Source organism: Magnolia sinica, chromosome 1, assembly GCF_029962835.1.
Source record: "Magnolia sinica isolate HGM2019 chromosome 1, MsV1, whole genome shotgun sequence".
In the NCBI taxonomy this organism is placed as follows: Eukaryota; Viridiplantae; Streptophyta; class Magnoliopsida; order Magnoliales; family Magnoliaceae; genus Magnolia; species Magnolia sinica.
In genome coordinates, this window is record NC_080573.1 from 120,150,114 (window position 1) to 120,222,202 (window position 72,089).

Genomic DNA, 72,089 nt, shown 5'->3' on the forward strand with positions numbered 1-72,089 from the left:
TATGGATGAGATTTCACATGCCAAATGTTATGTTTATTTTGCGTTCCTGATATGCATGTGTTACATTGAGATTTGTGTATTTTATGTATATGTAGGAAGTACTGTATGCGTATAAAATATGAACATGTGATTGCCATGATTAACTGTCATGTATTTATGCTAGATGTATGTGTGTCAACTCCTTGGCAAAAGGAATTGTCTAAATACGTGTATTTCAACATGCATCATGTATGTTGAACTATGTATTCTAAGTGTTTGTAGAAATGTCTGAATGGCTTAAAGTGTGATATATTAACCTAATTACGGGCGTTGAGAAGCGATTCTCAACACTCCTATTGATGTGTATGATTTCGTACATGCAAGTCATATTCCTTATTGTTTAACTTCCAGTATTACTTGTGTGTAAATCCATGTTAAGTTGACATTCTTCAAATGCTCATATACTACATGATTTGAGTTGTTGTTCCATTACTATTCTGAATTGTTGATATCAATACCTGTTGTGGTGGAATGTGTTTGGAACTATGAATAGTCCAGAAAATCGGTAATCGACCTTGAGATCGTGGCTGAGGTTGCTTTCACCACGAAGGACGTGATTAGACAAACCCGAGTCGTATTAGAGTTGTCGGCAGTGGTTTGGCCACGCGGAGTATTTGCGCACTCTATGTCGTTTAACCCAATATGCGCTCGTGCTAGTCGAGTTCGTCAAGTAATCCGATTGTCCGATGTTTGTTCACCATGTATGGATGTTATTGTTTGAATCTAGGGTACCAAACTTACCGATGAAATCCTATTAACCATTGTACCTTAATCCGCTAAGACTTATGAACCGGACATGGTGGTATGGGACACTGTGGTCGAGCTGTCGGCCTACGCTGGGGTGACGAGCCTCCCCGTAGTGACCAGTGAGCAACTAAACTCGTGAGCGATTATGGTGGTATGGGAAACTATATTCGTACTGTCGACCTACATTGATTGGTGACGAATCCTTTGTAGTGACCTCAAGCATGCCTGGATACCGCATTGAGGTGACGAGCCTTATTGTGGTAACGAAGGTATGATAGGCATGCATTGATTGGTGACGAGCCCTTTGCAACGACCTAAAACTATATGATCGTATGAGATGTCTAGGACTGATGACCCTAGAATGGATCACTGTTTGGATGGTGATATGAGGAAGGTACCTTAGCTTCCCAATCCTGCTGTATGAAAAGGACTAATAACAACTTGATAATCATGTTCATGCACCGCATTTGCATGTGCCTGGAAGAGGTGGCACACTTTGAGGCGATGTCATGCATAACGTAAGATGAAGACGCTAAGGGTGTACGCGCGAGGGCACGCATCATTCTTTATACATCCTTGCATTAACAAGAGTAGTTAGGACATGTTTGATTGTTCTGCTTTATCATTACTGCTTGATTGAATTGATAACATGTTAACCTTTGCTTTATTGTTCCACTGAGTTGATCACTCACTCCCACGTTCTGGGGCGGTGTTAAACACCCACCAGACTCTATCTTAGTTGCAGATGTTGATGAGACCTCTGAGGCAGAGCAGGAGATCGAGGATGATGAGGCTGCATTTTCTTTCATGCAGTTTTTAGGCGGGTTCTAGTGAGCCTTGTTCTGATGCGTGGGATTCTGAGATTTCTTTTGAGATTAAATGATGTAATTTGATACTTGTAATTTTGATAGCAACACTTGTAATACGACCTGGTATATATATGTATTTCAGGGATTTGCACATGTACACATATATTTCTTTAAGTCTTCTGCTTGCGTTCTTTACTTATCCCTGAATTATATTTGCAATTTGGCTTAATCTATTCCATGTTTTATACACTCATACAGACAACATACATCCATCATTCAATATATTGCATAAGTGATGTTTTGAAACTCGGGAGCTGAGTTATGCTCGACCCCCGAATTTCAGGGCGTTACATGTCGCTAGGGCATATAGTAACTACAATCACACAAATGCAAGTGCATGAGTCACACTATCAGTCATGCAACAGTTCTGCGTATACCATGCACTTATATGAGGCAACTCCGCCTATCAGGGAGCCCATAAACAGTCCGCCCGAAGGCATATGCTATAATGGTCACTCCTCACATCAGGCATACATATGATGCGAATGATCATGAATCATGGATCTATACTAAACATGTATAAAGAGATGGGCTCTGTGTATAACGGAGATTGGCCTAGACGGCCTACTTACCACAAGTATGGGCCTATCAGTGGGCCTTAGGGAGAGTTATAATGTTGACATTTAACCAACATTATCCATTCAATATGAACGTCAAACCAGCATTGCTCTCAAAGCGTGGCCCGTTATGAATGTCAATACATATGCTATGGTGGAGTCACACTACAAGGGACATTATGTACGTCCTATTGGACCTCGACACATGGGCCTCTAAAACATCAAATGGCCTCATACATGGGTCTCACACACACACACACACACACACACACACATATATATCAAGGTGGGCCTCAACGACGGGTCACAAAGGCATCAAGATGGGCCTTGCATACATCATAATGGGCCTCATAATACGGGCCTTATACAAATCAAGGTGGGCCTAGTATGTATCAAGGTGGGCCTCAACGGACCGCCCACAAACACACTAAGATGGGCCTTATCACACGGCCTTAAAATATTTTCCAAAATGATTGGACGGTTGGATGAATCATATGCATCATGGTAGGGCCCACACTAATGGAGGGTGTGGATCACAATATATACTTAAGTGGGTCCCAAGTGGGGGCCTACCATAATGTTTATTTTCCACCCAACCTAGGGCCCAACATAAGGTTTATTTCCCACCCAAACTAGAGCCCAACCTAAGGTTTATGTTCCACCCAACTGATCATAAGGCCACGTGGACCTTGGGTAGGGCCCACTGTAATATTTATTTGCAATACAACCTATTCATAAGGTCACGTGGACCTTGGGTAGGGCCCACTATGATGTTTGTTTACCATCCAAACTGTTCACGGGTCACGTGGACCATGGGCCCATGGTAATGTTTATTGCCATCTAATTGTTGATAAAGTCACGTGGACCAGGGGGGCCCAGTGGAATGCGGTCCCTGAATCCAGTCCACCCATTATGTGTGTCCCACTGGACTGACGGTTCAGACCAAGTTTCAGCCGCATCCAAATTTCAGGTAGGCCCCACCAAATGATTTTATATGTTTAGGCATGTCTTCACATGATTTTAGATGGTATGGCCCACCTGAGTTCCGTTTACGGTTGATTTTTGGGGACGTCCCGTGGACAAAGGGGACCCATCAAATGCAAGGTGTTGATGTTCGAAACGCATCACGTAGGGCCCACAGCTGGAGCCGTGAGGCCTAGCCGGTCCGTCCGTCAGGCAGCCAACGCAGGCGCTGCCTGCACCTTCTGTCAGTGGCAGCAGTTGCTACTGTTAATTTTTTTGAAAAGAATGAAATTCTGTGGTTTTTCCCCTGCAGGGCCCACATCAGATGAATCCACTCTAGCCATTAGATTCCACAGTCCAAGACTGACCAATAAGTCCAATATACGGCCTGTTCTAGGTGAATAGAAGCTTCAAGGTGTGTTTTAATGGTATACACTACTAATCCCTATGGTATGGCCCGCCTGAGAATCGGATTAGTCTCAAATTTCTGCTCAACGCCTAAAAACATGAGAGGAATGGAATGGACGGCGTAGATTGGATTCATGTATCAAAGTGGGGCCTGCAGGGGCAGCCCACCCTAAAAGTTAATTTTTTTTTAGCTTGTCAGTACACACCCATGGTAGTACGCACTCCATGTTACCCAGGCGTCCAATGTCTCTGGACGTTGGACAGCCTGATACACATCATTGTGGTGGGTCCCACATGCTCGTGTCCCACACATCAAGGTGGGTCCCACGTGAACGTGGCCCATCTGATTTGCATCAAGCTAATATTTGTATTTTTCCTTCATCTCAGCCCGCTAATGGGTTGTTTGGCGTAGATCCCACATTCATCCAATAGGTCCCACATGAACTATATGATTCATGGTGGGCCACACTTACCCCCCTTTATCATCATTACCATTCAATGAGAGAGAGAGAGATACGGTGAGACAGAGGGACCCCGCCACTATGGGCCCCTCTTGATTAAATCACATACAACAAAATGGGTCCCACCAACAAGTGGGCCCTAAGTTAAGAAATAACGGTGAATCACCGACCTTATCTTCCTTCTTCTTTCTTCTTGGTCCCTTAGACTCCAATGCTCCTTAGCTTGCCTTTTGATGGAGGTTGATGGGAGATTGATGGTGTGGATGAAAGATAAGAGGGTGTAGATGGAAAATGAGAAGGTGGACCACACTTGTGGTTTGGGAGAGAGGGGTTGGACGTGTGAAATTTTTTGTTGTTTGGGAGATTTAAGAAATGAGAGAGAGAGAGAGAGAGAGAGAGAGAGAGAGAGAGAAGTGATGGGTGATAAGAGGTGATGGAGTGATGGGTGATGTAAGGAGAGGTGATGGGAGGTGTGGTTTGGTTTGAAAATTTGTAAAAGAGGGATGGGTAGGGAGAGAGAGAGTTGACTTATGGAAAAGAGAGAGATGAGTTGCATGTACTTGACTTGTACTTGAGGTATGGAGTGTACTTGATTGATTGATTGATTGATTGATGGGACATGTGGTACAGATTTCCTCGTAATTTGCAACACGCGGCGTTTCTTAAGAATGAACGCAGGTCTACATCTCCTGGTCTGGGTATCGGTTCGGTGCGCAAGTTACGGCGTTGGAACCGCGGCGATGGCGCGGTCGCTATGATACAAGTTTCAGTTCGAGTCGACTTCGATATGCAGGACCTGACTTAGGATCGCGCGCAATCGTCGGATACGGTGTGAAGGTTGCGGGAATTTGACCAGAAGGACTGCGGAAGCTAACGGAACGGTACAGACTAGGATACGGGTCTTACAGGAATCATCCCAATACTAATTTGAGGCAAATTCCTATAAGCCCAAAGAACTTTAGACAGTTTGGTATACCATTCTCGAGGATTGTTGTCGATCATCTTCCTTAAAATGTTCCTGATAACCTTATTACTAGCCTTGGCCTGGCCATTAGCATGTGCGTAGTAAGTGTTGAATGCAACAACCTGATTTTATATTGCTCAACCATGACTTTTACCTCTTTAAATGAGAATGATACACCTCTGTCTAAGATAATTGATTAAGGAATTCCAAATCAATGGATAATATGTGTTTCAATAAAGTCAATTATTTCATTGTGGTCGGTTCCCATCGTGGGATGTACTTCTACCTACTTAGTGAAATAATCGGTGGCCACAATGATAAAATTATCCATTTTTATGAAGGTGGGTGAATCTATCATATTATATCAATGACCCATCCTCGAAAAGGCTAGGGTTTGACAATAAGATACAACTCGATTGTGTGCATGTGTTGTATTGACCTATGTTTTTAACATACTTCACATCCCTTGGCGTATTGGATACAATCGATTGCCATCTTCGGCCATAAATATCCATAGCACTGAATGTGAGCCTTATTTTTCTTCCATCTTGATGTGCTTCATATACTTCTTCATGTACTTCGCCCGTAGCCATCATTGCTTTTTTTTTTTTGCATAGGCATCGTAATAATACAAAATCGGCCCCTTTATGATATAATTTACTTTCGACTATTACATAATTTATGGTCGTTCTTCTGATATCCTGAGTGGTCTTGGTCTGAGGAGATTGGAGATAGTTAATAATTGGATTCCTCCAGTCATATTCATCCATCTCGACCTGACAGATCTCCAAAATTGGTTTTCTCTGAAAGACCGAAAGCAAAATCCTTTTAAGAATGACTATCATTATTTCGGTCGATTATTAGACTATCTAAAGTCGTCTTACCAATTGTGTCATTTCATTGGTATCAATGTTATTTTCCTTAGTAACATACCTTAGTTCGACCTCATTGAAATTGTCTATTAACTGGCTTGCTGAGGCATAGTATAGCAGTAATGCAATATTGGTACATTTGAACAAACCTGCTACTTAGTTTATCACCAATTGCAAATCACCCATCACAGATATTTTCTAGCACCTAATTCCATTAACATTTCCAGACTGATTATCAAAGCCTCATATTTGGCATGGTTGTTAGTGCATACAAATTTCAACTGCAATGCAAATTCTTACTTCTTATCATTTGGGGTGATCCATATGATTCCTGCACCAGTTGATTTGTCAGTCCTATAATCATTAAATATCAATTTTTAGGGTGACAGATGTATTATATATAAGTCCATTACTTTCGGAAGAAGTTGTTTCTCAATGTTCAATGGATGGTCGGTCAAGAAATTGGCTATGGTTTGGCCTTTCACTGATCATTAAGGCATATACTTAAGATCAAACTCAGATAGTGCTAATACTCATTTTCCATTTCGGTCATTCGGAATAGGCTGATTCAACATATATTTGATTAAATCAGTTATGAAAATTACATTGACTGATTCGACCAATAAATATTACTGTAATTTAGTATTCCGGAAACACAATGATAAACGTGACTTTTCTATCGCCGAATATTGTCTTTTAGTATCTAACAAAGTTTGACTAATATGGTAAACAATACGTTCCTTCCGATCATCATTGTCTTGTGCTAGTAGGACACCAATTGACTCTTCAATAGCCACGACATACGGCTTGAGCGGTTGACCTTTAACTTGAAATTGCGGTGAAGACCGCTTTAGTTGAAGGAGTATGCCAATAGTCTTAGAGGGGGGTGAATGGGACTTTTTAAATATTTTATGCTTATTAAAAATCCTATTAATCTAATCCTGAGTGAATAGGCATGAAAGGCATCAGGATATCATCAGAGTAACTCAAATGGCTTCCAAGCAAAATTGAGGATCCAATCACAAAACTATTGAATGATAAACATGAAACAGTTCAGAGTTTATGATGGATGTGACTATGTGTGAAGTGTGATCAAGTATGCGAGCATTTAAAGAAATTACATAAATAATAGGAAACAAATAACAATCACAAACACAGTCATTTTTATAATGGTTCGACTACTTGTCTACTCTACTCCCGGCAGATGCACTCAACCCTTGAGTGTGCCGGATTCACTAAGGAGGTTTCCCATGGTTCACCCCAAACCCAAGGTTTAAATTAGGTTCACATTTAACCTTTACAACTTACACTTAGGCTGTCTGTTTATGCTCTCACGAGCAAGGGTCAACACATAGCATCCACTTTTAGGCACACTGGCTAAGGATCTTCCACAAGACCCTAACTAAGGTTTCATACGGTTCACCTCGAACCCAAGGTTTTATACAGGTTCACCTTTAACCAGAAGTTTATGCTTTCCACAGAAAAAGGGTCAACACATAGCACCCACCATGTACACTCTTGCCGGAGGCCTCCTACGAGGGCTTGAAGGGGTGACAAACACCTTAGACCTAATTCTAAAAAGGAATGATCACAAATGTCCTCTGAACTCTAATAATTAACAGATAAGTGGATGAGTCTCATTCAGCACGTTGTCGAAGATCTCCTCCTTTGTTGACGAAAAATCTTCTGCTTCCTTAATCCGCAACACAGATAATGTACCAATACAAGGCTTCGGGTTGGGTCAAGGTGAAGATGGAATCCTACTCTATAAAATGTTTTCCTATAAGGAAGATAGAGTGATTCCAGTCATCTATGCATTCAAGGCATCCCAGCTTAATGATTTTCCATTAAGGTAGTAGCTGGAGGATCCTTGAATGCGGAAGTTCATTCCCCAATCTACTCTATTGAATATCAATGATAAGGGTGGATTGGAGGGCTTTGGGTAAATGATCTAAGGTTAAACACTCAAAAGCACTCTCTTCTTTTTCTACCAGCAATAATAGACAAGTCCTCTTTATATAGGCAAAAGGTTCCAACGGATATAAAACGGTCACATTTATGACAGAGTTCGATATCATCGAGCGTATACTCTCGATATCATCGACGGTCCGCTCGATGACATAAACTCAAATGTCATACGCTTTTGAAACCTACTGCCAGTTGATCGAGTAAATCAAAATATGTGTCAATGTCATCGGATTTTGAACTCCGATTTTATCAATGCGAGGTTCGATTTCTCGACATTTGAAAATGATAGAGACTTGTTATAAAATATTTCAGGTTTACAAGAATGATCGAGGGACCTTCGAGATCATCAGAATTTAAATGTTGATGATATCGATAACTGTGTCGAGGCATCGATAAATCCAGGGGATTTTCGTTTAAGCTTGCTGGACAGTTTCTGTTCCTGTTCGATGCCATCGAAACCATACCGATATCATCGATCTTTGAATATCGATTCTATGGAGTGACCCTCGATCATAGATAAACTATCCTGAAATATTTTGCTAAAAAACTTCGTGCCCATGACTGATATCATCGAGATCCTTACGATATCATCGAGATTTGAACTTCGAAGGTATCGAGGGGGCTTCGATATATCGATGCACATATAATATTCTTAAGTGAAAACAGGGGCACCGGAGATCTGCCTGTCGATATTATCGAGTCACATTTGATGGACATGAGATTCAAATATCGATGATATCGATAGGTATATTGATACATCGATACATCCGTCTAAAGATATATTTGATTGCTCGACACTTTTGTCCTCATTCCAATGGAATCGATTTGCCATTGAGGACATCGACAGCGCAGGTCGATATATCGAGCAATGTATCGACAAAATCGACAAAGCAAGAAAACTTAGAGATTTTCTGATTTTGAAAAAGTTTTCTTAACTTAAAAACCCTATGATGTTCTAACTTGTTTTAAGGGTTTAAATACCTGGTGTTTTGGGACATGGGATGTGAGGCTTAGATTTACCTGTGGCAATCTTGCACACATCCGGTTGAGGTAGATGCTTTGAATTGATCTTCCTATGAGGCTTTATAGTCTAGTTGACTCAACACTTATGCTAATTGACAAACCAGGACACTTTTATAACTGATAGCATTAACACTAGTGGCTTCATCAAGTAGTTCTTGATTTTCTTGAAAGCCGATTGATATTCTGCTCCTCATTTAAATTCAACTTGTTTCAGCTTCACCAACTAAAAAAATATGTTAGTTTTTTCTTCATAATTAGAAATGAACATACGTATAAAGTTAACTTGACCGAGAAAGCGTTGCAATTCTATTTTATTTCTCAACGGTTAGGCGTTAATTATTGCACGAGCCTTGTTTTGGTATATTTCAATTCCTCGCCGATTTACCAGAAATTCTAAGAAATTTTTTGTCGAAACCTCAAAGGCACACTTGGGGGTTTCATCTTCAACTTATGGATCCTCATTTGCTCAAATGATTCATGTAAATGAGTGAAATGCTCTACCACATCGGTCAAATTGACCACAACATCGTTGATGTATACTTTCATAAAGTGGCTGAGCATATCATGGAAAATCGCATTCATGGCCCGTTGGTAAGTAGCCCATGCATTTTTAAGTCCAAACGACATTACTATCCAACAGAAAGTCTCCAATGGCCTTGGACATATAAATGCCATTTTTTGTACATCATCGAATGCAATACTTATTTGGTTATACTGCGAACGGTCGTCCATAAAGGAAACCATTATATCAAGTTGCTCGGTTGATCAATTAATCAGCAATGGCATTGGGTATTCATTCTTAGATATGACTCGGTTTAAATTCCTAAAATCAATACAGACTCAGAGCTTACCGTTTTTCTTGATGAACGATACTACGTTGGAAATGTACTCGTATATTTAATGCGTCTAATAAATCCTGCATTTAACAACCTTCGATTTTTTCTTATATTTTTTAAGTAACTTTGGTTGTCATTCGTTTATGCAGTTGTTTATGTGATCGATCTCATTCTTTTAGGGGTTGTTTGATTTTTAATTTCCCTGGTAAATGCATGGAATTACTTGATTATTACTTACTACACCTGTTTGAAAGTAGCCAGGATTTACGTTTCGAAAATCGACTACACCTGTTTGAAAGTAGCCAGGATTTACGTTTCGAAAATCGACTACACCTGTTTGAAAGTCACCAGGATTTACGTTTCGAAAATCGACTACACCTGTTTGAAAGTCGCCAGGATTTACATTTCGAAAATTGATCCATACAAACGTTGTTATTACTAATTTAAATATGTGGGCCCCACCATGATATATATGAGTTATCCACACCATCTATCCTTTTAAAAAATACATTTTAAGGCATGAACCCAAAAACGAGGAAAATCAAAAGCTCAAGTGGACCACACCTTAGGAAACAATGATCATTAAAACGTCAATGGTTGAAAGTTGTTTTCTCCTTAGGGCCCACAATGATGTTTATTTGTCATCCAACCTGTTAATAAGGTCACACAGTCATGGATAAAGTGGAAACAAAAATATCAGTTTGATCCAAAACTTGTGGGGCCCTCAAGAAGCTTTCAATGGTAAGAGTTCGATTCCCATTGTTTCTAGTGGTGTGGTCCACTTGATCTTTTGATCTGACTCTTTTTTTGGTTCATGTAAAGGGATGGACGGTGTGGATAATACACAAACATCAAGGTGGGCCCCACAATTTAACTTTTCTCAAATCACCTTGGAAATCCATCCGGAAATATAGGGGTAAATAATTATTACCCGTTTACCTTGAATCACCTCCGTAGTTAAAAAATCAAATAGGCCCTCATTGGTAACTCGTACTCGACCAAATTTCAATCCAACCCAGGTATCTTATGATAATCCCAAGCAAAATGGTCAATAAACTCTTTGAAAAAAATCAGTAAGTTTCGGCCTCTAATTGTGATAAAAATTTTATACTAAAAATAAGAATTAAATGGCAAAGATACCGTGGCATTTCCAAGTATGCAATCATCGTAAAATAATAATATTAATCCCACCTAATGCAATTTCATATCATTGAATCCCACGTACCATCCAGGTGAGCTTAGGTTGGTCGCGGATTAGGTACTCGGGCACGCACCCTCAGGGGGTGGTGTGGTGCCGGCGAGATATGATATGACCAATGAGGCCGTACAGTGTCCGAGATAGGTCGAGTCTCCGCTTAGCCGTAAATCTTTAAGGCCCGTGCACACTGTTGACAGCCTGCTACCCCACCAATTACGTCTCGTCACATCACCACACCACTGTTGCGGGCCTGACTACCTAATCCGCATACGTATTGGTGGGTTTTGAATTTTCTTGGCTGCAACTAAAAATTAGGTGGGAAGTAACCCATCTGTGCTTGCACCTGGCATCACGTGCATATGCCATGTGATGTTTTCAAAGGCAATCCAAGAGCCTCAAGAAGGAAAAAAAAAAACACAGTGGATGAGATTTATTGCCTGAAGATTAGTTTATGCGCCTTACTTTTGAAAATTGTCACCGAGGCATGTTTGGTCGGCGGAATTAAATTGCGTTGAATTATAGTAGATGAGATTAATACTTTTATTGCATAATGATTGCATGTCTGAAAATTCCTACCTATGTTGGCCATTCAATCCCATCTTTGTGATAAAATTCTTCTAAAAAACACCATAGAATTGTAATCAACGAACCAAATTCATACAGATGGACGGCATGGATACACGCATGCATCAATGTGGGCACATATGTGTAGTGAATTTTAAAATCCCAAATGTCAAATGGAATTTGCATGAGCTAGATACAATTCTATCCCACCTAATCCCATCTAATGCCATTGCCAAATGCACCCTAAACATTGAACTTGCATGATGCACGACCTAGATGTCTTTTTTATGTTATAAAATCCAATAATTTTAAGTTAAATGGTGATATTTCTTTTAAATTTCAAATCATAAATAATTTAATGATGCATTAGAATCCAATTTGCACCCAGCACTCTAATATATATGGGTGCCCTTTAAGGCAAGGTTCACATGGCAAACATGTAGTGATTGGGACCCGTTGATCTTGTGGGCTAATTAAGTGATTTTCTATAGGCCAAAAAACACAGTGATTGGATAAATCTAGCCATCAAATTTTAATGATTAAATGCAGTCCGTTGCTATAAGAACCACTCATTTTTTCAGGTAAATAGCGGATGCTATGACTCACCTTGATTTTGGGATATCGGCTGTCCATCTGATGGGCCACTAGAATCACAGTTCCATTTATTACATGCTTGGTTGTACGGGAGGAACTCACGGTACTCCCTATCTCCTAATAAACACGTCACAGAGGGAAGGTAAAACGGGGAACAGATTAGGTGCGGCCCTTACCAATTACCATAGGGCCGACCTTGATATATGTATTATAAATCCATGCGGTCCATTCGTTCGGCAGATCATTTTAGGACATGAAACTAAAAATGAAGCAGATTGAATTCTCAGTTGGACCATACCATAGTAAACGGTGGTGATTGATCATGAATGAACCATAAGCATTTGGTAACAAGCTGATATTTGGTTTTTTTTTTTCCTACATCCAGGTTTTGTGATCTTATCAACAGGTTAGATTGCAAATAAACATTACGGGCCCTAGGAAGCACTTAATGGTATGGCCTTCAATCACCAATGTTTCACAAAGTATGGTCCACTGAAATTTGGATGTTCTTCATTTTTGGGTTCGGCGCTTAAATGGTCAGGAAAAACGGCATGGATAGAGAATACATACATCAAGGTGGGCCCCGCAGTAAGGGCCGCACTGTCTTCGCTCCTGGTAAAATGAGGACGGCCCATCAGGAGTCTTGTATCATGGACGGCCGAGAATGCAAAAGGCACAGTAATATAACAATATTATTGGACGCGGATTGCGTCCTACCCCCAACGTGATGCAAGTGTTTTATCCACGCCGTTCATCGCTTTTCTCAGATCATTTTAGGGTATGATCCTAAAAATTAAGTAGGTCCACAACTCCAGTGGACCACACTAAAGAAAGTTGCACAAATAATGACACCCACCGTGGAAACCTTTCTAAGGGCCACGGTGATGTTTTTTTTTTACCATCCAACCTATTCATAAGGTCATGTAGACGTGGATGAAGTGAAAAAAATAAATATCAGCTTGATCTGAAACTTCTCCAGCTCCCAAGAAGTTTTTAATGGTGGACGTTCAATCCCCACTTTGCGGTCCACTGGAGCTGTGGACCTGATTCATTTTTAGAATCGTACCTTAATATGATCTGAGAAAAGCGATGAACCACGTGGATAAAACACTTACATCACGTTGGGCCCCACAGAGCCCTGCCCCGACAGATTACCATCCAGGGCGGGGGTAGGGCGCAATCCGCGTCCAATATTATTGCTTCTCTTAATGACTGTCACAGGTTGACAAGTGTCTGCCAACCATCCATTTAGAGAACACCGTGGAATGGCTCTAATCTTCTGATTACTCTACTTTTGGTATGACCACTGGATGGATCGTCCTTATCTAGATGCCCCTTTGCCCACTTCACAAGAAGAGACAACTTGCAAGGAAGTCACCAAGGAGCTTCCGTGAATGAGAGAGAGAGAGAGAGAGAGAGGGTTTTGAAAGGGAGTTTCCATGCAACTGAAAGGACAGTTCCATCTACATTTCCAAGAATGGCAATGGGAATCTCAAGCATCTAAACTAGGGGTGGCTAGGGCCTAGTCTAGGTCAAGCCAGGCCAAGGCCGGCATATAAAGTTACAACATTTATGCAACGTGTACAAGTGGTGAATGTTTATATAATGCTCTTTCAGAGAATCAACCATCCACTGGGCCCTAATAAGGAATGTTCCGAGTTCAACACTCATATCCATTGCTTTTATCATCTTTCTGCATGAGCAGAAAGATTAATTTTAAAAAAGATAATACATGGGCTGTGTTAATCATCAATCATGTCCATCCATCTAATTGGGGGTCCTAGTAGGGATGCCTTCACACACGTGTTAGACAATCATATCCAACAAGTTTATTATATTTTTTCTTCTCAGTTTTTGACCGCTAACCCTTTTCGTTTTCGTTTTCTACCGTCTCTATAATAGCCACGGATCAAACAAACAATAGGTATTGTTTTCCTCCTACATACTTTATTCATGTTAGGGCTTACTATATGGAGAAACCCGATTGGACCCGATTAGTGCATTCTATACATGCAATGCATAGAATTTAGAGATGCCTCTCTCTCTCTCTCTCTCTCTCTCTCTCTCTCTCTCTCTATATATATATATATATATAGGGAAAAGGTACCATGTGCTCGACCTTGCAATAAGCTCCCGTGAGGTCGAGCTGTGTGGGCCCCACCGTGATGCGTGTCGACCATCAACATCGTGCATTTGATGGGTCCCCTCTAAATTATGGGATATCCCAAAAATCAGTCGTATACAGAACTCAGGTTGGCCATACCATCTAAAATCATGTGAAGACACCGTTAAAACATATAAAAGCACTTGGTGGGGCCCACTTGAGTTTGGAATGCTGCTAAAACTCGGTCTGAACCCTCATCCAAGTGGGACACACACAATGGATGGGCTGGATTTGCAAACCACATCTCGGTGGGCCCAAAAAATGATTATGAATGTTTTAATGGTGCACGGCCCCTCCCCACTTCTGTATGTGGTGTGGCCCACAAAAGTCATAGATTGACTTGATTTTTGAGACCTAGGCCCACAATGGAATGGTGCATCTGACTAATGGGGTACATGTTCGAAACGCATCATGGTGGGGCCCACACATCTCGACCTTATGGGACGGACTCGTGAGGTCAAGTGCATAGTACCTTTTCCCACACACACACACACACACACACACACACACATATATATATATATATATATGTGTGTGTGTGTGTGTGTGCACCTTTGCACATGTGTCCTAGACACAAAATCTGAACGGACCATGTGATGCAGCAACCCATGAAACCCTTAGGGCCCAACTTTCACCCTGATCCAAAACTATGGTGGGCCATAGCAAAGAGAGAGGAGAAATTAAGGGAGGAAACTATTTACTTTTGCCATGGTCCACCAAAGTTTTGGATCAAAGTGAAAGTTGGGCACATCATAGACAACAGTTGATAGTGGATGTCCATCCATTGAAACCTTCCTAATTGTATATAGGGCCTAGTGAGATATGATTTAGACATCCAACTCATCCATGGGGTGCGTCCCACTTCTCATCACACCAAATTTCAGGCCATTGAAAAACTCAGGTGGACCCCACCAATGGTTTTAGATATTTAAAGCATGATTTGTCATGGTTTTAGATGGTATGGCTCACCTTAGTTCCAAATACGGTTGGTTTTTTGCACCATCCCATGCCCTAGAGGGAACCTCCAAATGCACGGCGTGGATGTCCATCCCACATCACGGTGGGGCCACAGAGCTCGACCTCATGGGAAGCTCCCATGAGGTTGACCTCATAGTGTGTGTGTGTGTGTGTGTATAAGGTTGGCCTCATCTTGAAAATCACCATGTAGAAGTTGTATCCACTCATCTAGAGGGCCATACTTATATTTTGCTATTTATCAATGTCTAGACATTGTTTTCTATGGTGAGGTCCACCTATTGTAGATGGGGCTGATTTTTGCAATAGGCGATCCCCATTGTGGGGGCCAACCTATTGGAAGGGTTGGATGTCACATGCACTTAATAGGTTGGGAGTTATCCGCTGAGTAGACCGAAACTTGTGGCACAACCAGTTGGACTCGAGACCTCCGTTTTTTTCCGCTTTTGGGTGTGTTGGTTGAAAGCAAAGGACAATATCACTGAAAGACGGTAAAGATCGTCAAGCCAATGGGACCACCAGGATACGGTGGATCCATCTCTACACTGTACAGTTGAGTTGGTATGATGATGTATATATCCAGACCATGAAGACAAGGAATTACCATAGCATGTTGTGTCTCAAAATCTGCAGAGGCAACGGACCATTACCCTAGTTCTAGGTGAGGAGCATTTTCGAAATGACAAAATGATCACCTTTGCATGCTAGATGAGGGGCATCATTTTAGGGGGAAGATAGTTTTTGACTTGTATTCCTATGTAAAGGTATATTATAAAAGGTAAAGAGATGACATTTTCTTTTGGAGCCTAAAAGGTTTGGAGAGAAGAAATAGAGGGTTTCTCTCAGGAGAAAACTCTCTCCAAGCCATCTCTTGAAAGGGTTTTCTCGAGGACCCAAACTGTTCATGGGCTAGGGCTAATCAAAGGGTTGAAGTAATCCAATTGAGAGCTTAGGTTTGTTGTCTACACCACACAAAGTGAGCCTAATCGCATAAATAATTCAGATCATGTAAGTTGACCCATATTTGAAGGCTATAGTCCCGACATATCATATTGCAACATATGAGGATGTATTGGAGAAAATTCTTCCATCAGTGGCATTTGAAACTTGAAATCTAAAACACATTAAAAATGATGACTGGATCCTGAAAACTAATAGTTCATGACAGAAAACAACCTGGACTTTTGGATTCGGATGGGAGGAGCTTTTTTATCCAGCTGATGAATGGTTTTGATCACGACATACAGCCATGTGTACGAGGAGATTAAGAGCAAAAGTCCAGTTCTGGCTGTCCTAGAACAGTTCAAGGTCATGTCACTGAGAACATTGACTCCACCTTGGATGAGGATTCCCTGCAATCACCCAGATTCAAGGCCCTTCGATCACTGGTCTATTTTTCCACTGAATATGGACCCACCCAAATTAAAGCCCTTTGATCATTGGTCTTTTAATATGGATCATTACTATACTTTCTCGTTAACTGGCCAATTCTAGGCTGTCAATTGAAAGTCGAGATCTTCCCATCTGGAAGCTTTTCAAGGCATGCCCCATCTAAGGTGTGCACCATCAAATCAACAGTTTGGATATGCCGAGTCCTGCCAGTCGGCAAAACAAAATTCCTAGTGTCCAACTCACATGTACACAAAACTACAAGGAGAAACTCAACTGGCCAATATCTTAATTCATTAAAAAAGAAAAGAAAAACCAACATCAATCAAAATAGAATGCAGACAATGAAACCACCCAACAGGACCAGCAATGATATATAATCCAAGTTGATTTTGCAGAGCATCAATAAGGATGGGTGTGTTTGGATGCACTGTCAAATTTACTTGCAATTTTTAGTCCCATGAAATGAAAATATCCAAAGCATGAATCGTGTTTCCCTTCATTCATATTGAGTGCGTAGGCTCCAACTTGCAATTGCATCATTTCTTAGGGCCTGTTTGATTTTCCAGTGCACTGGTAAATACCGGGTAAAAGATTAATAATTATTTCCCCGTGTATTTACAACATACCTGATTTGACTACTTACTTTTTTGACACGAAACCGAAAACATTACAAAATATATATGGGTCCCACTGTGATGCATTTCGCTTATCCACACCATTCATCCATTATGCCATTTGAATTTATAGTATGAACAAAAAAATGAGGTATATCCAAAACTCAAGTGGACCACCCCATACGAAAAAGGGAATCGAATACTTACCATTAAAAAGTTTGTGGGGCCACTGTTTTTTTTGGTGTGGGCCACCTGAGTGTTGTATCTGCTTCATTTTTTGTCCCGTGCTTCAAAATATTGTAGTAAAATAGATGGACGGAACGGATATATCATATACATTACCGTACCATTCAAAAATTAAAATTCTCTCTTTTGAACTAGTTTCAATGGCACAAATACCTATGAATTTTCAAACACAGTAAACCGTAATAATTACCTATTTCCAGTGTATTTACACTGGCTTTGAAAAAACAAACAGGCCCTTAGTTGGATTTGGAAGTAACTACCCACAATTTGGGAGTTACTTCCTCATTATGAATACTGGGAGACATGATTAATTTGTGCCATTTGCTCTTTATTCAACTGGATGTTTGTAATTCATCTCACTTGGGCATCTAATCACAACTCAAAAGATGATTCAAAAAAATAATAATCTATCTTCTACCAGAACTCATAGCACAGCATCTAGCCACAGAAAAAGGAAAAAGGCCTAACCTCCCACATCAACTCGTGGCTTTCTATTTTAGCAGACAGCTCTCTCATGCCTTTTTCATTGCTTGGTTTCGACAGTGATATCCTTGAGCTTCTCCTTCAATTCTCCAGTCTGTGAATAGACAGAAGATCATGTCATCATCATAGCCTTGTCCCAGCTATTTGGGGACAGCTTCAAAGGGGCAAAAGATAAAAGGAAGAAATGTTGAACAAAACCAATCAATATATAGAGCTTCGTCAAGCCCATGCGCATCTACATGCAATCACAATTGCCTACCTGGCAACCATGTGGGACAACATCCAAGTGGTGTGCAGCAGGAGGGCCCTACTGCGTTTTAGATGGCCTGTTGAAAACTCTTGCTGCGCAGCTCATCAGGTGGGCCACACGTGTATGAAAACAATGCAGTTCTTAAACAATCGCCATTGATCCACATTAAACATGCACACGTGGCCACCTGATGAGTGCACCAACCATAATTTTTCGGCCAGGTCATATCAACTGGGGTGCACCTGATGCCTGGCTCAGATGGCACAAATAAATGTGACGGCACGTAGAGGTGAGTGTCGGCTTATGGAACTCTTTATACAAATTTCACAAGAAATTACCTGGTGCATGTTGAGAATAATATCAGACCCTCCAATAAACTCTCCCTTAATGAATATTTGAGGAAATGTGGGCCAGTTGCTGCACAAATAAACATCGGGGCTTCAGAATAATTATATTAAATTTAGCAGCTTCTTCAAATGGATAACAGTAATTTCATTCAAAGGCAGAAACTGGAACAAAAACAAGTACAAGAAATGAGTTGGCCGTGCATAAATCCTTACTTAGCATACTTGTGGATTTGATCAACGGATCCAAGTTGTCAGTTAAACAAAAAAAGAAGATCAGAGTTGTACAGTGGAAGGCAAGACTGGTTGAGTTTATGGCAACGATTTGCATTTTAGAAATGCTTCTCCTATCCTAAAAATCAGGCTGTCCCACTCATCAAGTGAGTGACATGTGCACACTAAATCTAGATTTGTGACTATAATTTTCTAGCCTCCATTTATTTTTGCATGTGTGACAAACCTGATAAATACTTGCCAGATCTTTAAGCTTGTGAAGATTAACCATTTGGGAACACTGTAAATGGCCTGGATCTTGCACAAATGCACCACATCGGCACATGGGAGACAGCTAGAAATCGCATTCCTCTTCTAAATGATATATCCTCATGAATTCACCATCCACTTTGAGAAATGATGGTTAAACTCTTTTTTTTTTTTTTTTTGGAGGCCGGATCCAATACAAACGGTTCTACATTAATTTTAGAATACAAATCGATGTGTGGGGCCCACTGTGATGTTTCAATGACGTCCAATCCATCCATCATGTGTGCCCCCTCCTATTCTCCTTGGATGCCAAAACTTAGGTTGATCCAAAACTCAGGTGGGGCACACTACTTAAATTCATGCCTAAAACCTCTAAAATCACGTGTTGTGGCCCAGCTGACCTTTTGGAATGGCCTGATTATGTGGGTATCCATTCATCCTTGTCGGATGCATCTTCTAAATGGATCAGATGGAATGCACAAAACCCAGCAAGCCAGCCCAACATACAATCTCCAAGGTGTTTAATTTTGCACATTCCCATCCCAACTATTCTTTGTGGCGTGGCCCCCCTGTTCTTTGGATCAGCCAGATCTTTGGGTGCTTAGGAGAAGGATGGGAGGCGCAAATGATTGGTGGATTGGAGTCACTAAAACATCAAGTTGGGACCCACATGTCATTGTGTACATTTAAGTTTAACATAGAAACCTTGTATTGGAGCCAACTTCTTTTTATTGCTACCTATGGTGTTGATTTTATTTTATTTTATTTTTTGGGCAAGATAAATTCAATATTGTAGTACTTTCATGCATACTAATCATTTATGTATATTTAGGTTGGGAGCTGATCCGGTGCCTATGCTGGCACAGGAGTTACACTGCATCCACACCATCTTCTGTACATGTGGCATAAATGGAAGAGATATGGGGCATGCATTGGGTTCAATCATGAAGAGGACAGACAAAAAGTCATTTTGAACAGAAAAACCCAACCCCATTCAATTAGAGTGTGCACATTGACACTAAAAGACATGGCTCACATCCAATGAGACAACCATTAACTGATTAGATGGTTAAGATTGTGCATCCACATTGTCTGCTCTACAAGTTGCATGGATGGGATCTGGACCATACATTCAATGGGTTCAAAGTGAAAGGGGAAAATCAGAAAATCATAACCACTCAATCAAAAGTGCATGCGTCGACACTAGAAGTGAGGGTTCACGTTCAATTGAAAAAAGATTAACGGGTTGGATAGCAAGCGTTGTCCTATAAATGAAATATTTTGGTTACTGGACAACCAATGGGGGCGCCCAAGGAATGAGTACTATGGATCCCATCCATTTATGCTACATGTACAGAAACCAATGTGGAGGATGGTCACTCCTGAAACACTATAAGCATTTGATCAGCTCTCATTAGCCTGTCCATGTCCATGGTCTTTCTAATTCTTGTTCAGGTAAATATTTCATAAACATCTGCAACTCTCACAAGTTGGGGTGCCTTTCCATAATTAAAATCATTGCAGGACTTGACCACACCAATTTAGTTGTGCATTGACACTAGAGGAATTTAAACATGGTATTGATCAAAGAAATTATATATCAGTGGCCTAAGTATTAATATACGAAAAGAGTAGGTTCACCTGAACGATTTTACACCATTTTTTAGCTCAGGGTCTTCTAATATGTTTCTGGCACTGATAGGAACACCTGCAAGCAATATATGTTATGCAAGAGTACAATAGACTCGAGTTCCTTTATATATATATATATATATATATATATATATATATATATATAGAAAATACCAAATTACTGATTGAGCACAAGAACATAACATGTAATACCAAGTTTACCAATTTGATTCCTAATCATGCTCCCAGTCCTGGGATGCTTGAGAAGAAACAGCTGGATAAGCAGTATAAACAAAAAGGTTCTTTAGATACTTCGATGATTCAGCTTATGTTGGATAACCCGTACGTGCACCTGAGTTCTAGAAAACAACAGCTTATTCGCTAGAGTTGAAATGATAATTCCTTAACATTCTTTCTTTCTTTATTTATTTATTATTTATTTTTTTTTTAATTCATGATTTGTTGCGGCCACTTGCCAGTAATGTCAGAATTCAGGCATCAGCCACCCATATATAAGTGTATAAATTATATAGCGTATTAGTGTATATGTTTGTAAGTTTACAACAAGCTATTAATGAGAACACTCCACATTTTAAAAAATTGCTGTGTAAGACACGTGCCAGTGTTGGACACAATAACACAGCAGTTAGTAAAAAGCAGCCAGACTGGATGGGACAATAGGACTGGAACTGGGCAAAAAAGACAGTTGTGTGACTAAAAATTGGGGTCATGATGTTCGTTAAAAAAAGGGTTAAGAATGTAAGATGCATCCGTTACAAGCCAAACTGACAATCTAAAGTAGGGGAAGTGGAAATCTATCCACTGCGCTACAGGTGATTTGCTATTTTATATGCTTTATTGGAGGGAAGTTCAAATTCAGAAGTTTCCAAATTTTACAGTGGTTCATCTACGACTCTCCAGACACCCATACTCAAACCCGAACACAAACGCAGCACACTTGGCCAACTTGGCATGTGTCTGCAGGATCCAAGATTGACCATAAGGCAGTTCCAATGGTGCAGGTCCTGTATACTTGGGGGGGGGGGGGGGGGGTGTATGTGTGGGGTTGGTTGGTTGGTTGGTTATAGTTATATCTTGCACCCTCTTTAAATGATGATGGCTCATCCAAGATACACGTGGCATATGGCAATTCAGAGCATGCAAATATTTGATCTCTGCCCATTTTATTCTTAACCACCCATGTGATGGACGCTAAATCAAAGGTTAGGATTTTTCGATCAAATATGATTTTTGGCATATACTCCATCCACAATGAGCCAAACAATGTGAATGGTTCAGAGTTTGTTACATGTACGCCGTGTGTAAGATGGATGAGGTACTACCATTTTGAAACAAGGCAAGCTAATTCCCAATACTCCCAAGTGCTGAACACAATGCACCACAAATGCCAACTTGGAAAATATAAACAAAACTGCAAAAAATATGCCAATGTAGAAAATTTGTGCAGAACCCCAGTTGATCATATGATGTTCATCACAGTGCATGTCTGCTATTATGCTATATTAGAAGTTCACTAATTAGATAAGCAACACATGGAAGTTGAACATATATCATTGGTCATCATATTTCTACATTTATTTGTATGTGTAGCCACATGACAAACAGCCCACCCAGATTTATGGTCTACAGAACATGCACCATTGGGAATCACCTTATGACTGTCTTGGATCTTGAACATGTGTGCCAAGTTGGCCTGTGTGGTGCATTTTTGGCTGAGGTTTGAGGATGGAGCATCTGGGTTTGGAGTTCATCTTTTGAAATGCAGTGAACTATCACCAGCCGCCCCTTCCTCGTTTCCCTCATGGTGAGAAATCCCCATGTACAAATCAAGACACAACAGACAGTGATATGCTCTCTCCATTTGACACGCGTCAATGGGTGGCTCCATCAGGTGGATCCTACCATGAATCCTTCCCCCAGGAACAGGTGATGGCTTTTCCAACCGGACAATTTCAGTTTGACTCATTGTACCACCGTGTCTTATGGATGCTTGGCAGGCTTCCTGATGCACAACGGAAGCCCCAGTTATACAGACAAAAATTCAAAAAATCTGAGCGATGGATTCTACCTCCTCATCTCTTAAGTGAATCCCCAGGATTTCACATTTAAGGAGATTGATCTTTAATCTCGTTACCATCTTAAAGCATCTCAGAATCTTACATAGGTTGTTGACTCGGTCTCTATTTGCTTCACAAAACAAGATTGGTGGACAATACACTACTGCTAAAATTGGAAGGCAAGATTCTAGACATATTGGAAATAGGGACCATTTCGACAACAAAGATCTGTAACATGTACCTTGTACAATTTGAGAGTAGGTCAACAAGCCAAAATACATGGATCAAGAAGGCAAAGGACTGTTTAAACGTAGAGGCATTAACCCAACATAGGCAAGTTATCTCCAACCTGGTAAAAAGCAGTAAAAGCCATGGGGATGCTATCACAACAAAAAATTGGTTTAAAAGAGAAGTGAAAATGGTTGAACAAATCTCAAAATGTTATGCCATTCTAATGTCAACATGCTGATGTTAGCTTTTGGCCCCTTTTATGGGGGGATTTAAGAAGGATCATTTTGGGAAATATTATGAATGATTTGTTACAACCTAGAAAAATTAAAACCCGGCAACCCGTGCAATTAAGGAAGAGGCCAACACCTCCCTCTTTGATTGCTCAAATCCTACTGGCCCAAAGAAGGTGAGTTAGCCCCGTACTCATTTGTTAGAAGCCCACCTACACTGAAATTCCCAGAATTCCCTATGCATCTCCTATCAACATCAAATTCCAACAGCCTGGGGGAGGGGGCTTCCAGAGTGAAGCCTCAGTGGAAGGTTGCCGAAAGTCACATATTACCAATTTCCACTCAAGAAGGTCCGAAACAGGGATCAGCTTAAAGGCTTCTGAACCTTAATCACTGATATTACCAATTTGGTAGCTTTTTTAAAAGAGAAGTGTTTGTATTAGCAGTGGAATGGGATGATAAAAATTATGTAACCTCAGACATGGATATATACATCCTTTTCAAACTCACACAATGTCATATCAGACTGAATGACTGGAAAATAAGCCAAGCTGAGGTGCCTTTACAGTCACATGATAATACCAACAGATGCGATTATATAGTATCAAGCTCATAGAAGCACAAGATATACTAGATAAAATTTAAAAACTCAACTCAACTCCCCCAAGTCGCCTCCATTCGATTAGATATCATCAAAACTAGAATCAACTCAATGTGGTCAAGACTCAAGAAAAACTAGGGTCGACGTGACAAAACTTGGAAGAAAAAGAACCCAGGTAAAAGTCAATGAATATCAACAAAGTTTGGACGCTCCAAGACTATAGAATATTTGTATATATTTTAAACATTAAATCTTTATTGAGTCACAGTGTTAAAGACTCGAAAAATCGACAAAGTTACTTGACCCAACTCGACTTAACAGATCCGTAAGTTCCAAAATGTTAAACCGTGAGATAAATAGATGTACATATATAAATAATACCAAAACGCAACTTCTTCTTCTTCTTCTTCTTTTTCTTCTTCTTCTTTTTTAAGTTCATGTCAAAGTGCATATAACATGCTTGACCACAACAATTTCATCTCTCAGTAAACCTCAAGATACAGACAGAGAACACAGCTACTTACCATATTCCTTTAGGACTCTCACTGCGAGTGCACTGAATCCACATCGAGGGGCATCAGGAACTCCCTTCATATAAATCATGACAGGCTTTTCCTTGACATCCTACACCAGAAACTAACCACAATTATTAAATGAGGAACAACAAGAATGTCAGCATTTTCCTTGCTGCCAGCCGGACAAAGGAAGAGTTCAAAAATATTCTTTAACTGAGACTATGACACTGTATAACTATTTCCCACTAACGGATAACAGCCGTAACCTGCTTAACGACATCATGTGTGGAAAGGCCGGAATTCGCAAGTTTGTTGGTGGGTTGAAAATCTTCATGTGTATCAGGATCACCGGTCACTGTTGTTAAATGTCCCATGCCATGTTGGTAATATGATCCTGATATTACCTACAACAATTTTGATCAGACCAAAAAGAAAGATCATCTACATGGTTGAAAAGTTAAACATCAAAGCACATTGACAACTGTAGATAACCAGAAAGCATAGGAACTGGAATCCAATAAAAAATAGCAAAGAAATCATAATAAACTGATGACTTTGAAGGTGGCCACTTCTCACAACAAAAAAAAAAAGAAGGTAACAGCCATTTATTAGAGAAAGTGCCGAGATAGCCTCATCATGAAATACATATATGAAGCTTGTTGTAAGAAATCTATTAACTGCTAAATTCTAATCTGAGTGAATAAGACAATCAGTATTTTCGTTTGTTTTTTTTTCTTTCTTGGGGGGATTTAGCCTATCATGTGTTGAGAGGAGAGGAGTCAGTGGCCCGTGTGCAGTGGCTTCCTCAATGTTTTTGGCACCACTTGGCCATTAAGAGAGAAGCTCAGGGAGACATTGATCAGTTGGGAAATGACCTGTTCAAGGAAAGGGGAAAGGTCCAACATCAATTACTCTCCTTCGCGCTTTGTTGGGAGATTTGGAAGGAAAGGAACACAATCAAACCTTCAAGGATGAGTCTACATCAACTATTAGGTTCTATGAAAAAATTAAGGTAAGCATCATAATTTGGGTCCTCAGTTCCCCAATTTTCAGGAGCATTAACGCTTCCCACTCATACAGATATTGATCAAATATCTCAACGAGTATGGAAATTCAAATTTTCTGGCGACTCCATAGGCAATCCCTGCTCAAAGGTGTTGATCATGTTGCAGAAGGTGGAAGCTCTGTCATTAAGGGAACCTTTTTGTACCTTTAACAGAAAGTTCCAACAAAAGTTTATTGTGAAGGAGAGACATCAAATGTCATAAAGTGGGCAAAACAAGCAAGGATGGAACCTTAGGATTTGGGTTTTGTTTTTTTAATGAAAGTAGATCTCTTGCCTCTAGGTGAAACATATCATTTAGTCATGTGGGGAGAGAGGCTAATTCTATTGCCGATGGGTTGGCTAAGGAGGGTGTGGACCATTTCGCTTTGTGGATTGACAACACTCCAAACCTACTAACACTCTAACAGAATAACTATTGGATTCTGCAGCTTTTCATTTCTTGAGGACTCCATATGGGTTTTCCATGTCCATGTTTTGGATTCTCCCTATCCGAACATGACCTAGTTTAATTATTGCTTGATAAAAAGTCCGTTTTTTTAGAGGAACATGACCTAGCTTTTCATTTCTTGAGGACTCCACTGACTTTTTTTATTTATAAAAAGTCAGTTATCTTCTCCAGAAAACCACTGCCAAAATAGGGAAAAGAAATAGTTGTTTGGGTGAGCAATCGAGAAAAGAGGATGAATCTCAAACTTCACTACCCAATTTTGGACAGCCCCATCTCTATATTCTATATCCAATTTTGATCGATCTCCTTTATAGTCTCCTGCAGAATGGTGAGAAGCTGATGAGGAAGAAACAGTTGAATGTGCAGAGGAAGCAATCTCATTCAATTATTTTTTGGGTTGGACATTCATAGGTTCATATACCACCACTAACAACAAAAGCAGGCCAACAAAGACATCTTCAAATAACGTCAAGTGTTTCCGCTCTTGTTCCGCATGTAGTAGAAGGCTTTCTTCTGCTGCCGTTCTTTCATTTGGTGAAGAATCAGACTAATCACACAAGAAAAATCGAAGCAGCTCAGGAAAAAGCTTTTAGTTCCACAAAGCAGTGCAGGAGTACGGAAGCGTTGGTTTCAAAATGTTAGCAAAGTATAAACAATTAGGAAGTGGGAGAGGGGGTGCATAGCCAAAGCATGATTCATTGCAGGAGCAGGACCTGGTTAGAAGGATCATGCAACTAAGAAAAAAGCTATGCATAAACGATAGGATAGCTATCCCATAGCAAACGGATTAGTACTTTCTTCCCATCTCAATCTCATCTCCGACCCTTTCTCAAGCATAGTTCTCCACTGCGCAGCTTGACTGCATCCATAGTTCAAAAACCCGAAATCTCCACTCAACTCGATGTTCAGTTGGGTCTGGTCGACTCAACCAAATCTACTCGATATTTAATTATGATAAATTTTATATATATAAAAAAAAGAAGGGCAACAGATATTTCAAATAGTTATGCTTATGATAAGTAACAAAAAATAGAAAGCTAAGCAGCACCACAACACTTGCCTTGCTGGAAATTTGGCATTCAAATCTCACTACTACTGCCAGTTTATATATTTTAAAAAAACAACTTCATGACATGAATGACTCAGTTGGAATCATGTCAAGTTGCATCAAGTCGACAGAGTCAGCGAGTCAACTCGACGAGTCTTCCCAAGTTGGCACCAAGTCTATTCCAGTACCAACTCTCTTAGCAACTCGGATCGAAATCTCACCAAATCGAGTTGATTCAACTGAGTTTTGAGTCAAGTTAGCAAGTTATTGGACTATGAGACCCTCGGAATGGTAAGAGAGGACCATCCACCTTACCTTCGTACTCCAATCCCACCACTGTTACCACTTACCAATAATCTTGACTCTTACATCACATCTCTCCAACAGCAACATCAGAAAGAATTTCACCCACCCTTTCCACCATCCTTATTGTTCGACATTTTCCAAAAGAGTCCATCGGTTGGGGAGGGAATTCAAGACTAGAAAGCATTCAACTCAATTCTCTTGAAATAGAGTAAGATTTGAATCTTTCCGTTCCATTTATTTGGGGCTTTTATCCTTAAAGCTTGGAACTTGGAAGTCTGAAAACATGTTTTCCTTTTCTTTTTTTTTTAGGAACAATAAACAATGTGTTACAGTATTGTCTTGATGTTTTGCAAACATCTTAATCTGGTATGATATAACAAAGACGATTTTTTCAAAACCCCCTTTTTATAGTTTTTAGCTTTTTCTCATATTAGATTTTTTACATCATCATCATAACCATGTCCCAACTGTTCGATGGTCGGCCCTACAAATATTGTTTCCCAATAAATCAAAATAGGGCTTTCATGATTTGTTTGGCAAAGATTTCATGATCAGCTCCCACATGACATCAAAACCTTCCTTTATCCAGTTGCTTGCTCACGATCGTGCATACAACTTTCTCCTCACGATCTCAAACGCCTTTTGATTATATGACTTTTGAACATGGCATTGTAGGATTTGTTTTTATTTTTTATCGTTTCCTTTCAGAGATTCTTGGAAGGCTTTGGCTATTGTTACCCCTAGTTGCTTGCTCTTTTACTAAGACAACAATAAGAAACAAGGTTCTCATATCTAACCAACTTCTGTGTTGTGACTTGTGAACTACTTAACCAACTACTCGAATAAGATGGATGTCAGTGGAAGTGCATCCATTATCCAATGTTTAAATTTAAAAGGGCATCCACCTCATATGGTCAAACGACACATAAATCTCCCGTTGAACCTGGCAGTGGAAACCTTTTGCAAATCAACCATGCTCACCCACCTAAAAGGACTATGGTAGAGATCCAATATCTTAACTAAATTGCATGAATTACACGCCTTTTCAAAAAAACCAAGCCACTTTCCTTAAGAGGACTACCAAGGAAATTGTTGAAAAACTGCTACACATTATCAAGGGGATTCGTGATGATCAGACTATTTATATCTAAAGATAAGCTTATTCTTCAAGCAATATTTTGGCTAATCCCGGGGTCAAGCATCCTCACGGGAAAAAGAAGGCATTGGATTGGGAGTTGGGACTTGGGACCATATACTTATTTCGGTCAACAAGGTTATAGTCACGCTACAATGTAATGGACGTACAGACTTATCAGGAAATAAAAAAGATAAAGATAAAACCATTGAAGTCCTTGTTCTTACCGTTGTTCTCCAAGAACGAGTTGCTGGCAATCCTGCTATGCCCTTCAAGATTATACTGGATAATGACCTGGCCATGCTATTAGAGATGGAAACCAAAAGGTGTAAGGGTCACAGTTATGATAACATGAAATGTCTATATCAAAGAAATTTCAGCAGCATAATGTAACCAATACAGTGTGGCTGTGTAAGTTCCCATGAAAATATATTACAGAAAAATGCTAGCAAGTCAGTGAAAGAAGAATATAGGTGGGTTTGGAATCCTAGCAAGTCTAAGGGCTTTTCAGTCAAGTCTTTCTATTTGGTTCTCCAAAATGTGTCCGAGCCATGAGCCAAGGACCCTATCTGTCACATGTGGAAAATATCTGGGATCTTTGCAGGTGGTGGCCTTCACTTGGTGGGCAAGAACAAAATTCTTACTCTTGATAACTTGAGGAAAAGGCATATAATCCCTCCTAAAGGATGAATATTGTTCTCGCATGATGAGGAAACGATGGACCATCTTTTCATCCTCTGTGAGTTCACACGGTGATTAGGGAGAAATTCCTCATGTCGTTTGATGCCTCAAAGGTGAGGGATCAGTTAGTCATGTGGCACTTCACTTGGTCAGGAAGGAAGAAAAAGTTGATATGGCACCTCTCTCTAATTCCCATTCTATGGGTGACTTGGCTGGAACACAACAACAGGACTTTTTTAAGGACAAATCGCATCTTTGGAGCAGGTGTTCCCCTAGATGGCTAGTTGTTGAATGGCAAGAGCTACTAATGGATTTAATGGTGGCCCGTGGAGTTATTTCAGGGTAGCTGGGGGTATCTTTCTTCTTTGCATTAGCAGGATGATTCTTCATCATCCTTTTTGTATCTTTGTTCTCCACTCGCTTGATAAAATTTTGAGTTACTCTTCAAAAAATAAAAAATAAAAAATACTAGACCATATAAAAAACACCAAATATTATAGTCATGCTCATTAAAAGTAACTGCTGTGCATGATAAAGGCAACATTAACCTAACATTTTGCAGTTTCTTGAAAACAATCTGAAACTATTATTGGAAAAAAAAAAAAAAAGAAAAGAAAGAAAGAAAGAAAGAAAGAAACCCATGCCTCTAACTGCAAACATGTAATGATCTTTCTAACTTTGAGTTCACATATTAGATTGAGAATTCATTATCTTCCAATCAACAAGCATGAAAGCATAATCTAGAAACATGACCTCAATCCAGCAATGCAAGTGCCTAATGTGTCCAACTAGGAGCTTACATCCATGGCGCACTCGCATTCTTATGTGGGGTGGGGCAAAGGCACATTGTTGTCATGCATGATGGTAGAGGCATTCCATCCTAACTCGTTATCAACCCCCCAACACAGGATGACCACACATAAAGTAATAACCACATGTTCATCCTATAACCTGCCAAGTAGTCATGGTATAAGTATAATAGAGTACTAAGATCCATGGCCCACAACTCTCACTTGGTCAATGATCATTATATCCACTCTCAAGTGCCCAAGGGCAGCCAGAGGAATCCTTCTCTTTTAACCCATGTCTATGCACATTTGAGATACTCCTACATATTAACCATGGCATAATTATATGTCCATCTAGGACCTATGGTCATCATGATCTATGGTCAAGATCATCAATATCACTGGATATCACCCGTGTCATCAATGAAGATTCATATTGGTTTTCAAGGGCATTGTACAACTCCAACACAGGATGTATTTAAGCAAACCTATTTTGGAAGACTCCATTTTTCTCTCTCCTACTCTCTTCACATGCTTTACACATGCCACACCCCCTAGTTTTATTCAACCATAATCACATATTGGAGATTAATTTTTTGGTAGAGATTAAAAATGTAACCAACAACTTGCATAAACTATTATCTCTAATATGTAATTGTTATTAACTAAAATGAGCTGATCCCATTTTCAAGTGGCAACCAAACATTCTTCAAGAGAATTACCATTTAGCTTTTCCACTTTATTAGGTTAGTAATTACAATTCAATTGGTTAATGCATCCACACGCCCCCTGAGCGTATAAAAACAAGATGGCAGTCTCCAAACACAGAATAGAGCGGACCAGAATCCTCTGTAACACCTATCTTACGCAGAGCATAAAACAATAAAGCTATGTTGGCCCACCATCTTATCCGTGGGACATCCACTCCATCCATCAGGTGCACCCCTCAATGCTAGGCCCTGATGACAAAAACCAACAGGATTCACAACTCGGGTGGGACACACCATAGGGAACAATGGGAATGGGACACGAACTATATAGGTTTGTGTGAAAAGCCACCATCTTCTCTATATTCCATCAAACCTCTTCATCGGGTATGAAGGGTCCTCATCTGATGGACGGAATAGATGTCACAAATAAAACATGGCCCCACAGAGCTTGGGTGTTGTGCGCAATGCGTAAAACAGGGGTTGTAGACGATTCCCGTCCGAATAAAGCTGACCATCGAGACCGTACGATCGAATGTGCTAAGAAAAATCACGACTTGGCTTGTTTCAACTTTATCGGGTTAGTAATTGCAATACAATTCGATATTACATCCAAACGCGTCCTCAGATTTGAAGCAAGATTACAGTCTCCAAACAGCAAAAAGAAACAAATAGATGGAAAACAACAGTTGGAGACGTAGAAACGGGTCCGGCCTGACTCGAATTTGAACTGAAAACAGAGTTAGGATTTCGAGCGGCGACTTACCGTGGATTTCGAATTAGCAGTGGATTGAAGCAGAAGATAGGGGCGTTGAGTTCTCTGACGAGCAAACGATCGACTGTAAAAGGAGAGGGGGCGTTGGAAGCTGCTGGTTTTTATAGTGTTTGCAAATGCGTAGGGGCTACCCGACTGGCCTTTCGGTTTCATCTCTCCTCTCTTTGATGCGGAGTTATTTGATACTCTGCCAGACTATGACGCTTGATACGCAGCCACTTGGAAGCTGAGCACGTGAGACACATCAGCTCAAATTAAACCGACTAAGTTGTACAAGACATTCGTATAAGTACCCAAACCTAAAGTTCTGATTCGTGGACGCTTGTTTGTTAAAATAGGACATTAGAGTGTAAATTTTGGCTCATGACACATCCAAATTTAAGATTAAAAAAATATGCAAGTGATAAATAAATTATGATAATTGAATTACATGTGCAAATTATTTATGGTTTATCATATTTAGCTTTAAGCTAAAATTTACGTTATATAAATAGATGTTTGTGTTTGGATAATTTGTAAATTACCTATAATTTATAACTGAGTATTTATATTGAATATTTTAGAAAGGTAAATTATGACAAAATCTTTAAATGATATATAGGGGTTTAATTTAAAATGGATCATTGAATTAAATCCAAATGCAATAAAGTCCAGAGCTGATTTATATATTAAACCAAGCATTATGTGTATCACATAAGTGTGCTCACTAATTTAAATGTCATTTTATGAACTAAGCTTGATAAAGCCTTTTAAAGAAAATTGGAGGAAGGGGAGATGAGGGAAAAGGAAGTTGTAATTTATATGTATTTAAAAAAAATAAAAATAAAAATTGTTAGCTTGCCAGTACACCCACTATCAGATCACACTTCACTGTTAGCCACCCCCACTAGGGATTCGATGCCAAGACCTCGGTGTTGAAACGTGGTATGTTTCACTTAGTCTACCACTTGAGCAATGGATCTGGGTATGTAATTTATATGTATTTAGAAAGAAGGAAAGAATAATAACTATTGAGACTTGGGAGAAGGGAAGACAGGGGACAAGAGAGACACATCACTTCAAAAAAATAAAATAAAATAAAATGGCCCTTAGGCTAAATCCCATTTGTAAATAAATGAAAACATAATTAAAAATCAGGATCTAAGTTTCAGGTAAAAGTTGTAAATGATTTATAGCCTATAAATTTACAAATCATTTGCAGCTTGCGAATTTTACAGGCATCCAAACGACCCCCAAGTAAATTCTAAGTGCCCAAAAATCTTCCATCACATCATAAGAGTATCAAAGTTTTTCTCCTCTTTTATAGTGCATGTAGCACTCACAATTCCAAAGTATATGCAGAAACTTCAAATCTGCCAAGTGGGCCCATAGTTCCCTAACCGTGGGTGAATTATGACCCAATATTTTCCTTGATGGAGATAATATTAACTTATCTTACAGGTAATGGTCTTAATAATATCGGTGGCGACGATTTTCCAATATGCAATGTTTTGGGGGAATCATTCATCTACGGTGGGACTCAGACGACCATCCATTTTGATTACGGAACCATGGACCCCATTTGTCAGACCATTAGTTTGTTGAATCCCACGGTGGATGAGGAAATCTGATCTCTTTAGATCAGAACATCCTAGCCCACCAGTACTAGAACCCTTATCAGTTGAAAGCGGATCAATATTGCTGTAATTTTGTTCTTAATTCTAAATTAAGAAATAAAAGAGACAACATCTACCAGCAAGCCGCAAAATGTTTGTGCTTTAGATTGCCCTTTTATTAACTCATTGTTCTAAATTTATATTATTAGACAGATAATATTCTTAATTTAATTATTAAACATTGAGTCAAGTCTACTAAATCTAGTTAGATATCTATATCGAGTCAAGCCTTCATGTTTTATAACTAGGCAAAGACCTGTTCGGGTACCAATATTTGAGGGTGTATTGGTCAGGAAAAAATAACATTTTGTGCAATGTATAATAATATGTCAATGTGTCTTTTTGGAAGAAAAATATAAGAAAATTTACTGTTAAATTCATATTCAGAATTTACCAAATAATGACTCTATAAACTCGGGGTCGTTAGGATGCCTATAAAATTTTAAGTTGTAAACACTTTACACTGAAAAAAAGTTTTATACATATGCTAGTTATATGTTATCCTGTTTGGCTTTTAGTGGTAATTAGTTTATAGGCAAATTTTGATGTGTTTGCACCTGTTGTTGTACTGTTGTGTAGACTCTTTGGAGTTTCAACACAAGGTCAAGCATCCCTTGTGGTGTAAGTGCATGAGAGTGTGTGGGGTTGTGAATGCGTGAGTGTGTGGGGAGGGGTGTGAGTATGCGCGAAAAAAAATAGTCATGTGTTTGACTAACTTGTAAAGTGTTAATAATATATAAAGTAGGTATTTGCACCGTATAGATATTTGAAGGTAAATCCTACCAAAATTGACAAATTACATAAAAATGACTTGATTTTTTTAGAGGGGGCTTATGACAACATCAAAGCATGTATGCACTGGATGATTGGATGCCCTCCACCCATTATAGTGGACTCCAAATTTAATCTGCAAGTTTTTAATGGTGAACATCCCATCCTTCCCTATCATGTGGTCCTTTTGATAATCAACCAATCTATTTTTTGAGAGCCATGTGAGAGCATTAAGGGAAGCATATGATAGGCAAATTGGATCGATGTATCTTATACATTACAATGGGCCTCACATATCACAAGTGTGTATCAATCAGTATATTTAGTTATGTATAATGTCTTTTTAGCCTCAAAGCTTTTATCTATAATCTGAAACATGATTTTCTGTTGAAGTTTATATTATAGTTAAAAATTATAATGTATTTACAGCCTATGAAACATTGCCACTCTAATTTGATTATTTGTAATTCCTTTACAGCATAAAGATTTTATAGGCGTTCGAACTCCTTTACAACATAAAGATTTTATAGGCATTCGAACGGTCCCTAAACACTGTTTTTTTTTTTTCCTTTAAAAGTGTTGAGTTGAGATTTGGGGCCCACGAGGTATATGTTTGACATCTAACTCGTCCACCAGATGCACCACAAAATGATTATTACCCACAACAAAATCTGATAAATGCAATGATAAGATGGGTCAAATCATAAAAGCTCACACACACTACTCAAAAACATCCAAATTCATCTCTAGCTCATCTGGTAATGGGCTAGATTTTTGGTTTGTGAGAACACCATGCCAGGTTCATAAGTTAGGCCGGATGTTATATGATGGGCTCCACAATTCTCAATTTCTCTACCTTTTAAGAATGTTTGAGAGCATTTTGATACTTCCTCATCCTAAAAGCATCTCCTTGGAATTTTGTGTAGTATGCGCATTCTCCAGTAAAATAGAAATTTCAAGAATTTTGCACATGCATGTGTGTATATCCGAAATAAAAAATTAAAAAGAAAAAAAAAATTGGCATTTCAAGAATGTCTTTTTTATTTTCTTTTATTTATTTATTTATTTTTGTTATACATCCAATGTTCCATCAATCCTTTTTTTTGAAAGGATGATGCCTGATGTTTCATAAGTCCTTTTTTTAATAATGTATATGTTATATTAGAAGGTGATTGTTTTGAGCCTTTTGCCTCCACATTTATCGCTAAAGCCCTCTATAATTAAAATGTTCTTTGTTTGGTCATTATTTCTCATGGAAAATCATGGGAATCCGTCTAGATTATCTAGAGCTAAAATATATGTGACCACGAATTATAGACATCGTCTTGAAATCTCTACTACATATAATGTCAACCACTTTGAACATTTCTACCCTCACAATTAATTAGTCTTCAAACATGGGTTAAGAGAAGGTAAGTTCACAATAAAATTTAGTTGTTTGGCAAGGAGCTACTGAGATTTTACCAAACAAGCGATGACCTAGATTGAAGTGACTCTTTTCACTTCTTTTAATACATGTAAACCCCATAAAAAGGAGAAAGTGAGAACGCCTATAAGGTTTACCACGTTGTATAATCTATTCTATCCATTAGGTAAGAACTATTATTTAAAACATATAAAATAAAAGCCCTAATAAAAACTCACATGGGTCACACTAATGGGAGCAATGAAAAATGGTTACCAAAATCACAAAAGTACATATGACATGGCCCACTTGAGTTTTTGACCAGGCTGATTTGAAATTTTTCTCTTCACCTTTGTGTGCTGAGCTGATTTTTGTATCAGTTTCTTGAATGATGAACCATGTGGTGGTCTGCATACAAACCTACAGACGCCATCCCTTTTCCACCAGTTGCACGCGGTGTGGCTCAAATGAGTTTTGGATCTAGATGATTTTTTACTTTATTACGTAACATCAAGCATAGAACTCAATGGTCATAATGAATTGTACATTTAAAACATGGTAGGCCCCATGGACAATGAGTAAAACTGGTGTTCTAAAGGGTTGTGATTTCTCCGCCTCTCTTCTTTTTCTTCTCTCCCCTACAAATCCATCTCCCTTTTCTCTCTTTATCCCCTCCTCGATACAATGAACATCATAACATTGCAAATAATTAATTGCTTGTTGGTTTACCCCTTTTTCCAGCTCTGCATGAGATGGTCCATTCCATTTGGATCATTGAAATGGACTTTGTGTTTTGATCTCCAAAATAAGCATAGATCTAGCTGAAATTGAGTTGTAAAGCCTCTCCTGCGTGAAATGAATGGAAGAAAATAGAAAACAAAAGATATACAAACAGCTCGTTTTAATAGCATCTCAACTTTCAACACACAACTGATTTTTGAAATTGCTCATTTACCATTACAGATCTAACGGTAGTATGACATACTCCCGTATCATTCATTACAGCACCGAGAGTTATGGTACAGACATTTTGTAATGCCCGTGCTAACGAAAATTGTGGTTAATAATCCATCCATGGTGGGACAACAACATGCCCACAGCCTGGATTATTGAACCATGGGCCTATAAGTCAGAATTGTAGAAGTCATGTACATTGCAAAAAGCTTTGTATATTGCACTAAGTGCCCTTTGAAGGGACTTGAGCAAGTTCTTGTGGAACAGTGCTGTATGGGTGCATGGTTCGTCAGCTTTGCCTGAGGTAATGAGAAAATCGGCATTGAAAATGGTTCAGAAAATCTGAAATTTTCAATGTTCGAGAAATGATTCGGTCTGGTTGGAACATGACTGAGTCAACTCAGTTTTAATTGGGTCTTGGCCTCCGGGTACCTTAGCCTAAAACCCAATCTTTCACAAGTCACTGAGTCTTCTTTGAATACTCTGAGCTCAAGCAAGTTCTTGTAAATCAGCGCTTATGGGCGCATGATTCATCAGCTTTGCCTGAGGTAATGAGAAAACTGGCATTGAAAAAGGTTCAGAAAATCCTAATTTTTTAATGTTCAAGAAATGATTCGGTCTGGTTGGAACATGACTGAGTCAACTCAGTTTTAATTGGGTCTCGGCCTCCAGGTACCTTAGTCCAAAACCCAACCTTTCACAAGTCACCGAGTCTTCTTTGCATACTCTGCGCTCCGGCAAGTTTTTGTAAATCAGCGCTTATGGGCGCATGGTTCATCAGCTTTGCTAGAGGTAATGAGAAAATTGGCATTGAAAAAGGTTCAGAAAATCCGAAATTATCAATGTTTGAGAAATGATTTGGTCTGGTCGAAACATGACTGAGTCAACTCAGTTTTAATTGGGTCTTGGCCTCCAGGTACCGTATTCCAAAACCCAACCTTTCACAAGTCATTCTTCTTTGCACTCTGCGCTTGAGCAAGTTCTTGTAAATCAGCACTTACGGGCGCATGGTTCATCAGCTTTGCCTGAGGTAATGAGAAAACTGGCATTGAAAAAGGTTCAGAAAATCCGAAATTTTCAATGTTCCAGAAAAGATTCGGTCTGGTTGGAACATGACTGAGTCAACTCAGTTTTAATTGGGTCTCAGCCTCTAGGTACCCGAGTCCAAAACCCAACCTTCCAAAAGTCACCGAGTCTTCTTTGCATAGTCTGCACTTGGGCAAGTTATTTTGAATCAGAACTGCATGGGTACATGGTTCACTAGCTTTGCCCAAGGTAGTGAGAAAATTGGCATTGAAAAAGGTTCAGAAAATCCAAATTTTCCAATGTTTGAGATGACCGAGTCAACTCAGTTTCAGTGGGGTCTCGGCCTCCCAAGTAACTGAGTCGAAAACCCAACCTTTAAAAAGTCACCGAGTCTTTTGCATACCCTGTTGAGTGAGCCAAGCTCCATTCACTGTATGTAATTATGACCCTTGCCTTGACGGCATCCACAGTACTCTCAGGTCGTTTGTACAAGTTGATCCCATGATTAGTTGATCCAGACCATTGATCTGATGGGCATCACGAGTTTCTCCTCAATGAGAAAATCCTAGCTCTTATAAGCAGTCTGCAGATAGATGGTTTATTAAGAAGAAATGAAGATCGGTCCGCATTCAACTGAAGAAAAAAAGAAAGAAAAAAAGGGCAGATCAGATGGCTTGGATCATCGAATCCGGACCTGGTTTAAAGGGTGGGGACGTCAGATGTAAGATATGGATTGCTATAACATGGGACCAATCCACATTGATAATTACGTGGAAAAACTTCAAATTGCAAATCGAAATTTCAACACCCAAAACAGTCAGTATGAGAAACGGAATAGGAAGTGTCCATACAAAGAGTGCAAGGCCAGTGGCCGCAAGCTTCTCCCTGGCCACTACAATTCCTACCAAACATGTATCACTGCGATCGCAAATCCCAACCCTCAGATTATTTCCAACAACATAACAGCTTCTGGTAAAAAGTTCCCTACACTAACCAAATGCCGTTGTCAGATGGCATTCCACCTTCGGATCCCGTTGCGACAGCAAAAAAAGAAAAACCGCCCACATACTCTGTACTGATGTCGACATTACCATCCCCCCAATCGATGGTCTATCTTCTGAGTGAATTCAACACACCGGACGGCAGAATTGATCAACATCCCGGCATGGTTTTGCTACTCGTTGCATATCTACAATGTGGGGTTTGTTTCCTAGACTCTTTTAACTGGTTTAATAAGCAGTTTACCGGCTTCCAATCTTCACCTCTCATCAGGCAAGTCACTTGATGTTCATCGACGCCGAAATGGCACGTAGCTCCTTGGCAATCTCAGAGAAGGATGGCCTCGAGTCAGGATCAGATGACCAACACCTCTCCATCAATGATCTCCATGCCGGGTCGCACCAATTAGGGATCTCTGGCCGCAGATCACCCTTGATTATACCAGCTGAAAACAGTGGAAGTAGATATGATCAATGAAAATGACATGAATCATTTGATTTATATATCTATACATGACCATGAATTTGTGTGGTTTTCTGTTAAGTAAGATATCATCTGACAGAGACCATGTTATCAATTTTCAATTAGTTCCATAGAATAAATGATTTATGCCCAAAACAAGTATAGGTGCATTTTATGAGAATCATAAACAACCAGTTTCTTTCTTTACTGTTGCCATTAAATAGTTTCATGTTCTTTGCATCATCACTAAAACGATAGGATCTGCGTATGGATCCTGTGGAACATATTCTACGTCTCAACTTGAATTGTATTTGGACAAGGGATTGAGGTTTTCCTTTGTGCCACATGTATCCAGGCCATTTGCCAGGCAGGGCCAACCATGAACATGCACTAGCCCAAAAAACCAGGCTGGTCCAATTATTAGGCATGCAACATGCATATGCGAAGACAGATGGTTAGAGAGATGACCAATGATCCATATTCAACACACATGTAACTTGCCTGATGCAGTGATTGGCATGATTTCTCACACGATCAATGTTCATGATGGGCCCCACCTGAAGAATACCGCCTGGGACATGAGCCATGTTTTTGCTGTGAAGAAAAAACTCTGTTTCACAGGGGCAAGTCCTGTTCACATTCTTGGATTGTTGGCATTTGAAAATTGAGCTTAGGCTGAAAGGTGATGAAATGAATTCTGGTTTCACACTCCGTCCAAGAAGCATAAGAAATTATGGGAGCTATGCTTTGTCTGTTTTATGGGCAACATGGAAGGAACGTAACAGTCACACATTCAATGGAATCTGTGCTCCGGTCTAGCATGTTATTATTAGCGTCAAACAGCTTGTCTGTTCTTGAGCATGGGTTTGCCCATCTTTGTTGTTCAGCTTGTGGTCGCTTTCTGGTTGTATCTTAGCCTCAGGCTTCTCTTTTGTTAATAAAAACTTTATTTTCCGATCAAAAGAATAAATAAATTATGCCACTAATACTGTTAAGAGCTTTGCGAACAAACCATAGTTACCAGAAATGCCAAGAATTGGAAACACGAGAACATAGAAAATAACAATTTTTTGTCACCAGAAGTGTATAGGAATCGTGAGATCATGAAATGGGAGTTGCATTCAATGTAGAGTGTTCATGCAGATTTTTTTTTAAAAAAAAGTGATATTATATGGATAATGACAGGGACATGGATAAAAGAACAAGGAAATAACGCTGCATTTCTCAAAAATCTGATATGGATTTGGATTTGGATATGGGTATCCTATTTGTAATATGATTTTTATATCTAGTTTTATGAAGAAATATTGGACGCATCTATTTACTCTTAGTTCTACTAAACAAGCTGTTGCTTTTTAATGTTTCGAACATGTGAAAATTTATCAGAATTGTAAATGTTTACTGTTTTTACAGCATACAAGACAAATTATTTCATGTTTGATGATTGTCAAAATATCTTAAAGTGACTAATGAACTGCACAGGATACCAATATCCTAGAGTATCCATTTACCAAATTTGGTATCATGTCGTGCACAACACAATGCGTTAAGCATATGCAGGCATCTGGGTATCAAAAACAAAAAGTTATCTCCTATGGTTGAGTTGGAGCTTTACAAATACCACTTTCCTCCAAAGGGCTAATGCCTAATAGCAAGAAACATTTAAATATGAAATGTAACTACATAAAGCAGAAGAAAAAAAAATCATCTCAGTTAAAGAAAGCTCTTTATAAAATTTCTCCACCTCCAGCAATAAGGCAGTGGCATTAATGGCTGATCATAATACATTATAAAGTAGAGGGATATCTTTAACATGACATGCATACCTATTATTTCCTCAGAACGCATGTCTGTATAGGGTTCCTCCCCAGTTAAAAGTTCCCACATGACTATACCAAAGGAGTAGACATCAACCTAGAGAAAAGGGCATACGATGGCTATGTCAGCTCTAGTTGCAACCAGCAGCCAGGAAAAAAAAAAAGGAAGAAGAAACAAAAACAGAGAAAAGAAAGGAAAAATAAAAGGACTGCAGCATATTCTCCAATAGTTTCAAAACAAAGATAACCTTTTCTGTCACCATGCCACTTTTACTCGTCAAAAGCTCGGGGGCCATCCATGGCAGGGTTCCCCGTACACCTCCTGATACTAGTGTCTTTTGTTTCACCTTGGACAAGCCTAAATCCCCGATCTGAAGACAAAAGAATTGCCATGAGAAATCTCAAATAGAAATCACTTGAGTGAAGCTTAAACTGCTGAAAATATTGGAGTCGGCTGCTCTGGTTGCCAAATAAATAAAGAAGAAAATACAAAGTTCAGTCGGGAAAAAAAATTCTTGGCCCAACATACTGTACTTGTTAGGGCCATTCTGTTGGTGATGCAGGGCACATATGGTGGGCTCAAGGTGGATAGGAATATCTCAAATTTCTACATAATTGGATGAACCTAACCATCCGGTAAATTCCCCCCATTAAATGTAAACCATTGGCTGTAAATGTCCATTTGCAAGCAACCACTTGAATGGCCTGGTAGATTAATGGCTTGTATTACCAAAAGGTGTGCCCACATGCACCATTGCTGGTTAGACAAAAGACGTGGTTTCTTTCGATCAAGTATCATATAACGTCTCATAATTAAATGTTAAGGGTGAAATGTTAAAAGTGCCTACAACATGGGACCAAGATAAGAAATGCTCGCATGAACTAAAAAGAGGCAATGGATATTCTTGTTTTGATTACCTTACACACTGGTTTTTGAGGGTCCCGCATATTCACCAGGAAGTTATGGGACTTCAGATCAAAGTGGACAATATTTTTCTCATGTAGATATTCCATACCAAATGCTGCATCCATGGCTATGATTAGCCTCTTTCTACGATCAATGGTTCTGTCAAACCAAGAAGTGCATGTGTTAGAAAAATAATAGATGACAATAATAAGATTCCATTTGAGGAGAGACTTATACAGACAGATACAGAAAAGATGTGTTCTTCTCATATCAGAGCAAGTTTCACATCAGAATCAGTATCATGTCAGCATGATACTTTGGCAGGTCATGAATGTCTGGGTGCCATAGGCCAGTATAAGATAAAGACAAACGGCATGCACTGCATGGATTCATGGCTTCTAAAGAACTGGCTCAGTAGAGGACAGGGAGACTTTTGAATCATGACCATTTATGAAAATGAGCAGTGACGCCAGAATTTCAAATAAACATCAAAGCAAAAGTCCATACCGATCTTTTCTCCGAAGAACTTGCTTGAGGGAACCATTCACCATGTACTCTGTGACTGTTGCTAAATTCATTGAAGGTCCATCTGTAACTACTCCATAGAATGCCACAACATTTGGATGGTGAAGCTGACCTAGCAGGTGGGCTTCCTTCCAGAAGTCTGCAATCTACAAGGAAATAAACAGATGAAGATCAGTAGATAAATTAATCAGGTCACTCATATACATGAATACAAAGTTTATAAACCAATATCCATGTAAATGTACACCTGCATGTAAGTCAGTGTAGGACACAGATACAGGTTGTGGGTGAGTGATTTCTAGAAAGCCCAATTCACTGACAAATACATTAATATATTAACGTATTATATTTCTAACAGTATAATGTAATTATTGGTATTTAAAAATCTGGAAAAATACTATACCTAAAAGGAAAATTAATTATATGAAGAAAATCCCCAAAATACAAATAATAATTAAACAAAATTATATATTCAATGATATCTAGGACTGCTGGATATGTGTGTACGTCCACAGATGCTGAAACAGCACCATTTCTAATGTACTGTGTCCTTGTTACAGAGAGTCTAATAAGTGATTGCTGAGCATGACGTATAAATAGCAATTTTCATATTTTTATCAACCTGGAACTTGACCGAGTCAACTGGTTTGGCCAGTCTCTGAGAAACTAAATCCAAAATCTGATTTATATATACGAAGGATGGCCAAACCAATTACTGGCTCACCTGTATCCTACAAGTAAGCAACTTTATAATTGAATTTGTTGAGTTCAACTAAGAAAAAGAAAGATCCCAAGTTCAATCCAGGTTCTGGTAAATGGCCAGAAAGAAGAATACCAATCGATCCTCCCCGAGTTCATCTTGACTGAAGCAACTTGGTTTGATCCTCTTGATAGCAACATCAGAACCCTTCCATTTTCCGTAGAAAACAGTTCCATATGTACCCGATCCCAGTTCTCGTATTTCTTCCAAATCTGAATTCTTTATGGTCTGCAGGCAATATAAAAAGCTCAGAACCAGCTAAATGGGGGAAAAAAGACATTTTCTGCACCATCTGCTTTTCATTCTTGGAGACATAAAAGAATATGATTTGCAGAGACAAGGAAAATGTAAGATCAAATACCTGGAGTTCTCTAGTTGCTAAATGAGCATAAAACGCCACAAGTTTGCTAGTGCTTTCACCAACTACCTGAGACGTGAAACCAGATCCTTTTACATTAGCATGCAAAACTAATTAGTTAACCTTCTTTTTTTTCTTTTTCTTTTTCTTTTGTTTTTGGTGGTAATAACTAATTATCTAGCATTAAATTTGGTGGTGCTTGGAAGAATGAATTGCAATTACTAGTTCAATCCAGTAGAAATGACCAAATCTTAATTAGCTTAGGGCCTATTTGGCTTTGCTAAAAAAGCTTTTTTTTTTTTTTGCAATTTCAATTCTGAAAATCACTTTTTTAGGCTTTAAGTATGTTTGGTTAGCCACTTAATTAATCAATTTTAGAAAAACAAATTTTCAAATTTGCGCTTTTCCGTAGCGCCTAGCCCCCCATTTCCTATAGTCGTTTCTGCTTCTACAAACATGTGAAAAGCACTCATAAAATACCTTTCTTTTTTTCTTTTTTTTTCTAAAAAGCACTCATAAAATCAAAAAGATCTCCCTTGTTGTAAAGTTTGTTAATTGCACATGAGTGTAGAATGTAGATTGTAGAGCCTTACACCTCCACAAACATGCCATCATGGCATGCAGGTCCGAGATCAGATCCATCAGCTGGTTGGTCAGACCATGTTTTTCCTAAAATTAATCCGGTCCACTCAGAAGGCGGGCCCTGATATTGGAAACAGGTGGATGGGTTAGAAAATTTCATCCAAGTGTTTTAGAGCCATGCATTTGTTTTGCAAACTATGGAACTCGACCAAAGGATCAACCTAACTCTTGCGCTAGGCATCAATATAGTGGTGTCTTTCTAATGGATAGATTGGATCTCGGATCTATATGCCATGATGGCAAACATGTGGCATGTACATGAGTTGTATTGCACACACGCATGAGCTTAGCAAATCTCATCTATGAAGAAGCCAAACGGACACAACTTTCCTATAACCCCTGCCTGCAGCAGTGTGGGGCCCACTGTGATGGCCGTTAGGCATCCACTCTGTCCATCTGTTTCACCATGTCATGTTAGGGTACGACTTCAAAAATGAGATAGATCCAAGACTTAAGTGGACCACGCCACAGGAAACAATGGGAAGTCAATGCTCACCATTGAAACCTTCATGGGGAATTTGTTTTTCTTATGCATATTTATGAATATGCACCTTTTCACATAAGCAATTCTCAAGAAAAAATTCAATCAATTCTGCATTTGCTAGAAGCAACATCAAAAAGGCCCTAAGTATCATAATAAGGAAGTAATCCTCAAATTACAGTTACCTTCCATTCAAATCCAACTTGAATGGAATGCAAATGCACTTTGGAGCCTATTCCTTCAATACGAGTGCTATGGAAGGTGATTGTGGTTTGATCGTTCCAAAATAATTGAACTAAATCTTGCAATTTGATTCCAAACACAGCCTTATCTATCAAAAGTTTTCTGATGCAATTACCTTTTCTTCAGTGTTGAAACTGGATAGAGTACTTTTCTGGTTCTCCTCTTCATGAGCAAGGTCTTTTCCTGAGCTGAAAGACACATGGGCCACAGCCAGAGATGATGGTCCTGATAGTTTCATTGATGACCCCAGCTCAGTAGCAGCCTTGATGGAGGTATCAGAAGTACCATTAGGATAATCAGCATCCCTTTTGTGAGTGTCAGCTTCAGGCAAGTGTTCAATGAGCGACCCCGCACTATGGGCCCCGTTGTCCATGTTATCTAACTGATTAAATTGAGGCGACATTTCACATCTGGGTGAGACATCATCACGAGCTGATATATTGGCAGTATTCGTCGCACTCTGATGACACATGAGCAAATATTCATCTGTTCCCAATTCATCACTAATAGAAACGGAGGAGCAAACTGTCGGTGGGGCAACTTCTGTGGATGATGACAATGAAAGGTTATGCACAGAAAGAACCACTGACATCTTATCTTGGAGATCATGGTCATTGCTTGATTCCTTAACAGCTTCCTCGAGAGTTTCACATAATTGGCCTGCTTGAATTTTCTGATCATATGGAGGGCATAGATCAGCATTTATTATGGGATACTGAGAGCTAACCTCACATTGTTTGCTGAAATGAAGAGCATTACTGAAAGGATTGTTGAACATGAATGAAGACTGAGTTTCACATTTTGCAACATTTTGATTGCATCGATGATCCTCCCTGGAAGTAGTAGCCCCAAAACATGGAACTGGATTCTTGATTACATCATGGACCAAGCAAGAATCATAGCTCAAATCATTACTTTGTTTTTTGGCCTCCAAGAGACCACGGTGTGCCCGATAAAAATATAAACAATTTTCATGAACCTTTGAGTTTCTAAACTCTTCTAGAAGACCATTCTGTCCACAAAAACGACTTGCTGAAGTTCTCCCATAGCTTGGCGGCACAACCCGCTCTCTCAATATTCTGCTATTTTCATGATCAAACAAAGACCGAGTCCCCTTCCTAGAAACCCCCATGTTTCCTATTCCCGCCACAAAATGCTCATGGGTACCACACGAGATCTTTCCCAAATGGGCCTGGCGTAATCTTCCTTCCCCAACATTCGAAATGTTCAACCTCGGCTTAAGCCCAGTGCAGCACCCCCCATAACAAGGCTTCTGACCAAACCCAGAATCTTGATTGTTCCCAATGTCATGCAAGCCACTCCTGCGGTTTCTGAAGTCGTTCGCACCCATTCGAATGTTTTTTACCCTACAAGGAGGATGGCCTGAAAGTCCATCATTTCCAACAAGATAATTCAATGGAAAGACCTCTCTACCCAACTGATTGTTGCATGAAGCAGGCCATAAACGACTCTTCACCAGACCATGGCCAACATTCCATGGCATAATATTTTCTCTATTCAAATATACATGATTGGATTTTCTCACTCCCGGACACTGTTTAGAGTGATATCCTTGAAATGGAAATCGGACCGTTCTAACTGATTCATCACAGTTTTGGAAACTGAACCGATCCTTAGCCAAACCTTCACTAAATCTACTCAAAAAAGATTCCGGCTGAAATTCCGGACTGTCCATGTAACCTGTCGGCATTTCGGGTCCAGACATGGTTCTGCAACACAAACAAAAAAAAATAAAAATAAAAATTCTAATTCACACGGGGCTTTGAAATTTGGGGTTGTGCCACTTGGATAAACAGAGAATCATAACTCCGGGTATCCGCAATGTGGGTAGCACAAATTTCAGGTTGTGAAGCAATTGAGACGATGGAATTGCAGTAATTTTCAATTTTAGCCACCTGGGTCATCGAAACTTGCAGTCTATCTGCCATTGGGCTGAATAAACCATCCAAATTTCGGATTCCAATGAAACTAGTAGTTTTAATATTAGGTTCTGAGAGGGTTAATGCAAAGAAATCACCGGAATTACGAATTCCACTAAAATGGGTCATCGTGATTTTGTCCCCAAACGCTTTTTCTTTCCTAATAAAACTACCACCTACATCGGAATTCTTGAAAGAACAAAACCCATTAAAAGAAGAATCCAAGTTCAATCCTACGTACCCATTGAAATTGCATACAAAGATCCTCAACCGTGCACTCTCCATATACTCCGCGACCTTGTCGTACTCATCTATCATGCACCATACATCGTCGTCGGTGTCGATGGACACCAGAGGCAGGTCGCTGGTGAGGCCGTCCTCATCAGAATCCGGAAGCCGGTATTTTAGAGACATGGAGGGGTGTTTTGGGCAAAACTCCGATATCTTCGACAAGAGGTGGGAGATTCCAATGTCCCGACCGACAGAGACGATGCGGGTCTCGCCACCTACGTACCGGAGCTTTCCGGAAGCGGGGCGGGGGAGGAAGGAGCCATTGACGCTGCAGAGGAGCTTGATCTTCTGTACGGACGGTGGTTTCCTTTGGCGGGAAGGACGGGAAGATTCTTTCATGAGTGTGTGAGAGTTGCAAAAGGAAATTCCTCAGAAAAGAGTCTGAAATTGCCGGGAGTGTTTTGCAGAGAGATGTCATTTATAGTGTTATGTGGCGGAGGAGAAACTTTAGGATCCTGATGCATCAGGACGTTAGAAATCCAGAAAGTTTCCTCAAGTGGACATTGTTAGGTGATCCTCACCGTTGAGTCATTCAGACCGGAAGATCCCATCCATCCAGTATTACTTATGCGCAGTCTGCTGTGGCCGGAATCCTCTCCTGCTTAAAGCTGCGTGTAAAACACTCAGGTTATGTGGGGTCCACCAGTTGTAAATGTAAGATCTAGTCCGTCCATCGGGTTCTGTTCTCCATTTTAGTTTTTAGAAAGAAAAATTATCTAGATCCACAACTCATGTGGGCCACACCATGGAAAGAATGGGAATAAAATGCCAACCATAGGTTTGCGTGTGAGTCTGACTCACCGGGGGTGTATCTTTCATCAACCTCCTGATTAATAGAAGATCCAAAACTCAGGCAGGCCACGCGCATGAATTTAGAGGTTTAGGAGCAATTTTACTTCTTCTTTTTTTTTTCATTGGTGTGGCCCACAGGACAATCTTATCCGTCTGATCTTTTTGATGAACGTATCAAATAATGATTCCCACCTGATGGACGGAGTAGATAGCTTGGGTGTTTCACCAAAAATACCCCTGGCATTTTTACTACCATTCTCGTTGCCCCACCGTAGTTCTGTAATCCACACGGTTGATGTGATGAACCTCAGTAAGAATAGAGAATGCAGCAACAATCATCCAAGATTAGAAGATCCTGGCCTTCCAAGTGGACAGATTTCCATCAAAGGTGGAAGATTGCTATATTTCCACCCATCTTTGACCCTTTTCTCGTTGAACGTGGAGAAGTCATTGCATTTTTCTCAACCGTGCAATTTTTGGGCCATCGTTTGAAGGGTTGAGATGGTCCCTCGGAGGAGTATCTGATAAATCGTCTAATCAAGTGCTTCAAAGCCATATCAATGAGGATAATTCGGTTTAGTTCTATTCACAGGAATATCTGAGGTAGTATCCATTTCATTTGCAGGAATATCTGAGGACTCGTCTAATCAGGTGCCGCAAAGGCATATCAGTAAGGATAATTCGATTATTTTAGTTTTTTATTAGATATTCTAGTTCTCAAATTGTGTCTTTTCCTTTGAACTTAGAAAAGTCAAGTTTTATTCTCAGGAATATCTGATGAAGCATCAAATCTGCTTCAAAGGCATATCGATGAGGATAATTCAGTTATTCTAGTGTTTTATTTTTCAGCTTAGCAAATTAGAAAATGAGTTTAGTTCACAAAATAATTTTAGTATTTATTAAGAATCATATTTCTCAATTTAAAAGAACAATTTTTAAAAAGAAAACTTGGGAAATCAAAATAAAACTTTAGACATTTTTTAAGTTCACAATAATGTCACTGTATCCATCAATGTCAATGGACTAAGTTCAATTATAGGCATAACCTAGCTTGGGATAATGATTTTCAACATTAAAACATTCATAAGGTCTATCATAATATTCATTTTCCAATCAATTTATTCATAAGGTCACAAAGGCTTGTGTCAAAAAGAAAAATAAATACCATATTGATCCAAAAGTTTCATGTCTCTAAAAGGGTTTTACTGGCAATCTCTCACTGTTTTTTGCAGTGTGGTCCACTTCACATTTATATCTGTCTTAATTTTAGTCTCAAGGCTTAAAGACTGGTTCGTCAAATGGATGAAAGGTCTGGATATAACACATAACTCATGATATGCATACTCAGTTATCGGGCCTAAGGCCCCAAATATGACAAAAAGTCCAAATGGGTCGCTGAAATTTTTAAAGTCATGATCCATCATCCGTAAGGCTCAACGAACCAATGGTCTAGATTAGAGAGACTTGGCCCCACTAATCAGATTCGAGAACACGTGTATGTATTATACTATTCCCGTTGAGGCATCTGATGCTTTTTACAGTTGAAGTGGTATTTCAGATGTTTCGAAATACTGCAGGGGCATTTCTTTCGTGCATGGGAGGCGCTTTCCAATCCTATAGTAACGTGATAGACTTGTATTTGTCCTTTTACCCAAAATAGACTGGAGTTGGTTTCCCCTCTGTCGCGACTCAGGTTGAAGCGTCTGTCACTGCCGCTGGGGCCCACATGCAGAGTGGTCCAATGATCTAAACCATAAGAAACTAAATATGAACGGATTCGATAGTGACCATCGCCATCTCTAGTTGAATTTATAGAAGCGAGAAGAAAATGGCTGGTTATCGACTATAAAAATCAAAGGTGGGATCCTGATTGAATGTTGTTAGAGTACAATAGCTATTTTATCTGAGTGTGAACGGTTCAGATCATCGGAACATCTTAGCATGTGAGATGGTAATTACAAAGCCCTCCAATCCCTCAACAGTTTCCGCGGGACAGCGAACTCCGTATTTGGCCTAAACCAAATTACAAATCAATTTGCCCCGCTTTTACCGGATACGCGGGTTTCCCGCGAAAACCTTCCGCAGGGAGTTTATGCGCTGGGAAGCTAGGTGGGCCCCACCTTGATGTTTTCGAAAAATCATCTCCGTCCATACGTTTTTTGAGCTCATTTTAGGATGATCTACCAAAAAATAGGTGGATCCAAAACTCAAGTGGGCCACAAAAGTGAAGCAGTGGGGATTGAATGAACACCGTTGAAACATTCATGTGGCCACAAATGTTTTGCATTGAGCTATGATTTTCTGTGTTTTCAGTTCATCCTAATGGGAATAACCTTATAAACGGTTTGGATGACATATAAGCATCAAGGTGGAGCTCAAAAAGGTTTCAACGGTAGGCATTTCTTTCCCAATTTTCCCCTCTTGTGTAGCCCACTTGACCTTTGTATCCGGCTCATTTTTTCTCTCATTCAGTAAAATGAGCCTGTAAAATGGATGGACGGGATGAATTTCTTTCGAACATTACGGTTGGCCCCACTTAGATTACCAGTGCAGTTACTTCCTGCGAAATCCAGACGCGGATCGGCAGGTGACGTGGCCCAGTAGCCAACCAGCCAATCGGCTACTGGCCGGTGCTCTATGGGCCCACCATGAAGTCTGTGCTCATTAAAAATTTTCAAATCATTTTATTTTGTGAGACTAGTAAATGAAGCATATCTTAATATTACATGAATCACCTTATAGGAAATAGTGTGATTGAACTCTTACCGTTAAAAACACCGTGAGGCTACGAAAGTTTTGAACTGTGGACATTCAATTGCAATTGTTTTCCAATGATGTGGTCCACTTGAGATTTAGATCTTCCACGTTTTTGGAATCAAGCTCTAAAATGATATGAAAAAACGGATGGACAGCCTGGATAAAGCACATCTATTGTAGTACTTTTTCCGTTATAGAAAACGTTAGATAGCCAACAACAAGTACGGGTGGGCTTTTCATGTTCAAGATTATTATTTTTTTAAATGTTTTTCTTGCTTTTGATGGAAAATTACCCCAATGCTAATGCAAGAATGATCTAAAATTAAAATAATAATAATAATAATTTGTTTGCTTAATTATATATATAAACTATGAAATTATTTATTAATTTATAACAAATATTTTAATTTTTAGCAAGATTCTCGTAACAATATCTCAACAGAAACTTCAAAACTTTAAAATCTCTGACAAATCCTACTGTGGGAATTTGTAACCACAAGATTTGTCATCACGAACTGAACGTAAACGGATGGTCCACATATGTCATGTGGATGAAAACACTTGTTACAAGTCGGCATGCAGCTAAGTGCATGGAAAGGTCTCTATATCAGCACAAGTGCATGGCTGGATGAGAAAAGCTGAGCACGTGGCTGTGGTAATGTAGCATGCGTTTTCAAACTGTAAAATTTCAAATGCCCATTTGAAAATGCATCATTAAGCTATGCATGGCAGTCTGAAATTTTAATCTTGAAAAGTCTACAAATAATATTTGACAGCATGATCTGTAATTAAACCAGACCTTACAAGAAGTAGAAGAGAGAGAAATTATGATATTTGGGGCCCGTTTGGATACCACCAAATAAATTACTTTTTTCCACACTTATGGTAGTAGATAAGTGACTTATTTCAAATAATTAAATTTGGTTTATGATTAGTTATAAGTAATTTTTTTACTCAAAAGTACATAATCACTTCAGTTAAATCCTTTTTTAGCTTTTCTACTTTTCATTAGTTACTGAAGAGAGGCATAAGGAGAGCTGACAAAAAAAGAGTAGCGGATAAGTATGTTGTTTGCCGGACACACTTATCTTGTTAATAACTAGAAACTAAGATAGGCTACTTGTGAAATAAGTAGCTTATCTTAAGAAACTTATGATGAATTACTTATGCCATAAGTAACTTATCTTAGTTACTACTTACTAAGAAGATAAGTATTTTTGGTAAATAAGATACTTATCACTTTTTCCTCTCCTGGGTCTCTCCTAGGCCTCTTTTTTGTAATTTATGAAAAATTAAAAAACTAAAAGAAATTTAACTGAAGTGATTATAAGTAAAAAAAAGTTACTTATAACTAATCATAAACCTAACTTACTTATATGGAATAATTTACTTGGGCCTGATTGGAAACCACCAAAAAAGTTACTTTTTCTACTTACAACAATAGATAAGTATCTTATTTTAGATAAGTAAGTTTGGTTTAAGATCAATTATAAGTAACATTTTTACTTAAGTTACTTCATTACTTTAGCATAATAAGTAAAAACCAGTATAAACTACTTGAGGCATAAGCAATTTATCTTAAGTAACTTAAGATTTGGATTGTAAGTTACTTAAGATAAGCTACTTATGCCTTAATTACTTATCTTGATTTATACTTATTAAACTAAAGTGATTAAGTAACTTTAAATTAAAAAACTACTTGTAATTGATCATAAACCAAACTTACTTATCTCAATTAAGTTGTTTATTTACTGTTGTAAGTAGAAAAAGTAATTTATTTGGTGGTATCCATGCGGGCCCTTCAAGACGATCGAAAATTCAGAATTTTGCATTCTACCTTTTTTCTTGGATTTTAGATGAACCATTCTGAGAATTTTTATTATAAGATGATTCAATATTTAGGGGATATAAAGACACCTCACCCCGAGCTGATAAGCTAATTGAGTTTAAACTGATGGATGGAAGATCAAAGTCCAATCCTAAAACATTAACCCTAGAAGCCTAAACTCTACAAATCCTGATCTTAAACCCTAAACTCAACTCATTTAACCTTGTAAACCCAGTCAACCCAATCAGCCTAACCCTAAACCCCAGGAACCTAAAACCCTAGAACCATGAGTTAGCTCGGTAAGTTAACTCACCCAGTCAGCCTACCCAATCCAACAACTCAATCAACTCACCTGGTTAAGCCCAAAACCAAGACCAAACCCAAGCCCAAAAGTCAGCCTAATCGGATAAAAAAATGCAAAACCTTAAAATAACAACCCTCGCAGTAGAGCCTTCACACTCTTGTAAGGGGCAGCCTGCCAAAGCAAGAAGTCCAAGTGGGGACCGGCGACAACTAGGTTGCCGCCGGCTACGTGGTACTCCCCCACTTTAAGGTGGCATCCCTCAAGCATGTGGAGTTCCCATTTTTCAAACCCCAAGTATGCGACTCTTTAAGGTGGCATCCCTCAAGCATGTGGAGTTCCCAATTTTCAAACTCCAAGTATACGATTGAAGTGTGTGTGTGTGTGTGTCTATATATATATATATATATATATATACACACACTCCGATGCCCATCTCCTTATCTAAAATTATCCTTTTATCACCTTATTCAACCCATGAGATGATGCGATGTGGCAATCTCTAATCCTAACTTTTCAACCACCTTTTGTTCTTAGGATCACCAGGATTTATAAGAAAATCGAGTTTGAAGGCTATAAATAGCCCCCTCCCCTTCTCATTTCAGACACCCACTACATGTAGAAGCATCAGGAATTCAGGAGTCCCCCGCTACATCTAGTAGATCCCTGTCCATTCCTCCACCAATGAGAGTGAGAGAGAGAGAGAGAGAGCCCAACCCTGATCTAGCCTAACCTACCTAGAGTCCAATCATCTTGAGTCACCTAAGTTCAAATCTAAGCCACTCAATCTAGCCTTACGATACTACTGTTCATTTAGTCATTCAAGTTTCAATTAGTTTCATCAAACCATAGCATTGGTATCATGTAACGTTCATTCACTTATCAACCCCCTTACTCCTCATGTACATCAGCATTACATTGCATTTCATCGTTTTCTCGAATCTAACTGGCAGGCGTATGTTCTAAGGCCCGTCGTAATAATCGAGTCCTGCCCACCAGAAACTTTAGCCAGAGTGGACACTGGAAATTAACACCCATGCTGATTTAAAAAATGTTTGTGAATTTGGTTGGAGTAAGTGGGAGTTAGTTGGTTGATTTGTGAATGTTGGAGTTGCCACTAGCCAATTAATCTCATAATCTTGCATTCGGCTAGAACCTGCGAAATATATATAAGGTTGGAGAAATTTGAAAAATCTCCTCCCTTAGATTGACTCCTGGTCTATGATCCGAGATTCCGGGTAAGGGACCTCGGTAACAAAGAAAGAAGGTGTTAGGCACCCTCTTTGCCTGTACAAATGTACGGTCTCTACTTGGTGTGGTAAAACAATCTCAAGGGATGATGTATGCTGTGATTGAGATGAGACTAGGCACACACGCGAATTTCTGATGCAACAAGATATAAGATTTCGGCAAGCCACAAAGCATACGTTCAACAGCGTGTCTAGAAGGCGGACGTGATGATGCTTATACAAAGAGATAAGGAAAATTAGACTAGATTGCTAGGATTTTCTGATGTGACAGGACGCGGTACACGGTAAGTCATAGAGCATACGTTCACTAGAAATCTAGAGGAGCAGGGGGTTGAGAAGGGAATGAATGTCATGATGAATGCTTATGTATAGATGAATGGATCTTTGGCTTGAACTTGAATAGGATAAGACATAGACCGAGGCATGACCATTTTGGGTCGGGTCTAAGTGTTGAGATGGTTGAGGTGAGGCTAGGAGGTGGCTGAAAAAAATCTAGAATTTAAGGCTTTGGAGCTCCTCATCACCCTCGCTCCTACTCTCTTCTCTTCTCTCCCTCTCTTTCTCTCACACTTGGAAAGTGAAGTGGTTGTTTTTAAAATGTGAAGAGGAGAGGGCTATTTATAGCCTTCTCCAATGGTCTTATGGTAAATATGGGGTTTAGGAGGGGTAAAAGCTGATGTGGCAAGTTGTGAGTGGTTGAGGGGAGAGATACGCCACGTAGCGCATTCCTATTGGCTCTTGGGTTTAGTAAAATAGAAAATAAGGTTGAGTGGGGGGTCAAAGTTGATTTTCGGGTGCTGGGCCAGTTGTTGCTTGGAGGACACACGTGCCCCGCGAGCGGTGGTAATCGGAGTACCGCCGGCGGTAGTCAAACTACTGCCCGGGCCGGGCTCGAGCTTATGGGCCTCGTTTGGTGCACTAGTTTGTTTGATAGTCTTCTTTTGAGCTTCTGGGTTCGAATGGGGTGGGTTTTTGTGTTGATCTAGCTCTAATGGGTCAGGTTGTGGGGTTTTGGGGTTTAAGGTTTGGATTAGGATTTTGGGTTTTAGATTAGGGTTCAAGGTTTGGGTATTGATCATGGTCTAAATTGTCCTTACCTTTTCAAGATGTTAGCCTGGGGGTGTCTACAGCTAGTTAGTTGTTGTTTTGACATATATATCACATTCCATCGTTATCACATTCCATCGTTTTCTCGTTCTGACTGGTGGGTATATGCTGAGGCTTGCCGATATAATCGGAGCAAGTCCACTAGAAACCTTAGCTAGTTAGCCGTCATTTTATCACAAGTATCAATACAACATCAAGCATCTCATACATCACATTTCTATATACTTTACACCCTATACTCGATCGTTTTGAACGTATGCTATGCGGTTTGCCGATATAATTGGATCCTGCTTATCAGAAATTCAGATCGATCATCATTGTCATTGCATTGCATTATAATTTTTTGCATGTGAGAAGTAGTCACATTCCTAAAAAATTAATCAGATCTTGTGAAGTAAAGAATGCATATCCGTACGGGCAGAGTGGGTGCCTAATACATTCCCTCTCTATAACCATCGTCCCTTACTCGAAATCTCTGGAACACAAGTCACGAGTCATCTTAGGGTTAAGAATCATCCCTCCAGCATCCCCTCGAGAAATCCTCCCTCCAGTGTCCTCTCGGTGGGAGTAGTACTCAATCCGTGTCTCTAATGCTATAAAATGATCTCTTTGATTACAAGTGGGAGTTAAGTCTTCCCATGACACGTACCGATATCACCCTGTTGGTGGTGTGTGGTACACCTGTAAATCCGCTTCCGCATATTATGCCGCGGCCCTATCCTCCAAATGGACCACTAAATTCGGGAAACGGATTGGCTACTCCCCTTGCCACCAACCAACCAATGGCTAGTGGTCAGTGCTCTATGGGCCCCACCATGATGTATGTGTTTCATCCATGCCGTCCATCTATTTTTCCATATCATTTTATGGTATGAGACCAAAAATGAGGTATATCCCAATCTTAGGTGGACTACATTACATGAAACAGTGTTGAATGAGCGTCGACCATTAAAAACCTATTGGGGGCCATAAAAGTTTTGGATTAAGTTGATTTTTGTTTTTTCCCTACATCTGGGCCTGTATGACCTAATTAATAGATTGGATGTCAAATAAACAGTACAGTGGACCTTAGGAGGATTTTAATGGTGGATATCCAATCACTATTATTTTTCTGTGGTGTGATCCACCTGAGATTTATATCCCTCTTAATTTTGGAATTAAGCCCTAAAATGATATGTAAAAATGAATGAACAGAATGGATGAAATGCATACATTATAGTGGGGCCCACAGTGTACCTACCACTAGCCATCAGGCTGGTGGCAAGGGGAGTAGCCAGTCCGTTTCCTAAACTTGTCTTTTCCGCGAGTATAGGAAAGGGATTGGCTACTCCCCGGCCACCTACTAATAGCTAGTGGTCGGTGCTTTGTGAGCCGCACTATAATGTATGTGTTATATCCATGCCATCCATCTATTTTACCAGATCACTTTATAATATGAGACCAAAAATGAGATATATCCCAATCTCAAGTAGACCACATTACACGAAACAGTGTTGAATGAGCGTCGACCATAAAAAACCTTTTGGGGCTATAAAAGTTTTGGATAAATCTTATCTTTGTTTTTTTTTTTTTCCTTTCACCTGGGGCTTTATGACCTAATCAACAGATTGGATGTCAAATAAACAGTACAGTGGGCCTTAGGAAGATTTAAATGGTGGATATCTAATCATTATTGTTTTCCTGTGGTGTGGTCCACCTGATATTTATATCCCTATCATTTTTGGCATAAAGACCTAAAATGATCGGTAAAAAATGGATGAAGGGAATGGATGAAACACATACATCATGTTGGGGCCCACAGAGCACCGACCACCAGCCAGGGAGCTGGTGGCAGGGGGAGTAGCCAATCCGTTTCCATCGACTCTTGCCTTTTGTTTCACTCCCTTGGTTCATTGGCAGCGCTTATTGGGCCCCTTGGGAGAGCGGATTAAGTGAGACCCCGACGTCACGCTAGGCGGCGCAGCCCATACCGTGGGGCCCACCTTGATGTATGTATTATATATCCACGCCGTCATCCGTTTTTCCAAATCATTGTAGAGCAATACAAAATAAAAGAAGCATATCAAATTATCAAGCGGACCATACTAAAAGAAACAGTGGTGATTGATCGTCCTATCATTAAAAACTTCTTAGGGCTCACATTAACATTTCCAATGTGTTTATTTATCATCCAATCTGTTGATAAGGCCACGCAAGCCTGGATTAAGTGAAAAAAACAAATATCGTCTTAATCCAAAACTTTTGTGGCCCGTTAATGGTCAATCACCACTATTTGTTACGGTATGGTATAATTAAATCTCCTTCATTTTTGGTATAATAGTCTAAAATGATATGAAAAAACGAATGAACGGCGTGGATACATATTACATGCATCAAGGTGGACCCCACGGTAAGGGCCGCACCGTCTCGGTTGAGACCGGGGTCTCACCTAATCCGCTCTCGTCCTTGTGTGGGACCCACGTAACCAGATGCGTGCCAAGTAAGAAGACAGCCTCCTTACGCATGCCACGTCACATAGTGCTGTCCTCGTTGGATTTGCGCTGTGGGTCCCACTCTCTGTCCATAACACGTGGCAGTACCGAGTCCTTTCGGTGGCCGCAGATGTCCCAGTCAATAGAGAAAACGGTTCGTCTTACGGTCGCTTTCAAATATCCAAGGATTCCAAACCCACTTATTAAGGAAGAATATGGATAATGACCTTCTCGTGTCCTCACTTCTCCTGAGTGGGGCCGACCGTCTGATGATACATCATGCCGACTATCGGCTTTCTTGTTATGTACATGGCCCAAAATATCTACTCAAAAAGGAATCCCAACCTTTCGGTTGATGATATGTACATGGACGGTACAAAGAAAACCAATATTCCATGTCTAAATGACAAAATGTAGAAAGATTTGGAGAAATTTACGACTGTGGACCCCACCTTTTATCAGTTTGTGATTTTATTTTATTTTTTACTATGTTGCTTTTGTGGGTCCCATCATAAGGTCTGTGTTATATCTAAACCGTCCATCTATTTGGCGAGCTCATATTAAGGCTTAAGACAAAAAATAAGACAGATCTAACCATCAATGGACCACACTGTAAAAGGAAGTGGGGAATTGAACGTCCACCATTGAAACCCTTTTAGGGGTTACAGAAGTTTTGGATCATTATGAAATTTGTTTTTACTCTTCATCCAGGTCTTTGTGACCCTATGAATGAACTTAGATGGGGAGGATTTCTCACAAACATCACAGTGGGCCCCACTTGAGTTTCTAACGGTTGAAGCTCATTCAACACTGTTTCGAGTAATGTGGTACACTTGAGATTTGGATATACCTCATTTTTGTTCTTATGCTATAAAATGATCTGGAAAAATATATGGACGGCGTGGATGAAAATCATACATCATTGTGGGGCCCACAGACCACCGACGATCCGCCATTGGCGGGTGGCAGGGGGAGTAGCCGATCCGTTTCCCTGAAAAGGGGGGGTATTTTCGTCCTGGAATTTGTCGACCGTACGAGGAGGTCTAAGTTCGGAAGTTAAGTTTGTATTGCTTCAAGAATATCCGATGGATAAAAAGTGGGGTCCACAGTCGTAAATTTCTCAACGATTAGTTGGCTAGGATTTTTTAAATTCGGAAGAATTCTTGAAGATTATCCCATCTTCTGAGGGTCCCATCTGATCATACCGGGTTCCATCTGATCAACGGTATGGATCACTTGGGCATGATCCCCACTTGATCATTCCTTAAAAATTTGAATGGATTGAGAGAAGAATCAATTGATCCGCGTCAAACGAACAGACGGTGCAAAAGGGATGGCCCACCATTACCAATGTTTCATTGGCCCACTATTAAGTAGGGCTGTAAATGGTCAGGTTGGGGCAAGTTCATCCAAAACTAGACTCACTCATTTACTAAATAAGTTTGGATCTAAATTTTAAACGGAGGCCCTTTTACTAAATTGATGGTCTGGGGAATTCATTTATAAATGGGTCCGGGTGTAATGAAATCTGATCGACCTATACCCGGTTATAAATAGATCGGGTCTAATGGATCTGGTTAAGGGATGTCTAGACCCAAAGCAAACCCACTGATAAACGGGTCTAACGGTTCTGATCAGGTCTAATGGGCCTGAGTCATCTTGATTTTATATCAAAATGGACGGACAGGCAAATTTCTCATAGATGACACAGCGGGGCCCACTTCGCATCTCTGCATAGTAACCTTTTACAAAATCCTTTTACATGCGATTCACATACATATCAATTCAATAATCTCATCATCTTCAGCGTATCAATTCAGATTCCACGGTGTCTCCTGCTCTTAGCTAGATATGGGGTGAAATTCTCATTTTCCAAACTGTCCGGGATACAGTGCTCAATAAATTGACATCATTAGTAAACATTTTGTCCAGTATATAATATATTGGATTTCAAATCTAATTCAAATGGAAGTTAATATATTATTTTAAAATAAAACATTATAATATGTTCTGGGCCTGTGATCCAAACACGCTCTTAATGAGTTCGTGTTGAGCTTAATATAAAGGAAACAAGATATAGACCCATTTAGCAATTGAGTTTATTCTTGGACAAACCCTTAACCATTTAACAAACAGGTCAGGTTAATCTAAATACCCTATCGGGTCAACTGACCCTTTTGTAGCCCTGCTATCAAGACATCATTGTATCTATGGGGCTGGTAATTGAATGGCTTAAAGCTTAACCTCATGGATTGTTAGAACGGATGGATTTAATTTCTTTCCCGACTTCATTTACAGGCAACCAAACAAGGCCTTAGTGCACCGCTTCACCATCAAATCAAGGAATACTGATAGTGGGTTGGCCCCGGTTGAGCCTAATTAGTCCTCCACCCAGGCTGTGCTTGTCTTAACTCGAGTCCTTATTAACCCGTTTGGATGCAAACAAAGTAGTGTTCCGCACAATCTATTTAAATCATGCTATTTAATGGACAACTCAAGCCATGCTATCTTTGATTTGTTTGCCAAATATCAACAATAACAATTAAAAATGACACATGGCACATGTGAAATGTGGAGAGCTTGAGATGGTTGGCATTGCATACATTATAATAAGTGGTATATGTAAGTCAATTAAAGATTGATAGTGACACATGTGCCACATATAGGATGCTTGATCATTACCACATGTATCACGTTTGATATATATGATGCTTATGCACGGAACATCACGTTCATGCATGTGTCTTTGGTAGATATGTTGTCCTTTTACACACTTTAATTACACATCGTTTTTTGCATGCACAATTGTCATATACTAGCCATATTCCCGATATTCGTATACACTGAGCATTCTGTGTATGCCACATCACCATCCATTAGCAACACGTGGCCCATGGCATGGGCTGTATTTGGCTCGGTGGTGAATGGTTCATGCATGAAATGTTCGGTGTAGAATCTGTAGATGCTGTTGGCTAGTTGTATATTTAAACTTGGGTGGGGAAGCGGATTAGGTGGGACCTCGGCCTCACTCAAGATGGTGCGGCCCTTACTGTGGGCCCACCTTGATGTATTATGTATGCACCCCGTCTATCCATTTCTTTTAATTATTACAGGACATTATTCCAAAAATGAAGTAGACCCAGTTATCGGGTGGACCCTACCATAAGAAACAGGGGTGATTGACCATTAATGGGTCACAAAAGTTTTGGATCAAGATGATATTTCTTTTTTATCCTTCATCTAGGCTTATGTGACCTTATCAACGGATTGGATGGTAAATAAACAGTAAGAAACACTAAGGCGTGCCGCAAGAAGATTTTAATGGTAAAATGTTCAATCACAACTGTTTCCTAAGGTATGGTCCACCTGATAATTGGATCTTCTTCATTTTTTGGTTCATCTCCTAAAATGATATGGAAAAATGGATGGACGAGGTGGATCCAGAAAATACACATCAATGTAGGCCCCACATTAAGGGCGGCACCGTCTTGGGTGAGGCCGGGGTCTCACCCAATCCGCTCCCTATACTTGAGGGGCTAGCACAGGTAGGCAGTCTTTGTCATTATCTTCTTGTGGCACATGGTTTTGGACTTGGATAGAGGGTTGCCCTCAAAAGGTTTGAGATTTGTGGGGAAGGGTGGAAGCATTTAGGAATAAACACCACTTGAAAAGTGGGGCGGGATTCCCTCTGCATGTGCTCGGTTGGTAATGTGTGGAATAAGACCCGTCGTTTGTTGGGTTTTATTATAGGTGGTCCATCTCTAAAGTTTATAGTTAGGTTGGCAGGGAATTTATCCTTTTAATTTCATTGTTGCGTGGAATTATTTATGCTAACCATTGGTTAGAATTATTTTTATTTATTTTAGTAATCATCAACTTTTATAATTGATGGCAGTCAAATTTATAATCGGTCATGTGAAAATATCGGGAGTGTGATTCTGTGGGCCATTTCGCACATAATCGATATCTTCGCCCATAGGGAAGGGACTTACTATTCATGAAAAACTAAAAATTTTATGAGCTTTAACTCATTGTGTTTAAGAAATCTAATGTGATCATAAGTTGAGTAACTTAATTTTAAGCATATGCATCAATGGCCAATCTCATCCGCCCTTTAAATTGTTTCCCTTGGTGTGACCCACCTGAATTAAAGTTTTTTTTATTTTTATTTTTGTACCTTACAAATATATGGAATTTAATGTTTGGAGTGAATTTCTTATAGTAAATATGGAATCTAATGTTTGGAGTGGATTTCTTATAGTTATTATGGTGGTCCTATAAAAATTGATGGTAGACTTCTCTCCTAACTCTTTCTTTTGTTGTAGCCAATCTAATTCACACATCAGCTTGATTCTTTAGCATTGTGCTTAATGTGGGATTATACATCTAATGATATATTGTGTGAGTGTGAGGGTGTATGCCTAAAAAAACTGAATTCCCAAAGTGGATTAAATGAGATCCCAAACGGGCCGAGACGGTGCAGCCCTTGTTGAAATAAATTAATTTTTAATATATATATATATATATATATATATATATATATATATATATATATATATATAATGTTTTAAAAAAATATTTTTTCTTGTATTTTGGGAATAATCCCACATTGGAAAAAGAGAAGAAGAATTTTGAGAATATATGAGAATAGTGGAGTATTGTAATGTTTACCCACCTAGTTTGAGGAATATCGGGTTTGCGTGTTCTAGTGCTCGCACTTGGGCTCGGGCACGGTCACGAGCTCGGTGCGAGGGTGTGGGCATGAAAGGCACTAGTGGCGCACTTTGCACTTTGTACGTCCGCATCGTGTCGTTCATTCGCGACCTTACGTGAACTGGCGCAAGACGAGTGCGAGTCACGGTGCGACAAAGAGGTAAGGCGGATGACTGGCTGGAAATCTAGAGGACTGAATGAACTCCCTTGAATTATATAGAGGTTGAAAAAGAGCTGTCGCATTGAGGTGTAACTCCTCATGCAATTGATTGTTGACCATGCAAAAACTGCTGCGTGTGGCTAACCGAACAACTAGAAACAGCTAGTCAATGTCTCACAAAAGTCAGAAATAGCTGCATACAGTAACCATTACACTACATGCATAACAGTTAGAAACAGCTAAAAACGGCTAGTTTCTCCCAACAACTAGAAAACAGTCATATGGATTAATTTCCCTGAACTAAAACTGCCAGCCACCATTGCCTATAATCATACAAACTAAGTCCTCTCCTACAACCAGAAATTCCATCAAGACAGCAATGTTCATCTGAACCATTGCCTGAAGAACAGACCAGCGATGTGGTCTAGAACGGTTCATTTGAACCATTAGCTGAAGAACAGACCAGTGCAGTTGTCTAACTCATATTTATTCTTCTCATTTTTCTGAGATTTTTTTCCTTTTATTTTTTGCCAGAAATTGTGTAACAAAGTTCTATTAATGGGTCCTCATGTTTGCTGAACGCGGATCCACACCAGGCTCATCATATCCTATGAGCAATTTGCCTGTAAACTTTCAGCATACTCAATTCACTTGAATACAGATAAATAACGCTTTAAGGACAACGTCTCATACGTGCTTCAACCTGTCCTGATTTCAAATTATTTTCAGTTTTTATATTTTATAGAAAATATTATTTCTATATAATTTCTCAACAACCCTTGCCGTGGAGTCCACCTTGATGTATATATTTTATATCCATGTTGTCCATCCGTTTTTTCAAATCATTTTAAGGCGATGTATATATTTTATATATCCATATTGTCCATCTATTTTTCCAGATCATGTTAAGGCAGAAAAGGAAACACATCCAATTAAATTATTAGGTGGACCATACCTAGGAAATAGTGGTGATATTTGCCCATTAATGGACCACACAAGTTTTGGATCAAGTAAATAATTTTTTTTTCCCATCATCCAAGCTAGCATGATCTTATCAAGAGATTGGATGGCAAATAAATACTACGAAAATATTAAGATGCGCACTCCTCATTCGCAACCGTACGTGAACCGGCGCAAGACGAGTGCGAGTCGCGGTGCGACAAAGAGGTAAGGCGGATGACTGGCTATGAATCTAGAGGACTGAATGAACACCCTTGAATTATATAGAGGTTGAAAAAGAGCTGTCGCATCGAGGTGTAACTCCACATGCAATTGATTGTTAACTAGGTAGAAAATGCTACATGTGGCTAACCGAACAGCTAGAAACGGCTAGTCAGTGTCTCACAACGGTCAGAAACAACTGCATACAGTAACCATTACACTACATGCACAACAGTCAGAAACGGCTAATAACGGCTAGTTTCTCCCAACAACTAGAAAACGGTCATATGGATTAATTTCCCTGAACTAAAATTGCCAACCACCATTGCCTAATCATACAAACTAAGTCCTCTTCTACAACTAGAAATTCCATCAAAACAGCAATGTTCATCTGAACCATTGCCTGAAAAACAGACCAGCGATGTGGTCTAGAACGGTTCATTTGAATCATTAGCTGAAGAACAGACCAGTGCAATGGTCTAACTCATATTTATTCTTCTCATTTTTCTGAGATTTTTTCCTTTTATTTTCTGCCAGAAATTGTGTAACAAAGTTCTATTAGTGGGTCCTCATGTTTGTTGAATGCAGATCCACACCAGGCTCATCATATCTTATGAGCAATTAGCTTGTAACTTTTCAGCATACTCAATTTACTTGAGTACAGACAAATAACGCTTTAAGGACAACGTTCTCATGCGTGCTTCAACCTATCCTGATTTCAGATTATTTTCAGTTTTTATATTTTATAGAAAATATTATTTCTATATAATTTCTCAACAGCCCTTGCCGTGGAGTCCACCTTGATGTATATATTTTATATCCATGTTGTTCATCCGTTTTTTCAAATCATTTTAAAGTGATGTATATATTTTATATCCATATTGTCCATCTATTTTTTCAGATCATTTTAAGGCAGAAAAAGAAACACATCCAATTAAATTATCAGGTGGACCATACCTAGGAAATAATGGTGATATTTGCCCATTAATGGACCACACAAGTTTTTGATCAAGTAAATATTTATTTTTTTCCTATCATCCAAAATAGCATGATCTTATTAAGAGATTGGATGGCAAATAAATACTATGGAAATATTAAGATGCGCACTCGTCATTCGTGACCTTACGTGAACCGGCGCAAGACGAGTGCGAGTCGCGGTGCGACAAAGAGGTAAGGCGGATGACTGGTTGTGAATTTAGAGGACTGAATGAACTCCCTTGAATTATATAGAGGTTGAAAAAGAGCTGTCGCATGAGGTGTAACTCCTCATGCAATTGATTGTTGACCATGTAGAAACTGCTGCATGTGGTTAACTGAACAGCTAGAAACGGCTAGTCAGTGTCTCACCAACGGTCAGAAACAGCTGCATACAGTAACCATTACACTACATACACAACAGTCAGAAACTGCTAATAACGGCTAGTTTCTCCCAACAACTAGAAAACATTCATATGGATTAATTTCCCTGAACTAAAACTGCCAACCACCATTGCCTATAATCATACAAACTAAGTCCTCTCCTACAACCAGAAATTTCATTAAGACAGCAATGTTCATATGAACCATTGCCTGAAGAACAGACCAACGATGTGGTCTAGAACGGTTCATTTGAACCATTAGCTGAAGAACAGACCAGTGCAGCGGTCTAACTCATATTTATTCTTCTCATTTTTCTGAGATTTTTTCCTTTTATTTTCTGCCAAAAATTGTGTAACAAAGTTCTATAGTGGGTCCTCATGTTTGCTGAACGTGGATCCACACCAGGCTCATCATACCCTATGAGCAATTTGCCTATAACTTTTCAGCATACTCATTTTACTTGAGTACGGACAAATAACGCTTTAAGGACAACGTTCTCATACATGCTTCAACCTGTCCTGATTTTAGATTATTTTCAGTTTTTATATTTTATAGAAAACATTATTTCTATATAATTTCTCAACAGCCCTTGCCGTGGAGTCCACCTTGATGTATATATTTTATATCCATGTTGTCCATCTGTTTTTTCAAATTATTTTAAGGCGATGTATATATTTTATATCCATATTATCCATTTATTTTTTCAGATCATTTTAAGGCAGAAAAAGAAACACCACCATTAAAACCTTTCTAGGACCCACTATAATGTTTGTTTTCCATACAACTTATTCATGAGGAGACTTTAATGAAGGGAAAATATAAGAGTCCGGATCCTCTGCCTCCAGGAGGCAGAGAGTCTCTGCCTCCCGCAATATCATTGATCCATCTCACCGCACCTGCCACGTAGGACTAGCAAATCCGTTTCCGTTTCATATTTAAAAAAAAAAAGAAAAAAGAAAATCTCTCTGTCGTCTTCCCTAATGGCAACGACACCACGAGAAAATCTCTCCGCCGTCTTCCCTAACGGCAACGGCACCACGAACGGCACTTTCCATTTCCAGTTCGCAGTGATTTTTTAGAGATTTCTTCTCCCCTCGTTTCTAATTTCAAATTCTTTCCGTTTACAGATGGATTTCATCAAAGCGGAAGAAAAAGAGGGGTTTTTTCTTTTGAAGATCGGTGGCCCTCTTTCCCCAATCTCTCACAATCCCTCTTGCCCATTTTCCCTCGGGCAGTCGATAGCCGATTTCTGCTATTTCTTCTATTCATGCATCAAAGATCCACCCCACCTCACAGGTATTTTAATTTTTTAACATAATTTTTTACAGATTATTTATTTATTTATTTTTTCCTCCATTCAAAATCCTTTTTTTTTCAAGGCTATTTTCTGTGATCTGCAATGGACCCACTGAATGAATGGTTCAGATACCAGATTTTTAAATGAGGAACATTGGATGTTGTTTTTGAATTGCCTGTATGCATGTAGACTAATAGGAGATTTTCAGGATTATTCAGATTTACTTACAGATAGAAGTGTCCTGAATAAACACTCCTACCATCAAAATTTAACAAATTCAATGAAAAATATCATGCAATTCGACGCCACTGCCTCTCGTTTGGTAGACAGCCTGAAAATGAGTTGAGCACTCCTCTCCCTCCAATATTAGTGGACATGAATCTAAAAGATCCATATCGAAATGGGTAATTGAAATTTGTATATTGAATGGTCAGGATCTTCTAAGCCCATTTTGAGGAGCATTAGACAAATAATCTGGATCACCAAACAAGGGGACCCACAAGTATCTAAATAAAAGCATTAGGACCACCAGTCCCATTTGTTTTTTTTATACATGCAGCCCAGCAGATTCTTGAAACAGTGTTTTTGACCCATTTACATAGGAAGCTTACTTGATGACAATACATGTTTATGGTCAAGCACAATGCCAAATCCCCATGTAATAAACATCCCTAACTACAAATCTCCCTCAGCTAAAAGTACAAATCTAGAAGTTCTTGGGCGAAGCCTATGGATTTTGAATTCTTCCAGCGGGCCAATTCAAAATTTTGATTTTGCCTAGCTTAAACCCACCCTATTAACATCCCTATGAGTAACAAACTTGCATGGTTATGTATCTATTTAGAAATTGGAAAATATTTTAGATCTTGAATTAAATCAAAGAGAAACATTAATACTTTATATGAGTGATATAAAAGTAATTAACATTAAGCTGAGTTATGAGTCCTTGATTCTAACAATCAAAATTCTATAGGAAAATCCACAACTGGCCCATATGCATAACGTACGACAACTGCTGAGTTCGACCACAGTTAAACTTAATTAACTTGTTGAAATAATACCATAGAAACATTAAGCTAGTTAAAAGACTTGAAAGTTTTTAGCATATAGTAATCAGAATTTACATACGGGACCCATGATAACAGTTGATTTCTTTGCAACCCCCTTGTGGACATGGATACCTTAAAAAAGATAACCGAAAAAATATCCTCAGATTTGGCCTTAGCTTTAGCTACAAAATATTGACATTTCCACCACTGTTAGTTTTCATGTTATTTTGCCACTATACAATAATTTGTAGTTAGAACTAAAAATTAATATGCCATGTGTATGCATAAATTGATTAGATTATTGTTGTAAAGTAGGTCATTTATTTTTAAACACTATTTTTGCCTTTCATGTCAATGGAAAGTACTATTTTCTTCAAATATGCACACCACGTGAGGTGGAGGACGTGTCTCAATCACAACCTCATATACACATTGAATCAGAAAATGATATAAATGAATTAAGAAGCTCTAATGTATATACAAGTGATTTAGGCATAGATGAAAATGCATCTAATTTGAAAATTGGTGATGAATTTGAAGTAGAGAAAGATGCATATAAGTTTTACAATAGTATGCATACAAATAAATTTAGTTGGGTTTTGTTGCTTCTAAATGATCTTTAACAAATGAAGATTTCAGAAGATGCAACCCCAATTAGCAGTCTATCGGATCCCTCCAAACCTAAGTAAGGTAAGTAGGAGCCATCTGTGATTTGGGGAACAAAAGGAGGAATTCTACCAAATACAAGGTGGGTTCCTTCTGTGCTTGACTTTTGGAATCCATGTCCGTATTTGGTAGTGCTTCTCGGCAGGCCTACGATTTCGTCCCAGTAATAGTATATGCATACAATGTCCACTGCCCTCTGTCTTAATAGTCAAGTAGTTTAGAGCAGATACGATCTGGGGCATGACTTGTGGCAGTGTCTGATTTCGTAAGGTGGTGGGCCATGAAACTCTGAAAGATGAAGAAATGGAGTGATCTATCGTGAATTCTATTCAAATGATGCCTCAACTGATTCCCATTTGCCCTTTTCCAACTTGAAAAATCTCTATAATCTTTACATTAGTTCTATTGCCCTTCTTTGTAAGGTGTCCATAATAAGTGTTTCTTTTCCATGCTATCAAAAGGTGATGAAGATACAGTCCAATCTACACTGGTAGAGTGGACTGGACAACGGACCGTCCCAAATGTGTTCATAAACGGAAAGCATATCGATGGATGCAACAGTATGCCCTTGCCCCCCCAATTGTCATTCTTTTTTCTTTTATCATCTATGGTCAAATGCTGGTTTTTCTTATATGTTGGATTTGGTTTGATGCAGATGTAACAATGAAACACAATGACAGGAAGCTGGTGCCATTACTAACTGAAGCAGCTGCTATTGCCAATGCCTCCTCTTAGCACACTCTAGTATGTTGGATATTATGTTTAGTATATAGCCTAATGACTGAGAAAATGTGGAAAGAGAAATAAATGGTAGAAGTCGTAATAGTGCTTGAATGTGTTATCAAGCTGCTGCTTTTAAGTATGTGAAAGAGAAATAAGGGCAGAAGTTATAATAGTGCTTGAATGTGTTATCATCTTCTCTTTGGAAAGAGATAGCCTCTTCGAATATAAGATTTCCACAATGAGGGTAAACAAACAAGACATACTTAGAACGTACATGTGCCATAGAAATCAATATATCATCATCAATATAAAACCATATAAAATAAAAACTGAAGAAATCTATCACCAACCACGTTACCTATCTTTATAACACATTAAACAATGCATAAGTGGAAATAACTTGAAACATAAAAAATTCGGATTCGCCATAGGAAGAATCCTGAAAATCTCCTATTAGTCTACATGCATACAGGCAATTCAAAAACAGCATCCAATGTTCCTCATTTAAAAATCTGGTATCTGAACCATTCATTCAGTGGGTCCATTGCAGATCACAGAAAATAGCCTTGAAAAAAAAAGGATTTTGAATGGAGGAAAAAATAAATAAATAAATAATCTGTAAAAAATTATATTAAAAAATTAAAATACCTATGAGGTGGGGTGGATCTTCGATGGATGAATGGAAGAAATAGCAGAAATCGGCTATCGGCTACCCGAGGGAAAATTGGCAAGAGGGATTGTAAAAGATTGGGGAAAGAGGGCCTCTGATCTTCAAAAGAAAAAACTCCTCCTTTTCTTCCGCTTTGATGAAATCCATCTGTAAACGGAAAGAATTTGAAATTAGAAACGAGGGGAGAAGAAATCTCTGAAAAATCACCGCGAACCGGAAATGGAAAGTGCCGTTCATGGTACCGTTGCCGTTAGGGAAGACGGCGGAGAGATTTTCTCGTGGTGTCGTTGCCGTTAGGGAAGATGGCAGAGAGATTTATTTATTTTTTATATGAAATGGAAACGGATTTGCTAGTCCTACGTGGCAGCTGCGTCGAGATGGACCAATGATATTGCGGGAGGTAGAGGATCCGGACTCAAAATATAAATATTAGGTTGATCAAAAACTTTTGTGGACTTCAGAGACTGACTTGACTTCCTGTTAAAATCTCATAAAAATAATTCAGAATCTCAAACACAATTTCCGAATTTCAAAAGATTGAAAATTTAGACTGCCTAATATATTTAAAATAATTAAAATCTCAGAAAAATAAAAAAATCCAAATCCCAAGCTCCAAATCCAAATACAATTAAAATAATTAAAATAATTGAATATTTAGACTGCCTAAGTCAAAATCCAAATCCTAAACGATCCCAAATGCTATATAGGGGATGATATAGTCTGAAAAAGTGAATCACTTGCCTTGGTAGCAGGTTTGCAAATTCAGGTCATGTATGCTCTCTCCGTGTTAAAACTTGGCTGGTCCACACGTAAGGTTGGGTCCATGTGTATGGTTTGCTTACTACGGTCTTGATAGGGCATGGACCACCCTATATGGTGGCAGATTTCAGGATTTCGTCCTTAGAATAATATGAAATGTTCATGTTCTCATCCCCAGATTGCACCCTTACAATCATACGAACCATTCGTGTTTTCATTCTATGGTCTTATAATCAATGATCTTTATCTTTCAATCTTATATTTGAATTATAGCCATTAGACCTTTAGCTTCATACACAATTACCTGTTTAACAAATGTTGTTTATGATGGCCCTCTAATCATCATCTAGGTGAATCAAAACCCTGATTGCTGTCTACCATTAATTTTCGCATGAGCGGGCCCAGCAGAGATTTGAGTGTGGCCCACCTATTGAGTAGATTGTCATGGATCTACTCATGATTCATGTGTTAAAGCACCAAGAGATTACTCGCTACGTTAGGCCCACTGTAATGCCTGACAGGGACGTGATTCTAGGTCTCGAGTGTAACCCCACGTTATTAATGTTTTTGTTATCCACTTTCTTCATATGGTTCTCTGGTTCGCCAGATCATTTTAGGTCAGCAGCCCATCAATTTATGACAGGAGCCGAAAAAACATAAGATCTGAAACTCAAGCGGGCAAAGTTAGAATCTTTCTAGAAACGGAATCCCAACCATAAATTTGTGTGTGGTGTCTTGAAGCCATCTTTCATCGAATACCTAACCTAAATTTGAAATAAAGATATAAATAAATAAATAAATAACTACCGGACCTTTTTCTTTTTCTTTTTTAAAGCCTTGTACAGAACTCAGGCAGACACCCAACATAGCTTGTGTGCGAAAACAGACTAATCTATGACAACATTGACCAGTTGATAAGAAATGGAAATCTCGTGTTCCAATCACGGGTAGGAATGTCATGTTCCTACTTAAAAAAGGAGTGGATTATTCCTAGCTAATTTCATAAGTAGAAATCTCTTTTCTCATCGCATCAATTCACCTAATTTCTTATGCCAAACTTCCAAAATATGAAAAAGTGCAGGTGGTTATACGGGAATCCACGTGTAATTCATTAGACGTGAATCCAATCTTTCGGATGTCCGCTCTTTTCTTTGTTGTCCAATGAAAAGATATTATGTCATGAAAGGAAACCTTTTTTCCTTTTCTGCTGTTTGGCATGGAAACCATGCATGGCCTTCTATAGCTGAAAGATCACTAGCTGTCATCCATTTGGTATAGCCATATATTAATGATAAGGATTTCTTGATCAAAGTGATTTAGTTGCATGCTCATTCCTAGAGGACGCGGATTAGCTACTGTCAGGAAGTGACGTCACTGAGATCTATGGGTCCCACCATGATGTGTGTTTTATATCACACCGTCCATCCATTTGGAGAGATTAAAACATCACACCGTCCATCCATTTAGAGAGATTATTTTAGGGCATGAGCCAAAGAATGAGTTGGAACCAAAGCTCCTGTGGACCCCACGACAGTGGAGAGAGTGACGCCCACCATTAAAAACTTTCAAGGTCCACGAAAGTTTTAGATCGAAGCTAATATTTGTGTTTTCCCTTCTTTGGTATCTGTGTTAGCTTAAAGCTGATATTTGTGTTTTCCCTTCTTTCGTATCTGTGTTAACTTATGAACAGGTTGGATCTCAAATAAACATTATGGTGGACCTTAGCATGGTTTCAACGGTAAGCTTTGGTGTGGTCCACTCCAGATTTGGATCTGTCTCTTTATTTGGCTCATGCCTTAAAATGATCTCTTAAAATGGATGGACAGTGTGGATATAACATATACATTATGGTAGCCATATAACATATACATCATGGTAGCCCCAGGGAACTTGGTCACGTCACTTCAGTAGTAAGTCCCGCTACTCAAACCTGTCAGTAGCTAATCCGCGTCCATTCCAAGATGGGGATAGCATTGATGGTCTGGATTTATATAATGCTAACCCAAGTATATAATTAGTTGGGGTTGCATGCTCATTCCAATATAGGGCCTACAGTATCTATGGTCAGGATTTATAAAATGCAAGCCCATATAGAATTAGTTGAAGCAACGAGCCACCCATGAAATCGTTTTGGCTCGATTGATGGACCATGCCAGCAATGGCAGCGAGCTAGCCCAAGAATGAGGATAAGACCCAAAGGCAAGCCCAACCCAGCCCAAAATTGAAAAGACCCACCTATTTGACGGTCTGCATGGTTCTCCCACCAAACAAGTGGACCAAACATGATCGAAGGAATGGATGATTCGTAAACACGTAAATAGGAACGAAACTCAGTTGTTTACATGCAAAACGGACGTGTTGCCTTGATGTTGTCTTGGAATAAGATATTTCTGGAATATCAATACATGAGTATCCCGAATCAGTCAGGCAGGGGACCTGGCCAAGATGACTTGAGCCCAAGCCCAGGCCAAAGTATGTGCCAGGCCGAAGTCCAGTGGTCCAAGCCCGGCTCACCATGGCAATGGTTCCCTCAAC

The 72,089-nt window shown here is 39.3% G+C and overlaps 2 protein-coding genes and 1 long non-coding RNA gene across 6 annotated transcripts; 1 reads left to right on the top strand and 2 right to left on the bottom strand.

Moving 5' to 3' along the window:
* Positions 1 to 16,118: 16,118 nt before the first annotated feature.
* On the bottom strand, positions 16,119 to 31,423 carry LOC131255909 (monothiol glutaredoxin-S15, mitochondrial-like). 4 transcript variants are annotated; one of them, XR_009176516.1, is made up of 7 exons: positions 31,247 to 31,423; positions 24,568 to 24,705; positions 24,311 to 24,410; positions 20,656 to 20,722; positions 18,526 to 18,604; positions 17,923 to 18,031; positions 16,119 to 16,554 (listed from the first exon to the last, which is right to left on the bottom strand). XR_009176516.1 is itself a non-coding variant. In XM_058256868.1 (7 exons), the coding sequence occupies exons 2-7, from the start codon at positions 28,604 to 28,606 to the stop codon at positions 17,978 to 17,980; spliced, it is 513 nt and encodes a 170-aa protein (XP_058112851.1). In that variant the 5' UTR covers position 28,607; positions 31,247 to 31,391; the 3' UTR covers positions 17,759 to 17,977. The 4 variants fall into 4 exon arrangements, 2 of the variants coding, with proteins under 2 accessions (XP_058112851.1, XP_058112837.1); XR_009176515.1 differs by lacking the exon at positions 16,119 to 16,554 and adding an exon at positions 16,869 to 17,021; XM_058256868.1 differs by lacking the exon at positions 16,119 to 16,554 and adding an exon at positions 28,532 to 28,607 and having other exon boundaries at positions 17,759 to 18,031; positions 31,247 to 31,391.
* A 6,389-nt stretch (positions 31,424 to 37,812) lies between these two features.
* On the bottom strand, positions 37,813 to 46,891 carry LOC131255924 (uncharacterized). Its single transcript, XM_058256879.1, has 9 exons — positions 46,442 to 46,891; positions 44,376 to 45,990; positions 42,898 to 42,963; positions 42,612 to 42,764; positions 41,759 to 41,922; positions 41,263 to 41,410; positions 40,593 to 40,715; positions 40,354 to 40,441; positions 37,813 to 38,510 (listed from the first exon to the last, which is right to left on the bottom strand). Exons 1-9 carry the CDS (start codon positions 46,828 to 46,830, stop codon positions 38,344 to 38,346), a joined length of 2,913 nt encoding a protein of 970 aa, XP_058112862.1. The 5' UTR covers positions 46,831 to 46,891; the 3' UTR covers positions 37,813 to 38,343.
* Positions 46,892 to 67,860: 20,969 nt separating this feature from the next.
* LOC131258370 (uncharacterized) lies at positions 67,861 to 68,260 on the top strand. The gene is made up of 2 exons (XR_009178082.1): positions 67,861 to 67,962; positions 68,058 to 68,260. It is a non-coding gene; the product is annotated as an uncharacterized LOC131258370 (long non-coding RNA).
* The last annotated feature ends 3,829 nt before the right edge of the window (positions 68,261 to 72,089 follow it).

What these genes read in the sequence shown, in the direction of transcription:
- LOC131255909 (XM_058256854.1), bottom strand. Translation starts at nt 31,408, where the DNA reads ATGAAACCGAAAGGCCAGTCGGGTAGCCCCTACGCATTTGCAAACACT. An exon ending in CACATGATGTCGTTAAGCAG is followed by an intron (nt 24,411 to 24,567) that starts GTTACGGCTGTT and finishes TTTCTGGTGTAG; the next exon opens with GATGTCAAGGAAAAGCCTGT. An exon ending in TTATTCTCAACATGCACCAG is followed by an intron (nt 18,032 to 18,525) that starts GTAATTTCTTGT and finishes GTCTATTCACAG; the next exon opens with ACTGGAGAATTGAAGGAGAA.
- LOC131255924 (XM_058256879.1), bottom strand. Translation starts at nt 46,830, where the DNA reads ATGAAAGAATCTTCCCGTCCTTCCCGCCAAAGGAAACCACCGTCCGTA. An exon ending in AACTCGGGGAGGATCGATTG is followed by an intron (nt 41,923 to 42,611) that starts GTATTCTTCTTT and finishes ATTTCCTTGTAG; the next exon opens with ATTGCAGACTTCTGGAAGGA. An exon ending in GTTCTTCGGAGAAAAGATCG is followed by an intron (nt 41,411 to 41,758) that starts GTATGGACTTTT and finishes TTGGTTTGACAG; the next exon opens with AACCATTGATCGTAGAAAGA.